This window comes from Dendrobates tinctorius, unplaced genomic scaffold (genome assembly GCF_039654945.1).
Source record: "Dendrobates tinctorius isolate UK_male_01 unplaced genomic scaffold, ASM3965494v1 ptg000158l, whole genome shotgun sequence".
Taxonomy (NCBI): domain Eukaryota; kingdom Metazoa; phylum Chordata; class Amphibia; order Anura; family Dendrobatidae; genus Dendrobates; species Dendrobates tinctorius.
Genome location: NW_027361825.1, coordinates 39,235,367 through 39,307,455, shown reverse-complemented (window position 1 = coordinate 39,307,455; position 72,089 = coordinate 39,235,367). Strand labels below are relative to the sequence as shown.

The following is a 72,089-nucleotide window of genomic DNA, read 5'->3' as shown; positions in this document are numbered from 1 at the left end:
GAATGCAGACTTTGATGGAATGGTCTGCGGGTGTCATGTTGCCTTTGGAGAGCCCCTAATGTATGGGCACACGTCGGGGCTCGGAAGGGAAGTAGTGACGTTTTGGAATGCAGACTTTGATGGAATGGTCTGCGCGTGTCATGTTGCCTTTGGAGAGCCCCTAATGTACCTAAACAGTGGAAACCCCCCACAAATGACACCATTTTGTATACTAGACCCCCCAAGGAACTTATCTAGATGTGTGGTGAGCACTTTGAACCCCCCAGTGCTTCACAGAAGTTTACAACGCCCGGGCGTGAAAATAAAAAATTCGTATTTTTTCCACAAACATGATCTTTTAGTCACCATTTTTTTTATTTTCCCAAGGGTACCAGGAGAAATTGGACCCCAAAAGTTGTTGTCCAATTTGTCCTGAGTATGCTGATACCCCATATGTGGGAGAAAACTACTGTATGGGCACACGTCGGGGCTCGGAAGGGAAGTAGTGACGTTTTGGAATGCAGACTTTGATGGAATGGTCTGCGGGTGTCATGTTGCCTTTGGAGAGCCCCTAATGTACCTAAACAGTGGAAACCCCCCACAAATGACCCCATTTTGAAAACTAGACCCACTAAGGAACGTATCTAGATGTGAGGTGAGCACTTTGAACCCCCAAGGGCTTCACAGAAGTTTATAATGCCAGGGCATGAAAATAAAAAAATCGTATTTTTTCCACAAACATGATCGATTAGTCCCCAATTTTTTCATTTTCCCAAGGGTAACAGGAGAAATTGGACCCCAAAAGTTGTTGTCCAATTTGTCCTGAGTATGCTGATACCTCATATGTGGTAGAAAACTACTGTATGGATACACGTCGGGGCTCGGAAGGGAAGCAGTGACGTTTTGGAATGCAGACTTTGATGGATTGGTCTGCGGGTGTCATGTGCGTTTGGAGAGCCCCTGATGTACCTAAACTATTGAAACTCCCCACAAGTGACCCCATTTTGGACACTAGACCCCCCACGGAACTTATCTAGATGTGTGGTGAGCACTTTGAACCCCCAAGTGCTTCACAGAAGTTTATAACACTCGGACGTGAAAATAAAAAAATCATTTTTTTTCCACAAAAATGATATTTTTGCCCCCAATTTTTTATTTTCCTAAGGGTAACAGGAGAAATTGGACCCCAAAAATTGTTTTGCAATTTGTCCTGAGTAGGCTGATACCCTACATGTGGGGGTAAAACACTGTTTGGGCGCATAGCAGAGCTTGGAAGGGAAGGAGCACCATTTGACTTTTTCAACTCAGAATTGGCTGGAATTGAGATCAGACGCCATGTTGCATTTGGAAAGCCCCTGATGTGCCCAAACAGTGGAAACCCCCAATTCTAACTCCAACCCGAACCCCAACATGCCCCTAACCCTAACCCTAACCCTAGCCCTAACCCTAACCCTAGCCCTAGCCCTAACCCTAACCCTACCCTAACCCTAACCCTAACCCTACCCCAACACACCCCTAGCCCTAACCCTAGCCCTAACCCTAATGGAAAAATGGAAATAAATACATTTTTTTAATTTTATTATTTTTCCCTAACTAAGGGGGTGATAACGGGGGGTTTGATTTACTATTTATGGCGGTTTTTATGTTTGGCGGCTGTCGCACACTAAAAGACGCTTTTTATTGTAAAAATAGTTTTTGCATCACCACATATTGAGAGCTATAATTTTTCTGTATTTTGACCCACCGAGTCATGTGAGGTCTTATTTTTTGCGGGACAAGTTGACGTTTTTATTGGTACCATTTTCGGGCACGTGAAATTTTTTGATCGCTTTTTATTCCGATTTTTGGGACGCAGAATGAACAAAAACCAGCGTTTCATGAATTTCTTTTGGGGGGGGTGCGTTTACACCGTTCCGCGTGCGGTAAAATTGATAAAGCGGTTTTATTCTTCGGGTCAGTACGGTTACAGCGATACCTCATTTAGGTCGTTTTTTATGTTTTTGTCGGTTTTATGCAATGAAAACTATTTTATATAAAAAATAATTATTTTTGCATCGCTTTATTCAGCGAGCTATAACTTTTTTATTTTTTCGCTGATGATGCTGTGTGGCAGCTCGTTTCTTGCGGGACAAGATGACGTTTTCAGCGGTACCATGGCTATTTTTATGCGTCTTTTTGATCGCGCATTATTACACTTTTTGTTTGGCGGTATGATAATAAATCATTATTTTTTGCTTCGTTTTTTATTTTTATTATTTAAGGGATTCGCTAAAGGGGTTAACTAATGGGACAGTTTTATAGGGCGGGTCGTTACGGACGCGGCAATACCTAATATGTGTACTTTTATTGTTTTTTTTTTTTATTATTTCCAAAAAATGGATTTATTGGGGGAATATTTTTTTTTTTTTTCTAATTTATTTGGCGATTTTTTTTTAATTATTTTTACACTTTTTTTTATTTTTTTTCTTACTTTATTAAATAGTCCCAGGTGGGACATTACTGTCCTGTGACAGATCGCTGATCTGTCACATCACAGATCACTGTGACAGATCAGCGATCTGACACAGGCACTGCAGAAGACTTCCTCATGCCTGCGCTTTGCAGGCACTGAGGAAGCCAGCTTCCGCAGGCCCCCGAAGGCCCCCGTCGCCATCTTGGATTCGGGGGCCTGGAGGAAGGGAGTCCCCCGCAGCAGCGCTGCACATTGCGCTGCCGTGGGGGGCTCAGGGAAGCACGGAGGGAGCCCCCTCCCTGCCGATGCTTCCCTTTAACCCCCGGTACACCGCGATCGTGTTTGATCGCGGTGTGCAAGGGGTTAACGTGTCGGGGGCGGTCCGTGACCGCCCCTAACACATTGTGCCGGGTGTCAGCTGTGATAATCAGCTGACACCCGGCCGCGATCAGCGGCGCTCACCACGTGGGCGCCGCTGATCGCGCCGACGTACTATCCCGTCCCCGGTCATACGGGCCCGGGTACCGTGGACGGGATAGTACGTCGGATGGCAGGAAGGGGTTAAAGCCATAGAGGTTTAGCCCAATCAAATGAAATAGCAAGAATACATTTTTTTTTTTTTAAAGACGTTCGGCGTTACACAGATATTTACTATGTTAACCTCTTTTATAAAAGTCAGATATGTACACTCACTGGCCACTTTATTAGGTACACCTGTCCAACTGTGTGTTAAGACTTAATTTCTAATCAGCCAATCACATGGTGGCAACTCAGTGCATTTAGGCATGTAGACATGGTCAAGACAATCTCCTGCAGTTCAAACCGAGCATCAGTATGGGGAAGAAAGGTGATTTGAGTGCCTTTGAACGTGGCATGATTGTTGGTGCCAGAAGGGCTGGTCTGAGTATTTCAGAAACTGCTGATCTACTGGGATTTTCACGCACAACCATCTCTAGGGTTTACAGAGAATGGTCCGAAAAAGAAAAAAAATCCAGTGAGCGGCAGTTCTGTGGCCGGAAATGCCTTGTTGATGCCAGAGGTCAGAGGAGAATGGGCAGACTGGTTCGAGCTGATAGAAAGGCAACAGTGACTCAAATTGCCACCCGTTACAACCAAGGTAGGCAGAAGAGCATCTCTGAACGCAAAGTGCGTCGAACTTTGAGGCAGATGGGCTACAGCAGCAGAAGACCACACTGGGTACCACTCCTCTCAGCTAAGAACAGGAAACTGAGGCTACAATTTGCACAAGCTCATCGAAATTGGACAGTAGAAGATTGGAAAAACGTTGCCTGGTCTGATGAGTCTCGATTTCTGCTGCGACATTCGGATGGTAGGGTCAGAATTTGGCGTAAACAACATGAAAGCATGGATCCATCCTGCCTTGTATCAACGGTTCAGGCTGGTGGTGGTGGTGTCATGGTGTGGGGAATTTTTTCTGGGCACTCTTTGGGCCCCTTGGTACCAATTGAGCATCGTTGCAACGCCACAGCCTACCTGAGTATTGTTGCTGACCATGTCCATCCCTTTATGACCACAATGTACCCAACATCTGATGGCTACTTTCAGCAGGATAATGCGCCATGTCATAAAGCTCGAATCATCTCAGATTGGTTTCTTGAACATGACAATGAGTTTACTGTACTCAAATGGCCTCCTCAGTCACCAGATCTCAATCCAATAGAGCATCTTTGGGATGTTGTGGAACGGGAGATTCGCATCAGGGATGTGCAGCCGACAAATCTGCGCCAACTGTGTGATGCCATCATGTCAATATGGTCCAAAATCTCTGAGGAATGCTTCCAGCACCTTGTTGAATCTCTGCCACGAAGAATTGAGGCAGTTCTGAAGGCAAAAGGGGGTCCAACCCGTTACTAGCATGGTGTACCTAATAAAGTGGCCAGTGAGTGTATGTTTCACTACTTCCATGCTCTTCACCTTCTTTTTTACTTCTCCCACACTTTCTCCTTCATCATCCTCAGCAGCAGCATCTTTTTCATCAACTACTTCTTCTTCTTCACCTTCTTCCTATTATTTTTTTTTCACATTCTTCATATTCAACTATTATTCTCCTTCATATTCTACTTTTTCACCTTGTTCCTATTCTTCTTCTTCATCATATTCTTATTTGTGACAGGCATTCCTATAGTTATCTATAAAAGTTTGAATATTACACCTTCCGTTCTGCCTGTCACAAAAGATTTACAACAGGATTTGTCCGTGTTCAGTTTGGCCTGCAGCAGCAGGCATTTTCCAGGGGCACCACGAGGAGGAATGGACTCACCCCCATACACTGCTTAGTCTTCTTCTGCTTATAATTTAGATAATATCTTTTGATCTGATTTTTAGTCTTATGCTTAATGTTCTCTGCTTTTGGGTTTTCTGCTTCTTGGTCTTCTGTCTCTTGTTGTTCTGCACCTTGGTGGTTGTCTTCATGTTCTTTGTCCTCTTGGTCATCTTCTTGTGGGTCATCGTTTTGGTCTTCTTCGGTGAGGTCTTCAGGGACGTCGTCTTCAGGGTCGTTGTCAGGGAGATCCATAGTGAGAACTAAAAACCATATCCACAAGCTCGAACTTGGAAAAGTAGCAGAAGGTACAATAAGGCTGAGGAACTGCTGAGTACCAGCTGACGGTACTGGAACCCGGATGGTTAGCAGAAGGAACAAGAGCAAATGGAACTAGCGAGGACCAGCTGATGGTGCTGGAACACGATTACTAAGCAGGAGGTACCTGTGCTACAAAGCACTACCAAGGACCAGCAGACGTTGATGGTACTCGGATACCGAAAAGGAGGCACCTAGGCCAAAGGCACTGCTGAGAACCAGTTGATGGTGCTGGAACCCGGATGGGTAGCAGAAGGTACCCATAATAAACAAAGTTGCAAGGCTGCGAGCAGGGCGCAGTTACAGAAACCCACAGTCCAACAGGGGGTGCTTGTCCTATTGGCACTACGGAACCAGCCTTTATTACCAGAACCCGCAGTCCACATAGGAAGCTCCTAAACTGCAGGCACCATAGACTTGGCTAACCCGACCGCAACACGACAGGACAACGTATTGGTGGCAAAGTGACGTTGACACTCCCCGGAAACAGCAGGCGTGCTGGAACCAGTCTGGGCAGGAGGGAGTACCTGTGCCAAAGACACTGCCGAGAACCAGCTGACGGTGCTGGAACCCGGATGGGTAGCAGAAGCTGCAAGAGCAAATGGAACTAGCGAGGACCAGCTGACGGTGCTGGAACCCGGAGGGGCAGCAGAAGGAACAAGAGCCAATGGCACAACCGTGGACCAGCTGACGGTGCTGGAACACGGTTAATAAGCAGGAGGTACCTGTGCTACAAAGCACTACCAAGGACCAGCAGATGTTTCTGGAACTCGGATACCGAGAAGGAGGCACCTAGGCCAAAGGCACTGCCGAGAACTAGCTGACGGTGCTGGAACCCGGATGGGTAGCAGAAGCTGCAAGAGCAAATGGAACTAGCGAGGAACAGCTGACGGTGCTGGAACCCGGAGGGGCAGCAGAAGGAACAAGAGCCAATGGCACAACTGTGGACCAGCTGATGTTGCTGGAACACGGTTAATAAGCAGGAGGTACCTGTGCTACAAAGCACTACCAAGGACCAGCAGACGTTGCTGGAACTCGAATACCGAGAAGGAGGCACCTAGGCCAAAGGCACTGCTAAGAACCAACTGACTGTGCTGGAACCCGGATGGGTAGCAGAAGGTACCCATAATAAACAAAGTTGCAAGGCCGCGAGCAGGCCACAGTTACCGAAACCCACAGTCCAACAGGGAGTGCTTGTCCTATTGGCACTACGGAACCAGCCTTTATTACCAGAACCCGCAGACAACATAGGAAGCACCGAAACTGCAGGCACCATAGACTCGGCTAACCCAACCGCAACATGACAGGACAACGTATTGGTGGCAAAGTGACGTTGACACTCCCTGGAAACAGCAGGCATGCTGGAACCAGGCTGGGCAGGAGGGAGTACCCGTGCCAAAGACACTTATGAACAGCAACTGGCGATGTTGGAGCCCAGGGTCAATCATGCAGCAGGCTGAGGCCTACTTGGAGCAAGTTTTATATCGGTTGTACACTGCTACTGATTGTAACCGTGCTCCACTTAGGCCTCTGGCTCCACTCTCTAGTATTTCCCCTGGCCTACAACCCTGCGAGTTAATGCTCTGAAGGTGTCGTCTTCACAATCCACACTTGTTCTGGTGTTACTGGGGCTCAGTCACGTCAGTTAATCCCCTGATGTGTGTCCGGCAATGTCTCCTGCTCTGTCCACATTCCCACTACTATTAGTGGGAATGTGGACAGAGCAGGAGACCTTGCCGGACACACTTCAGGGGATTAACTGACGTGACTGAGCCCCTGTAACCCAGGACTAAGTGTGGATTGTGCAGGCGCCACTTCAGAGCAGCAACTGGCGGGGTTGGAGGCCAGGGGAAATACTAGAGACAGTGGAGCTAGAGGCCTAGGTGGAGCACGGTTAAAAATCAGTAGTAGTTTGATTGTGAAGGCAGCAGGAGACATTACCGTCCACACAGCAGAGGAACAGCTGGCGTTACTGAACCCCACTAACACAAGAGCTAGTGTGTTTTTCTCTGTGAAGATGGCATTTCTGAACACCAACTGGCGTTGTTGAAGCCCAGGATCAAGCATGGATCAGGCTGAGGCCTGATGTTTTTTGCATGTGGAGGCAGCAGGAGACATTGCCGTCCACACAGCAGGGGAGCAGCTGGCTTTAATGAACCTCACTAACACAGGAGCTAGTGTTTTTCTCTGTGCAGACGGCACTTCTGAGCGACAACTGGCTGTGTTGAAGCCCAGGGATTACAGTTCAGGTGGTAGAAACATGAACACAACAGGAGACCTGGATTCTGTTGCAAACCAATTATTTATTCTGCAAGAGGACTGGCAAATTCTGGCGAGATCCAGGCCTTGTTCATTTTCAGAATAGCCGATCAATGTTATCGGTGGATAGTCATGTGTGACGGTCTGTTAGTACACCACCTGCGGCACTAAAAATGCATTCTGATAATACACTGGCAGCAGGGCAAGCCAGCACCTCCAATGCATACTGGCTAACCTCTGGCCATGTATCCTGCTTAGAGACCTAAAACTTGAAGGGGGAAGAGCCATCTGGGAGTACAATGACAGGGCAAGACATGTAGCCTTTCACCATCTGACGGAAACGTTGCCTCCTGCTGACTGGAGCCATCTGTGATGGTGTAGACATTTGTGGCGGGCACACAAAACTTTGCCACATTTGGGCCATAGTGGTCTTGCCTTGTGCTGAGGCGCAGCCTCTGCTCCCTCTTTGTGCAGAGCTTCCTCCACTGCCTTGACGCACAGAGCTGCTTTGTAAAGCACTAGCAGCACTGCTGTCGGGTGGAATGGAGAACATGATGGACTGCACCAGTGTGTCTTGGTACTCCCGCATTTTACGCTCCCGGTTCAACGGTGATATGAGGCTTTGTAAGTTGTCCCAGTAGTGAGGATCTAGGAGGGTGTACACCCAATAATCAGTAGTGTTGAGAATGTGGGCGATGCGGCGGTCGTTTCTCAGGCACTGCAGCATGAAATCAACCATGTGCTGCAGACTCCCAACTGCCCAAGAAACGCTGTCCCCTGCTTGAGTCGTCATCTCTGCCTGTTCTGCATCACCCCACCCTCGCTGTACATACTGACTAAAGCATTGTGTACCTCCCTCCTCTGGAGAGATGTCTTCCTCTTCCATTGACTCCTCCTCATCCTCCTCACAAAGTGTCCCCTGCCTAGGCCTTTGTGAGGAACCACGTAGCGCAGACTGTCCAGAAGCAGATGGCATTTGGGACTCCTCATCCTCCACCTCTTCCAAAACCTCCTCCCTTAGTGCTTGCAGTGTTTTTTGAAGCAGGCAGATAAGGGGGACAGTCATGCTGACTAGTGCATCATCTGCACTCGCTGTTATGAATGAGTCACTGTAGGAGGCAAAAAAAGAAATACTAGCTAAGTCCAGAAAACCAGAAAAGTTGGCAGCTATTGGATTGCAGACCCCTGAACCTATCAACAACAACTAGCAGTAGCCGTGGGGGGTTCCTACGGTGCCCTAGACCCCTCGATCACAGCCGGAGAACTACACAGCCTAAAGACAGAAAGGGAAATCTAAACTGCCCCAGAGCAGACCCCAAAGCAATAGGCAGCCCCCAACATATAATGACGGTGAAGCAAGATGAAAAAACACTCACACAGATAGAAAGATAGGCTGAGCAAATGATGGGGCCCAAGCTACCTTAATAGGACAGGATAGGAAAGCTGCTGTCTGCAATCCGCCAAAAACCCTATCAAAACAAGGGCCAACAGGCTGATAGGGAAAAATGCCCTGAAGACGCTAGGCTTCAAAAAGACTATATAAGCACTCAGGTATTTTCTGAAGACAGAGCAAAAAGGAATTCAACTCACCCCAGCAGGGAATGGCAGAAATTCAGAAAAACAAGGCAAAACAAAACAAAACACAAATGCAAAAAGCAGTGCAGAAAACTTAGCTTTTGAGGAGCAGGAATCAGACTGGTCTCCTAGAATCCCTCAGAGAGATCACCAGCAAGGCAGAAGGGTGTCAGCTGCCTTATATCCAGTCAGCAATTCCCATCACCCAGTCATCATCATCATACCCAGGTGCTTGGTAATCAGCCTCACTACCTTCCTTCACCAGAAGAGGGAGTTCATCAGACCTCAATGGTGAAGAGGAAAATTAACTCACAACAACTCGCCATCCGCATGCAATCATCGAAGGCACGCAAAACGAGGCAGATGTCCTTCATAGAGGCCCACTCAGTGGTGCTGAAGTGTGAACAGTGCACAGTGCGACTTGTTTGCGCCTGATGCAGCTGGTACTCCATGACTGCTGCCTGCTGCTCACACAACCCCTCCAACATATGTAACGTTCAATTCCACCTGGTGGGTAGGTAACATATGATGCGATGTTCTGGAAGGCGTAATCGGCGCTGCAGAGCAGCAAGGCACGATCTTGCCGTGCTGGAACGCCGCAAGTGAGCGCACTCTTTGCAGACCTTGTGCAGCAGTGCATCAAGATCCGGATAGTCCCTCAGAAAGTTCTGCACGACCAAGTTCAGCACATGTGCCAGACATGGGATGTGAGTGAGATTGCCTAGGCCCAGAGCTGCCACCAGATTTCGGCCATTGTCATACACTACCAAGCCTGGCTGGAGATTCGCTGGCACAAACCACACGTCGCTCTCCTGCTTGATGGCATTCCACAGCTCCGGCGCTGTGTGGCTTCGATTCCCCAAAGAAATTAATTTCAGTACGGCCTGTTGACGTTTGGCCACGCCTGTTCTCATATCGGTCGTAACAGGCTCCTGCAGCGCTTTTTCTGAGGAAGTTGAGTAGGAGGAGGAGTCAATGTGTACAGACTGGATTCCTGCAATCCGTGGAGTTGGCAGAATACGTACAGCGCCACTCTCCAGATCTGTACCCGGCTCCACAACATTGACCCAATGGGCAGTGAGGGAAAGGTATCGTCCCGGTCCATAGTTACTGGTCCACGCATCGGTGGTCAGGTGGACCTTGCTACTGACGGCGTTTAGAAGCGCATGTTTTATTTTTCCCTCCACATGCTTTTGAAGGGCAGGGACGGCTTGCCTGCTGAAATAAAAGTGGCTCGGCACGGTGTATTGTGGGACTGCCAATGCCATGAAGTTCCGGAAGGTGTCAGTCTCCACCAGCCTGAATGAGAGCATTTCAAGGGCCAGTAGTTTGGCAATGCCAGCATTCAGAGCCTGTGCTCAGGGATGGTTTGCGGAGTATGGCCGCCTTTTATCCCATGCCTGTGCTACCGATGGCTGTAGAGTGGCCTGGGAGTGTGAGGATGACTGGGAGCGTGGTGCTGTGGTGGAATGTCACTGGGTCTCCGGACAACAGTGCCAGAGGTTCTTCCTTGGCGATCCTGTGAGAAAGCCGAACCAGCTGTGTGTGAGCTGGAGGAAGAGGCCCCAACATGAGCTGAAGAGGTGGTAGGTGGTGCTGTACGTTGGGTTACGTCTTCAGTGTGTCTGTGTAACTCCACCTCGTGCTTGGTCCGCACATGTTTCCACATATTTGTGGTATTGAGGTTGCTGACATTTTTCCCTCTTTTGACTTTCTGATGACACAGCTTGCATTTGACAAAGCAAATGTCATCTGCAACTGTGACAAAAAAGGATCACGCACTGCAAGTCTTGGGAGCGCCGTTTTGGGTTTTGGAAGAGGAATGCTCCTAACGGGTGCCAAAGTGGAGGCTACAGGCAACCAAGTCTGCCCCCTCCCTCTCCCTCCTGTTTTGGCCGTTCGGGGAATCTCTTCCTCAGAGCTGCTCCCACCACCTTCCTGTTCCTCATGCCATGATGGGTCAAGGACCTCATCATCTACACTCCCCTCATCAAACACCTGCTTCTCCTGGGTTGGCTCGCCAGCACCGTACGCCCCAGAAAGTGGCACCTGAGTCTTGTCATCTTCTGATGCGTACTGAGGTGTGCTGACCATAGGCACTGGCCCATCCGCCTTTTGAGATTCAGAGGGACAAAGAAGTTGCACATCACTGCATACTCCCTCTTCTTCACATTCTTGAATGCTGCTTGGCTGGCCCCCTCTTTCCAAGCCAACAGATTCAGAGAACAGAAGTAGAGACTGTGATGGCTCCTGACCAGGGCTCTCTGACTGCCTGGGCACTTTGGCAGGTGGTGAAGAGACAGATGGTTGATCTGGCCCTGAGAGGATGTGGAAGTCATTGAAGTCGATGCGTTAGCTGCCATCCATCCGACAACGGCTTCAATTTGTTCCTCCTGCAGCAGTGGGGTACGGCGAGGTCCTACAAAGCTGCGCATAAAGGACTGTTGCCTGCTAAAACTGGGGGATGCTGACTCACTGGTGCCCGCAGCAGGCACAGAATCCCCACATCCTCTCCCTGCAGAATCCCAACGTCCTCTCCCTGCAGAATCCCCACGTCCTCTCCCTGCTGAAACTCCATGCATACACCCACGTGCCTACTCCCTGCCTTCTTCATCTTGGTAGACTGATAAAGATAGGCAGAAAAGTACAAAGGGGGGCTTAGTGTGCTTATTCCTGAACAGCTGGTAACAGGTATAAGAAACACTAATTTTATGAAGTGTGTGTGTGTGTGGACTACACTTTAATATGAGCTAATGTGGCCTACACAACTGTCAAATGGAGTGTTTGGTGAACTTTATTTTGTTTTTGTTTTTTCAAAAAAACTAAAAGGATGTCACCAACGATTTGAAAGCGATAGGATCACAAACTTTTTGGAGCTATTACAATGCAGGAAGGTAACCTACAATGCAAAAGATGAGGCTCCAAAAAATAGTCTAATACTAATCTCGCTGCAGCTGAAGGGCAAAAGCCAGAAAAAAGGCTCCTCTATCTACTCCTATATAGTGTTTGCAACCAACCAATGTAGATGGATACGGATGGATGCACACTAATAGGAGAATAAAAAATGAGCTCCAATAAAAGAAAAATATGTGTGATGCAGTGACGCACGCTGAGCGGCCTACATCCAGACATAGCTGCAGGACACACTACTCAGTGTGAGCTGCACTCACACACAGAGACCTCTCAGACAGCCGTGAACAGTGCAGATAAGTGGGCACTAGCACTGAAAGGCTGCAGAGAGGCTCCGCTGTCTACTACTATAGTGTTTGCAAGCACCGTATATGGATACGGATGGATGCACACTAATAGGAGAATAAAAAATGAGCTGCAATAAAAGAAAAATGTGTGAGGCAGTGACGCACGCTGAGCGGCCTACAACCAGACGTAGCTGCAGGACACACTACTCCAGATGGGGTCCACCGTGCGGTAGGTGACAAAACCGCTGCTGAGAGAGGCAGCGCACTAAGGCGGTAAATGCACAAGGTTGACTGCACCTAGTGAACAAGAACAAGCTCTGCTGCACACACAGAGCTGCAAGCATAAACATATGTTGCAAAAGCAGACTGTTTCACACACAGAGCTGCAAGCATGAACACAAATACAAATGCTTAGTGTGTTAGAACTGCACAGAAGCTCAGCGACACAGATGCGGTATAAGGTCACAGGAGTCGCCAAGACTGACGGGACTGACTCCGTCTAGACCTACCGTCAGACGTCTGGTGCAGAGGCGTTGCAACTGCGAATGCACACTGAGCTGCAACTGCAGCGTGACAAGTATAGGGCCGCTGGCAAGGCACTGCCAGAAATGCTGGCACAATGCAGGACGCTTTAGCTGCTGCAACGGATGACGCTTGAGCGTGCTAGCGCTGCTACTGGCTGACCCAATCACTCACACATTCGTAATAACCAAGGAGGGGGATATTTAATGAGTCAGTCACCAGTCCAAGCATCCGTCATCAAACACACAGCAGCAAGTATGAGACTACTAGCGCATGGCGGAACGGCCATGTGCACTTTTTATAGTGTAGAGCCCTGAGCATAACCAATGGAATCAGGAGCAGGACCTGAGCACCTGACTCCCGAACTCCAATGGGAGCTCATCCCATGAGCATGCTCAGAAGAAGGGACGAAGGACTTAGCCTCTGGAGACAAATGTGAGAATCTGGATTCCTGCATAGGCATTGTAGAAACCAGATTCCTAACATTTTTGCACTTTAATTCATAGAAGGACTGATCTTTTATTCCTATCACTATCATTATTGTTCTATGGTCCTATGATGGACTGACCCATTTTACAAATCACTGCCGTAACTAAACTGTTGTTTTAGGAAGGACTGTTGACTTATTGTTGGCATCTTTGATATTATTACACTTTAGTTCTTAGAAGGACTGACTGATAACCAACGAGCTCTAGCGATGTCAGCTTTTATCACCAGGTGCCGCCATAATCATTTTGTGGGCGGCACTGGCGATAGAGTAGACTTTTTTTTTCCAAAAGCCATGAGACTTGATAATCAGAGATTTTGACAAAGTCAATCTATGCAAGCTCTATTAAGAGCTGCCAGGTTTCAGCGTCCAGTTCACCCTTACACTGATTATACAAATTACTATGATTATTATGCTCTAGTTCTAGGAAGGACTGACCAATTATACTTACAGTATCGCTGTCATTATTACAACTCTAGGTCCTGGAAGGACTGACAGGACATAATGATGGTGTCTTCACATTTGTCTGAATTAGTGGCTAGATTAAATGGGATCATTACTTCATGTCATCACCTCTTGGCCACCGCTATCAGCCTGCAGGGGCTTTGGAAAATAATTAAAGATTTATTTCTCAAGAGCAATAAATATGAAGAAAACTCGTTTTCCGCCTGGCCTATGAATTTCGAAACAGATGACTCTTATTATCAAAGCAGCAATGGCTGCAAACAGTTGATTTATTTATAATGAATTACAATATCCTGTTGTGTTGAGTCTACTGCACGGTTCCAGGCGTCTGTCGTAAACGCAAAGAAAAATGGGACAGAATAGCAGGGGCACCGAAAACACGAATCCTACACTGCACCTGTTATAAGAGAAGGAAAATCAGAAAAAATTTGGAAACGATAAAGAAATTGGGGAAACAAGCAGAAAGCGCTATCTGAACATAGTATTATACACAATTTTCATAAAAAGGTAAATGCTAATTTGTCGGATTCACCTGTATAGGTTATGCAACTTAAGCACAACTCTAAACATCATTTATATTTCCACAATGGTTCCTTCGCGGTATGCTGCCTCTTTGGAAATCCTTGTAGGCAATTAGTCCTTCCCAAATAAATTCATCCCACGTGTATAATAGCAGAAATTTAAAAAAAAAAATATTATAGAGGTTTCTGGACGGCGCTTCCATTAGAAGAAATTCCAAATCTGGATGAGTCGACAAGGTGTCTTCATGAATTATGACAATTTAAACCATTTTTACTCTTGCTTAAAAGGAATCAAATTTATTGAAAATAGTATAAATTTTCTATTAAAATAGTGGACAACCTGTTTCGGCTTGACAAAGCCTTCATCAGGTATCTGAAGGTACAAATCTCTCAGCAGGTATTTTATATCATTCCCTATCCTAATGGGTGAAGTTCCCTGTATAGGGTGACATATCATAAGAGTAAATCAGGGAAGCCAAAGAGCCGAGGAGCTGTCCGGATGTTAACATTCCTAATGAACTGTTTTGAGGTATTTCTTCTAATAGTAGATGTCAATCATTATCACCACCAACACAGTTATCATAAAAGTAGTCCCCTGAGTTTACCAATATTTTGAACATTGGTTTACCCTTAATATCTCCTTCTTAACATAGACCATAAATGAATGTAAGATCAGTAAGGGGAGTCTTATTCTCAATCAGCAAAATAAACTGGGAGCAATAATTGATGGAGCTGCCGCATTTGTTATACGACTGTGCACAGAAGTGTGACTTTTTCAGGTTTGTTGGTCAACCTTGGACAGACCCAGTTAGTTGAATGGGCTGAGCTGCTTCATCAGGCACAGTCACGCTCATATTGACGTTTCTGTACCTGTTCTTCAAAGTACAAGGTAATAGAATAGGATCGGTGGTGGTATCCGGCTGAAGAAACACATTTATCAAAAACAACGCGTTTTGGATTTGGATCAACTCCTTCTGAAAGCACCACTCCAGCGTTTTTTTTTTTTTTAGTGCTGGAGTGGTGCTTCTAATGTAAGGTCCCTGTCTACAGTCCTCATACTCAACCTCCAGTTGCATCATATTTTTTTCAGCTCCCCTCTGGTCCTGTAGTGCCATTTTTTGTCCGCAACTTCTAACTGGCAAAAAGTCAGAAGTTTCATCAGAAGCTCTCAATGTAACTCTATGAGAGCCAGAACAAGGCTTTCATAGACTTGTATTGAGTTGTGACCCCCTAGCTCACTACATGAAACACTGGAGCAATCCAGCATATTACAAACTGCTGGAGAACGACAGGAGTGGCAGCAATAGAAGGTGAAGATGGCTGCAGGTGACTATAGGAGTAAGGTTAGGGACCTTAGATTAGAAGCACCGCTCCAGTGGTAAAATAATATAAAAAAATCTGGAGTGATGTTTTGAAGAAGTTGACCCAACTCTGAAATGCGTTGTTTTTAACAATTTCTGTGATATCATTGGCAGCACATGGACTCCACCACCAATCATTCCCTCTTTACCTGGGTTGGTGCAAGAGTAGCAGCTGGAGCAGCAGGGTTTCAGTGTTTGCTTGTAAATGTATATCGGAGTTGTTCTGCACACAACCCACCTAACTGAGCGGATATTTCCCTCTCTATCTGGGTGGGTGCTAGTGTAGCAGCTGGAGCAGCAACCTCCCAGTGTTTGCTTCTAAATGTATATTGGAGTTGTGCTGCATACATCCACCTAGGTGAACGCGTCACATCCTATCATTTACCCAATTATTCTGTGTTTTTACACAGGGAGCACCTTTTTTCTTTGTTTTTCTTTGACAACCCCTTTACTCATGTGATAATACTACTTTGCAGATCAATCTCAATAGAAAAAAAAAAACGAAATCATAATTTCGTGCAAATTGTCTTTTTATAGTCAATTATATTAGCAGCCCCTATCCACCTGTGCAGTGCTTGATACTGGATATTTTTTTCTGTGTCGGCACTTGACCAGAGCAGTGTGAGTGCTAATTTCATTAGCTAAGCTAGCCCCCTTCTCTATCACACCCATTGCAAAGTCAGAGGGGGCTGGTTTAGCTATTAAAATAAGCAATCAAAAAAAATTGTTCCATATGAACTATGCAGAATACATGTCAAAATATTTGCAGTGTATCTGTTGTGCTAGCACCAGAGACATTGAAAGCTTTGTAGCAATCTGGGAGATCAGAGGGAATTAGTGTTCATTAGACGGTGCTTGATACATGATGAAGTAAAAGGCAGGGATGAGTTTACTGCTGTGATACCCAATTATTTCACATTTGCGCTAAGTATTTTCTACATAACAGAAACTGAGAAAGTTCACATCCTATCTAGCCCATATCCATGGACACCTCACATGAAGTCACATCTTTTATGTCATTATAAAATGTTTTGTGATTGGAAATTATTTTTCTTTTTAGTTTTCACTAAACAAATTAGTGGAGTGGTTACTGATATAGCGAGGTCTTGGTGCTTAAGGGACCCAATAGTAACTCACATAAGTGACATCACTGTTTATTATCTCTGTTCTGTAATGTGACAGTGTTCATTATCTCTACTGTGAAATCATGGTGTTTATTAATTCTGTACTGTGTCATCACTGTTTATTATCCCTCTACTGTGACATCACTGTGTTTAAGGTGTTAAGGTGATAAATGAGCTGCTCAGTGGGTAGCACTGTTACTTTACATCACTGGAGTCCTGTGCTCAAATCCCTCCAAGAACAACATCTGCCAGGCCTTTGCATGTTTTCCCCATGTTTATGTGGGTATCTTTCAAATGTATACCAATAGGGAATTTAGTATGTGGGGACAATGTTGATGCCTGTAAAATGCTGCGGAATATGATAACATGATATAAGCAAACGCAATAATGTTGTTTTTCAGACAACCGCTTTAAGGGGTGCAGAGTTTCAGATGTACTTGGAATTAGTACTTTTGGAGACATGGGGGGTGCCCTGGTCTTCTAGCCGAAACCGCATTGACCACTACACTGAATGCCCACTCTCCTTTTACCGTGGGCTAAAACTACTCAGACAACACAGGGTGAGTGTAAAACAGTGTGGCAATACTTTATTGAACCACAAAATAGGCAAATAACCGTAGATAACAGCACAATATGTTACATCAAATGTCAACTTACAAGTCAATATTACAGGCTTATACAAACAAAAGTTTGTGCATTCTTGATCAACCAGAAAGTCAACATATAGATAACAGTCTATTCCTCATGGCTTGCTGAAAATAGACATCTGAATAATTAAGATAAAATGCTGTGTTGTCACAGTACTCGATATAGTCTGAGAGGCAACCTAGGGGTCCCATTATTCCTGTAGCACTTAAAGTGAACCTGTAAAATTCCCTAAGGCACCCAAATTACCACCAGTATTATACATTTTAATCAAGTGTCTGTGTGAGAAAACAATGGAGCTATGAGTGGCAGAAACTCTTTTCTTTCACTATTCATGACTAGTGTTGAGCATTCCGATACCGCAAGTATCGGGTATCGGCCGATATTCGCTGTATCGGAATTCCGATACTTAGTTCCGATACTTTTTTCATATCGAATACCGGAATCGGAAGTTCCCATAATGCTAGGAGCCTGCTCGATTTGATTCAGCCAATGGGGATCCTCAGAAGTGTGGGCACATCCTGTTAGGCATGTAGGCATGTTAACTACTGGCATGGCTGTGATTGGCTGCTGAAATGATGTCATGATGCACTATAAAAATCGCAGCAGCCGTCATTTCGGGTTCACTCTGCTGTGAATTCAGTTAGGGACAGGCTGCTGTTGAAGACTGTGAGGGACAGTTAGAAATAGCGATCATCAAACATATCTATTGCTCTACCCAGGCTACATAATCCACCACTGTAGCATTTTTTTAGCCCAGCAGCGCTGTTTTAATAGCTGTCTGCAAGGGCTGTGTGAGTGCAGACCCACGCTGTGTAGTGTGTCCTGCAGGCACGTCTGCTTGTAGGCCGCCCAGCGTGTGTCTCTGCCTCATACACATTTTTCTTTTATTACTGCTTTTTTTTTCTCCTGTATAGTGTGCTTCCATACGTATCCATATATGTTGGTTGCAAACACTAAAGGAGTGGACAGTGGAGACTTTCAGCAGCCTTTCAGTGCTATAGCCCATTTCTCTGCACTGTTTTTGGCTGTCTGATAGGTCTCTCTGTGTGTGAGTGCAGCTCACGTTGCAGTGTGTTCTACAGCCACCGCTGGTTGTAGTCCGCTCAGCGTGCGTCACTGCCTCATACATAGTCCTTTTTCTGCAGCTAATTTGTCCAGATTTTTGCTCCTATATTAGTGTGCTTCCATCCGCATCCATTGTCATTGGTTGGTTGCAAACACTATATAGGATTAGATAGAGGAGCCTTTTTGCTGGCTTGTGCCCTTCAGGGCCAGCCAGACTAGTATCACCCTATTTTTTGGAGCCTCATCAATTGCATTGTAGGTTAGCTTCCTGCATTGTAATCGCTCCAAAAAGTTTGTGATACTATAGCTTTCAAACTTTGATCACATCCTTTTCTTTTCCCCCCCCCCAAAAAAAAAAGGAAATAAAGTTCACCAAACACTCCACTTTAGAGTTGTGTAGGCCACATTAGATCATATTAAATTGTAGTACACACACTCTTAGCAAAATTAGTTTTTCTTATACTGGTTAGCAGGTGTTCAGGAATAAGAACACTAAGCCCCCCTTTTTTACTTTTCTGCCTATCTTTATCAGTCTACCAAGATGAAGAAGGCAGGGAATAAGGCACGTGGTCGTGGCCGTGGAGTTTCAGCAGGGAGAGGACGTGGGGATTCGGTGTCTGCTGCGGCCACCAGTGACCCGTCATCCCCCACTTTTACCAGGCACAGTCCTTCATGCGCAGCTTTGTAGGAAATCGCCGTACCCCACTGCTGCGTGACGAACAAATTGAAGCCGTTGTCGGATGGATGGCAGCTAACGCATCCACTTCAATGACTTCCGCATCCTCCCAGGGCCAGAGCACTGAAGAGCAACCATCTGTCTCTTCACCACCTGCCAAATTGCCCAGGCAGTCTGAGAGCCCTGGACAGGAGCCATCTCAATCTTTACTTCTCTTCTCAGAATCTGTTGGCTTGGAAAGAGGTGGCCAGCCAAGCAGCATTCTAGAGCGTGAAGAAGAGGGAGTATGCAGTGATGCGCAACTGCTTTGTCCCTCTGAATCTGAAGAGGCGGGTGGGCCAGTACCTATTGTCAGCACACCTCAGTGCTCATCTGATGATGATGAGACTCAGTTGCCAATTTCTAGTGCGTACGGTGCTGGCGAGACAACCCAGGACCAGCCAGTGCTTGAAGAGGGGAGTGGAGATGATGAGGTCCTTGACCCATCATGGCGTCAGCCACAGGAAGGTGGTGGGAGCAGCTCTGAGGAAGAGATTCCCCGAATGGCCAAAAGAGGAGGGAGAGGACGGGGGCAGACTTGGTTGCCTGTAGCCTCCACTTTGGCACCCGTGAGGAGCAATCCTCTTCCAAAACACAAAACGGGCGCTCCCAGGACTTGCAGTGCGTGGTCTTTTTTTGACACAGTTGCAGATGACATTTGCTTTGTCAAATGCAAGCTGTGTCATCAGAAAGTTAAACGAGGGAAAAATGTGAGCAACCTCAATACCACAAATATGTGGAAACATGTGCGTACCAAGCACGAGGTGGAGTTACACAGACACACTGAAGATGTAGGCCAACCTTCAGCAGCACCTACCACCTCTTGAGCTCGTGTTGGGGCCTCTTCCTCCAGCTCACACACAGCTGGTTCGGCTTCCTCACTGGAACGCCATGGAAGAACCTCTGCCACTGTTGTCCAGAGACCCAGTGAAATTCCACCGACTGAACCACGTTCGCAGTCATCAGCACACTCCCAGGCCACTCACCAGCAATCGATAGCACAGGCATGAGAGAAAAAGCGGCCATACTCTGCAAACCATCCCCGAGCACTGGCTCTGAATGCCGGTATTGCCAAACTACTGGCCCTTGAGATGCTGTCATTCAGACTGGTGGAGACTAACACCTTCCGGATGTCACTTGATGTCATTGGAAGTTCCACAATACAATGTGCCCAACCGCTTTTATTTCAGCAGCCAAGCCGTCCCTGCCCTGCAAAAGCATGTGGAGGGAAAAATTAAAAATGCGCTACTAAACGCCGTCAGTAGCAAAGTCCACCTGACCACCGATGCATGGACCAGTAGCCATGGACAGGGACGATACCTTTCCCTCACTGCCCATTGGGTCAATGTTGTGGAGCCGGGTACAGATGTGGAGAGTGGCTCTGTACGTATTCTGCCAACTCCAAGGATTGCAGGAATTCAGTCTGTACATATTGAGTCCTCCTCCTACTCTAGTTCCTCGGAATCAGCACTGCATGAGCCTGTTAGGCCAGATATGAGCACAGGTGTGGCCAAACGTCAACAGGCTGTCCTTAAATTAATTTCTATGGGGAATCGGAGCCACACAGCACAGGAGCTCTGGAATGCCATCAAGCAGGAGAGCGATGTGTGGTTTGTGCCAGCGAATCTCCAGCCAGATTTGGTAGTGAGTGACAATGGCCGAAATCTAGTGGCAGCTCTGGGCCTAGGCAACCTCACTCACATACCATGTCTGGCACACGTGCTCAATTTGGTCGTGCAGAGCTTTCTGGGGGACTATCCGGATCTTGATGCACTGCTGCACAAGGTTCGCCTAGAGTGTGCTCACTTGCGGCGTTCCAGCATGGCAAGATCGCGCATTGCATCTCTGCAACGCCGATTCCGCCTGCCAGAACATCGCATCATATGTGACCTCCCCACCAGGTGGAATTCAACGTTACATATGTTGGAGCGGTTGTGTGAGCAGCAGGCAGCAGTAATGGAGTACCAGCTGCATCAGGCGCAAACAAGTCGCACTGTGCGCCGGACACACTTCACCACCACTGAGTGGGCCACTATGAGGGACATCTGCCAAGTTTTGCGTGCCTTCGATGACTCCACGTGGATGGCCAGTGCAGATGATGCACTAGTCAGCATGACTGTCCCCCTTATCTGTCTGCTTCAAAAAACCTTACAAGCACTAAGTGAGGAGGTTTTTGAAGAGGTCGAGGATGAGGAGTCAGAAATGCCATCTGCTTCTGGCAAGTCTGCGCAACGTGCTTTCACACAAAGGCCCAGGCAGGGGACACTTAGTGAGGAGGATGACAAGGAGTCAATGGAGGAGGAGGAACACATCTCTCCAGAGGAGGGAGGTACACAAGGCTCTAGTAGTCAGTGTGTACAGCGAGGGTGGGGTGATGCTGAGCAGGCTGAGATGCTGCCTCAAGCTGGGGACAGCGTTTCCGGTCCAGTTGGCAGTCTGCAGCACATGGTTGATTTCATGCTGCAGTGCTTGTTAAATGACCGCTGCATCGCCAACATTCTCCACACGGCTGATTATTGGGTGTACACCCTCTTAGATCCTCGCTACCGGGGCAACTTACAAAGCCTCATTCCACAGTTGAACCGGGAGCGTAAAATGCGGGAGTACCAAGAAACACTTGTGCAGGCCATCGTGTTCTCCATTCCCCCCGCAAGTGTTGCTGGTAGTGCTTTTCAAAGCAGCCATGTGGGTAGAGGCAGTGGAGGAAGCTCTGCACAAAGAGGTAGCAGAGGCAGTGCCGCAGGACAAGGCAAGGCCAGTATGGCCCAAATGTGGAAAAGTTTTGTGGGACCGCCACAAACGGCTACACCATCACAGACGGCTCCAGTCAGCAGGAGGCAACGTTTCTGTCAGATGGTGACAGACTACTTGTCTTGCCCTGTTAGTGTACTCCCAGACGGCTCTTCCCCGTTCAAGTTTTGGGTCTCTAAGCTGGATACATGGCCAGAGCTTAGCCAGTATGCATTGGAGGTGCTGGCTTGCCCTGCTGCCAATGTATTATCGGAACGTGTCTTTAGTGCTGCAGGTGGTGTGGTAAGAGACCGTCGCACGCGACTATCCGCCGATAATGTTGACCGGCTTACTTTTGTGAAAATGAACAAGGCCTGGATCTCACCTGAATTTGCCAGTCCTCTTCCAGAATAAATAATTGCCTGGCAACAGGATCCAGGTCTCCTGTTGTGTTCATGTTTCTATGACCTGAACTTTATTTCCTGGGCTACAGCAACGCCCGTTGTTGCTCAGAAGTGCTGTCCACACAGACAAAACACTCGCTCCTGTGTAAGTGGGGTTTGGTAACGTCAGCTGATCTCCTGCTGTGTGTAAGGCAAAGTGTCCTGCTCCCTCCACAGTCAAACAACCTCAGATTTACACCTGGCTCCAAGTAGGCCTCGGCCTACTACCTGATTTTCCCTGGGCTCCGACACCGCCAGTTGGTGCTCAGAAGTGCTGTCCACACAGAAAAAACACTTGTTCATGTGTAAGTGGGGTTCGGTAACGTCAGCTGATCCCCTGCTGTGTGTACGGCAAACTCTCCTGCTGCCTACAACTTCTGACTACCTCTGATTTAATATGTTATCTGATTTGCCCTCTGTCTCCACTCTGCTTTGAGTATTTCCTCCGGCCTACAACACCGCCTGTTTCTGCTCTCAAGTGCCGTCTGCACAATCAACACTTGTTCCTGTGTTACCTGGTTCCTGTAACATCTGCTCATGTCCAGAGGTGAGTCCGGCAATGTCTCCTGCTTTGTCTACATTCCCACTACTTGTAGTGGAAAAGTGGACAGAGCAGGAGACATTGCCTGACTCACCTCTAGGGAGAAGCTGCTGTTACAGAACCCCAGTAACACAGGAACAAGTGTGGGTTGTGCAGACGGCATTTCAGAGCAGCAACTGGCGTGGTTGGAAGCCAGCGGAAATACTCGAAACAGAGTGAAGCCAGAGGCCTAATTGGAGTACATTGACAGTTAGTAGTAGTCTAGAAACAATCTAAAACTGCCACCAAGTAGACCTCAGCCTACTACCTGATTTTCCCTGGGCTCCGACACCGCCAATTGTTGCTCAGAAGTGCTGTACGCACAGACAAAACACTCGCTCATGTGTAAGTGGGGTTCGGCAATGTCTGCTGATCCCCTGCTGTGTGTATGGCAAAGTGTCCTGCTCCCTCCAAACTCAAAGAACCTCAGATTTACACCTGTCTCCAAGTAGGCCTCGGCCTACTACCTGATTTTCCCTGGGCTCCGACACCGCCAGTTGGTGCTCAGAAATTCTGTCCACACAGAAAAAACACTTGTTCATGTGTAAGTGGTGTTCGGCAACGTCTGCTGATCCCCTGCTGTGTGGAGGGCAAAGTGTCCTGCTCCCTCCAAAGTCAAAATACCTCCGATTTACACCTGGCTCCTAGTAGGCCTCAGCCTACACCATGATTGTCCCTGGGCTCCAACAACGCCAGTTGGTGCTCGGAAGTGCTGTCCGCACAGAAAAAAACACTCGTTCATGTGAAAGTGGGGGTCGGTAACGTCAGCTGATCCCCTGCTGTGTGGAGGGCAAACTGCTGCTGCCTCCAAATTGTAACTACTTCTGATTTAAACATTCTCTGATTTGGCCTCTGTCTCCACTCTGCCTCTAGTATTTCCCCTGACCTCCAACACCTCCAGTTCCTGCTCACAGTTGCCGTCCACGCATTCCACATTTGTTCCTGTGTTCCTGGTGTTCTGTTACGTGAGCTGATCCCCCAATGTGTGTCCAGCACTGTCTCCTGCGCTGTCCACCTTCCCACTACAAGTGGTGGGAACGTGGACAGAGCAGGAGACATTGGCAGACACACATCAGGGGATCTGCTGACATTACAGAACCCCAGTAACACAGGAACATGTGTGAATTGGGCAGACGGCTACTGTACCCATAAACTGTCTGTGTTGGTGGTCACGTGAAATCCTGGAAACAGAGTGGAGACAAATGCCTAATCGGAGCACGTTGACAGTCTGTTGTAGCCTACAAACAATCTAAAACTGCCACCAAGTAGGCCTCGGCCTACACCATGATTGTCCCTGGGCTCCAACAACGCCAGTTGGTGCTCGGCAGTGTCTTTGGCACGGGTACTCCCTGTTGCCCAGCCTGGTTCCAGCATGCCAGCTGTTTCCAGGTAGTGTCAATTTCACTTTACCACCAATCCATTGTCCTGTCATCTTGCGGCCGGGTTAGCCGACTCTACGGTGCCTGCAGTTTAGGTGACTCCTATGTGGACTGCGGGATCTGGCACTGAAGGCTGGATCCGTAGTGCCAATGGGACATGGAGCCCCTGTAGGACTGTGGGTTTCGGTAACTGCGGCCGGCTTGTGGCCTGGCTACTTTGCTTTGGATGGGTACCTTCTGCTACCCACCCGGGTTCCAGCACTGTCAGATGGTTCTCGCCAGAGCCTTTGGCCTAGGTGCCTCCATCTCGGTATCCGAAGGTCCAGCTCCGTCAGCTGGTCCTTGGTAGTGCTTTATAGCACAGGTACCTCGTGCCTAGTAACCATGGTCCAGCACCGTCAGCTGTTCCTCGGTAGTGCCATTGGTTCTTGTAGCTTTTGCTACCCATCTGGGTTCCAGCACCGTCAGCTGGTTCTCGGCAGTGTCTTTGGCACGGGTACTCCCTGTTGCCCAGCCTGTTTTCAGCACGCCTGCTGTTTCCGGGTAGTGTCAAGGTCACTATGCCACCAATCTGTTGTCCTGTCATCTTGCAGCCGGGTTAGCCGACTCTACGATGCCTGCAGTTTAGGTGACTCCTATGTGGGCTGCGGGAACTGGCACTGAAGGCTGGATCCGTAGTGCCAATGGGACATGGACCCCCTGTAGGACTGTGGGTTTCGGTAACTGCGGCCGGCTTGCGGCCTGGCTACTTTGCTTTGGATGGGTACCTTCTACTACCCATCCGGGTGCCAGCACTGTCAGCTGGTTCTCGCCAGAGCCTTTGGCCTAGGTGCCTCCATCTCGGTATCCGAGGTCCAGCAACGTCAGCTGGTCCTTGGTAGTGCTTTTTAGCACAGGTACCTTCTGCTTAGTAACCGTGGTCCAGCACCGTCAGTTGGTCCTCGGTAGTGCCATTGGCTCTTGTTCCTTCTGCTACCCATCCGGGTTCCAGCACTGTCAGCTGGTTCTCGCCAGAGCCTTTGGCCTAGGTGCCTCCATCTCGGTATCCGAGATCCAGCACCGTCAGCTGGTCCTTGGTAGTGCTTTTTAGCGCAGGTACCTTCTGCTTAGTAACCGTGGTCCAGCACCGTCAGTTGGTCCTCGGTAGTGCCATTGGCTCTTGTTCCTTCTGCTACCCATCCGGGTGCCAGCACTGTCAGCTGGTTCTCGCCAGAGCCTTTGGCCTAGGTGCCTCCATCTCGGTATCCGAAGTCCAGCACCGTCAGCTGGTCCTTGGTAGTGCTTTTTAGCACAGGTACCTTCTGCTTAGTAACCGTGGTCCAGCACCGTCAGTTGGTCCTCGGTAGTGCCATTGGCTCTTGTTCCTTCTGCTACCCATCCGGGTTCCAGCACTGTCAGCTGGTTCACGCCAGAGCCTTTTGCCTAGGTGCCTCCATCTCGGTATCCAAGGTCCAGCACCGTCAGCTGGTCCTTGGTAGTGCTTTTTAGCACAGGTACCTTCTGCTTAGTAACCGTGGTCCAGCACTATCAGTTGGTCCTCGGTAGTGCCATTGGCTCTTGTTCCTTCTGCTACCCATCCGGGTGCCAGCACTGTCAGCTGGTTCTCGCCAGAGCCTTTGGCCTAGGTGCCTCCATCTCGGTATCCGAGGTCCAGCAACGTCAGCTGGTCCTTGGTAGTGGTTTCTAGCACAGGTACCTCCTGCATAGTAACCGGGGTCCAGCACCGGCAGCTGTTCCTCAGTAGTGCCATTGGCTCTTGTTCCTTCTGCTGCCACTACAGGTTCCAGTACTGTCAGCTGGTTCTCGCCAGTTTCTCAGCCTTCTTGTACCTTCTGCTACATTTCCAAGATCAAGCTTTTTGAAATTGTCTTTCGTAATCCTTATTGATCTCCATGACGACGACCCTGATGACGACGACCCTGAAGACCACACCAAAGAAGACCAGGAATAAGACCCTACATAATATGTCCAAGAGGACAAAGAACATGAAGACAACCACCAAGATACAGAACAAAAGACAGAAGAACAAGAAGCAGAAGAAGCAAAAGCAGAAGAACAGAAAGCAGAAGAACATTAAGCATAAGACTAAAAATCAGCATAGAAGAAATCAAAATTATAAGCAGAAGAAGACTAAACAGTAAATGGGGGTGAGTCCGTTCCTCCTCGTGGTGCCCCTGGAAAATGCCTGCTGCTGCAGGCCAAACTGAACGCGGACAAATCCTGTTGTAAATCTTTTGTGACAGGCAGAAGGTAAGGTGTAATCTTATAACTTTTATAGATAAGTACTACAGGAATGCCTGTCACCATAAGAAAATGAAGAAAAAGAAGAATAGGAAGAAGATGAAGAAATAGCATATGAAAATTAATAATAGCTGAATAAGAAGAATATGAAGAATGGAAAAAAAAAATTAATGGGAAGAAGGTGAAGAAGAAGAAGATGAATAAGGTGAAGAAAAAGTTGATGGAAAAAATGCTACTGCTGCGGATCATGAAGGAGAATGTGTGGGAGAAGTACAAAAGAAGGTGAAGAGCATGGAAGTTGTGAAACATGCATATCTGACAAAATATAAAAAAGTTAACATAGTCAGTATCTTTTTAACTCCGAACGTCTTGAAGAAAAAAATTGGAATTAATGCTATGCCATGTGATTTGAATAAACCACTATGCCTTTAATGTCTCCTCCACCTCCCACAATACATTCTACATGATTCTTATTTGTTTTCAATTATGTAGAATTAGCCAACAAGGAAATAAAGGGCTTTCTTTAATTCCGATACCGGAAGTCCCATTGACTTGAATGGGACTTCCGGTATCAGAATCGGCGATACCCGATATTTCTTTCGTATCGGGCGATACCATCCGATACGATATTTTTGGGTATCGAACGGTATCGCTCAACACTATTCATGACATGCTAATTAGTCAGGACTAGTTTGGCAAGTCATTTGTTACTCTGGACTTGTGCTGGTCTTAAGAGTTTGCTCATACTTGTGTATAAATTGGACGAGTGTAAAGCGAGAAAAAAAAGATGTTGCACTCGGACCCATGTTATTCAATGAGACAATGCCGATCTGCATATTTTTTCTTAACTGTGTTTGACATGAGAATAAAATCACAGCATGCTGCAATTTCACTCTGAAATCTGATGGGAGCGAGAAAAAAATTGGATGCCATATGGGCCATCAGTATGGCATCCCGAGTTTTACAAATCTGTATGATATCTTCCTCACCGTGCCCTGGCATATATTAAATTCAGGATTTTGTACACCTACATGAAAGCTTCTACACTGAAGCTAAGACTGGGCACCGTGAAGGAATGGGCACCATAAAGATGGGAATCATACAGAGTGAGAGTGATTAAAGCATCCATGGCCGCAACCAGTCTGGGAGCATAGACACCCCACCGAGGTGCTAATTACAAAAGTGTTATTGCTGCTGATATCTCCAACTTTCTCATACCAGATACTTGATTGAATGCAGAAATATGGTATGGGCTCTGTATGATATTGATGACAGTTTAGGAGCCTTAGGAAACCTGACAATCTCTACAAGGGGTGATGGGAGAAGAAGACTTTAAATAATTTGGTAGCGTTCCACACAAATGATAACCTACATGAGAGGGAAAATGGAAGAGACGTATCAAAACAAGCCCCACATAGTAGTAATTGTTCAGCCAGTAAGAAATCTCCAAAGAGATTTGACTTTCAATGGAGAATTAAATATGCACACATCTCATTGATTAATTTTGCTGGAATTGAAAGGGCGGAATGCAGGACTGAAGGCTATATGGCGTGAATGTTGCTGTAGGGGACTGAGAAATCAGCATCTCAGGTTAGCAGAGAAGAATAATCGCCGGAATTGCCTCTTTTCTACTTGTACTTCTGAAGGTCATCTGAGGTTTTCATTCTGCACTGTATGAATCCTAAGAGGTTGTCGCTGCATTGATATTACAGAGGTACTGTACATGTTTATTGCAGGATAAAAGTGAAGGAAATCTATCAAAAACATTTTGTATATTACTGTTTATGGGAAGTTGCTTTGGGCGGCATAACTTGATAACACAATGCATCAAACAGAGAAAATATCTTCATTCTATAGACCGGGAGCATCATGTTCTGCATCATTAGAGTTTTTCTTGTACTCAGGTTGTCATAATGAGATTAATGAATCTCTTAAAGTTCAATTTTGAGCAAGTAGAGATTGGTTAATACAAAGTATTTCAAGATCTGTCATGGAGTGTTTGTTTTCAGATGATTGTGCTGGACATAGCCCTTAAGTACTCAGTCAATAGAGATCTTAAATGTATCAGTGAATGGAGAGTAAGCATAAAGTTTGGAAATTGAACCTCCAGGACAAAGGGAAAGACAGTAGTGAGGTTGGGTTGTAAAGTTTGGAATATAGAGGAACTTCTTTCCAACATTTCATTACAAAGACATACTGATAGGGAATCTAGATTGTGAGCCCCATCGGGGACAGTGATGATAATGTGTGCAAACTGTAAAGCGCTGCGGAATATGTTAGCGCTATATAAAAATAAAGATTATTATTATAACGAAGATATAGGGTAGATGCGGATCAGCAAATGTAAAGCAAATTTATAAATTAGATGCCTGTTATACTAATCTGGGGCATCTGAATCTCTTAGATCTAATAGAGTGCGGAGGCCTAACAGGACAGAGGCATTCACAGTCATGTCAAGACTTAAGGCCCCGTTACACATAGCGATATCGATAGCAAAATCGCTGTAACGTCACTGGTTTTTGTGACGTAGCAGCGATATTGCTAGCGATATTGCTATGTCTGATACTTACCTCCGACCGCTCCCCCGCTGGTTATCGCTGATCGCGCGAGAACGGCCTGGGCCGTTTCTCGTCGTCAGCTTCCCGCTGGGCTTCCTGTGGCGCCGACGAGCGACGCGTGGACGCCGGCGGGAGGACGTCAGGATCGCCTCGTCTGACAGGTAAGTAGCGACCCCCGACCCCTGCTATGTCGCTGGTGAGATCTGCCTGTGTGGCAGCTCACTAGCGACTACTTAGCAATGCACCAGCGATTCATATCATTGTCGGGATCGCTGGTGCATCGCTAAGTGTGACAGTACCTTTAGAGGCAGTCTGTCACTCCCCGAAATGCAAACTGAATGAATTAAACAGTTACCATATGTAGGGGACTTAGCCACGACTGTATAAAAATCATATGATCAATATATATTTCACTGTTTTAATTAGTTTGAAAACACTTTATATTCTATATTCAAATAAAGGAGTTTTGGTGCACCCTTGGTGTGGCCAAGAACTTAGTGCACCATTACGCCTCCCTCTATGGGTCCCCTTTTACCTCCTGTCATGGGACCACCCCGTCTACATCCAGAAGTATAGCAAGCAACTTTAGAGGGGATTATAGATCAGTTGCATGCTCCTCCTGTCTTCAACGCATCACAAATAAAGCGAGGAGGTGCACATAGCTGTCTCCTCCCCACTGCAGCTGCTCACTGCACTTCTGGGTGCTCATTGATAGGAGTTTAATGTGCCATTCAGGGAGTCTATGATGTCATTTATTTTACCCACAGTGCCTCCCACACAATAGGACTAATGCTTCTGCTTCTAGGGATGCACAGATGTCGATTTGCATCTGGTAACTGATATTTGGTGCCTGTGAGATTACAACCACGTTAGCTATCACTTCTATATCTCCTTCCACACAATGGGAGTTTCGCTTCTGCTTCTAGGGACGCTTTTTATAACTTCCTATGAGGTAGCTTCCTAGGCTTAGATTTTAGTCATGTTATCTATATTTTTGTTGTTTTGGTTTTTTCTACAATCATGCGATTCACTTTCCCCATAATGCCTCCCTCGCAATGGGAACTGTGCTTCTGTTCTTGGGGACTCACTGACGCCGATTGGTGTTCCCAGAAAGGGATACTCGGGCAACTGTGGGATGACAGCTACCTTATCTATTCTTCCCATAACTTTTCCCACATAGTGGGAGTTAAGCTTTTGCTCTTGGAGATGCACAGATGCTGATCGGTGTCCCTGGTAACCAATACTGTCGTAGAAAAGATCGCTTCCTGATCCTGGAGTGTATGCGCTGACAACCATCATGTCGCTCTGCATTTGCTCTGATCATAATGCCCGTGTATTTGCTAATTAGCTGCCTCCTCCTGAACATCTTGACAATCACCAGTAATTCATTACCTCTTAACTACTTTATATATTTACTTTGCTTGCACTGTGTTTCTCAAGCACTCCCCCTGATGAAGCTGTGTTCCACCACGTGCATCCACGCAGGCGCGGTAGAAAGGACATCATATGATGTCAGAGAAGGGCAGCGCTAACTGCGCATGCCCAACAAAATATATTACAGTGCAGGCACCAGCATTTGAATTGAACGCAGAGGAGGCGGAGCAAAGACATAAGGAGGAAATGAATGATGGATGCGAGGCGTCTGTGTCTGAGGGGGAAAGACCTGCCCCCCGGTCAAACTTCAGGTATGTCTGACTAACTTTAAAAACGCTTATTTCAGCGGTAGAAGCGACGCTAAATAAAAGAGCCACCTTGACAGAATGCAGCATTAGTGCTGCACAAGGTGGCTCTTTTACTTAAAAGCGCCTGGGGGGGTGACAGGTTCCCTTTAAGGTGCATGCTGTTAGTCACCGGGATTCTCCCGCTGCACGGGATAGATCTCAGGCATGGTCTGGTGCTGTGGTCTCCAATTGTAGTCCGTGTAATGTCACATGTGACTGCATACACCGCCTCCAGCAGGGCGAATTTCTATAACACCTGTGAACCTGGATACACCGCCTCCAGCAGGGCGAATTTAAACAGAGTTAAAGGAAACACCGGGGAAACCGTTACAATGGAGGGCCCTGCAATAGGGAACGGGGACGTGGAGACCTTCACGCCCCTGAGTCAGTGTCCCTACACTCCTGATGATCCCTAGGCAGGTTCAGCACCTGGCAACAAGCTGGATCCCTCAAATCCCTAGCTCGCCCTGCACCTATCCTTTTCCAGTGAACTGGACGGTGCAGAAACTAATCCCACCACTGCACTAATACACACACACAAGGAAAGTCACAAACAGGGAAAAATGCCACTTAGCTTTGCTCTGTTGCTATTGCTCCCAGCAACAGAGTACAACACCAAAGTTCAGCTTCACCCCTGAAGCTCGACACCTGAATTCAGCTTCCGCCTGAAGCTATTACACCAGAGCTCCCCTGAGCTGCCAGGAACTCCTCTCTGTAGTTCCTTCCTTCACCAGACTTGATTAAAAATGAGCAATATCACCAGCAGTCAGTGAGACCACCTGCTGCTCTTTCATAGATAGGAGCCAGGGTATCACACTTGCTTCATTATCACGTGCAATAACACTAGCGGCCACCAGGGGCAACTAAACTAAAGTAACCAGAGTGCAATGACCCTAACGGCCACTGGGGGCAAAACTAGAAGTAAAACAACCACAGTGTAATGACCCTAATGGTCACCGGGGGGCAAAACTAATTTTAAGCAAACAGCTTAAAGGAAAAAAAAAGGTTACTTGTGCAAAATCTGTAATAATCCAACCTGGATCATGACAGTACCCTCCTTCAATGAGGGGCCTCTGGACCCTCAAGATCGCTCTTCACCAAAAATAAAACACCTACAGTGGGGACGCCCAGATCCAGAGTTCACCCCAACAACTACCTTAACTTCAGGTTTATGACAAACGAGCACTGCTGGTATTGGCAACGTATATTCGGGAGGTACCACCCATCTCCAAAGCACCGATCTGGTGAACAAGTGGTGTCTGGGCAAGTTTGGGGGTAATTCCAACTGGTAAGTCTCCGCAACACACTTCCACCGGATGTTTTTTGGTGGCCACCCATACATGCTCATTCACACATAGGTCCTGACATGAACATTTATTGCCACACATTCGTTTGTCACAATTCGGTGAATTCTTTCTGGGACTGACAAAAGAGGCGTCCCCCTGTGTAACCACACTCACACCCCCGCAATTTACCAAGGGGTACACCACCCTCCAACCCCTCCCACTACGAGGTCTGCGCCTCTCAGGGTTGGCTTATGGTGAAGGTTGAGACTTGCCCCTACTCTCCTGCAGCACATCTGCTGCTCTCACTGGAGAGGAAGGAGACGGTTGTAGAGAGTCGGCAGAGACAGTAGCCCCTAGACAGCAGCCCTCACACGACTGCTCCCAGCTGACTACTTGCCTAGCCCGCCAATCTATTACCGGGTTGTGTTTTTTCAGCCAAGGGAGGCCTAAAACGATAGGTACTAGCATTCCCTCCAAGACGTAGCATGACAAGGACTCCTCATGATGTCCTATACGCAGATGGATATTTTCTACGACTTGGGTCCAGCTCCCCTGGCTCAGTGGAACAGAGTTAATGGCCTGGACGCTTATAAGTTGGGCCAGCGTCCTACACCTCAGGCCATGAGTCTGGACAAAGCGAGCATCCACCAGACTGACTCCTGCTCTGCTGTCAACAAGCATCAGTATCACCTCCGGTACCCCGCCAGCCAACACCTCTGCTGACATAGTACCTTGGGAAGGCAAAATGGAGGAAATATACATTCCCTGGTCGTCTCCCTCTAAGTGACCAGAGGAATGCGGCTTCTTAGCTGGCACAGATAATTTGGCATGCATTGGGCAAGCCTTAAGGACATGACCAGTCTGCCCACAGTAAAAACATGCCACCACTACTCCCCGAACCGTAGGCAGCCCTGTACACAAACTAGCTCTTCCTACTTGCATGGGTTCGTCTGGAGACTTGGCACGCACTGGGCAGGCTCCCATGAAATGGCCCAGCTTCCCACAGGAAAAGCATACCCCCTCACCACAGCGAACCACAGACAACCCCTTTTTTGTACCAACAACACCGGGCTGCCTGGGTTCCTCCGTCCGCACTGGTGGGTCCTCCTCCCTAGCGAGGACTATCGGAGGCACATTTTGTGTATGTCTCTCCCTAAGGTGTCTATCCACCCGGATGGCAAGGGACATGGCAGCCTCCAGGGACCTGGGGGCGGCGTACTGCACCAGAGTATCCTGCAACTTCGGAGACAGACCCTGCACAAATTGACTCCTAAGTGCAGGGTCAATCCACTGAGTGTCAGTTGCCCACCTCCTAAACTCTGAGCAGTACTCCTCAGCAACCCGGGCTCTCTGTTTGCACCTACGGAGTCAGGTTTCCACCAGGAAGACGCCATCAGGATCCCCATACACATACAAAGCCGCAAAAAACTCATCCACGGATTCTAACGATGGTGAATCAACCGGCAGGGAGAAGGCCCAGGATTGGAGTTCCCCCTTAAGAAGGGACATAATGATTCCCACCCGTTGCTCTTCATTCCCTGATGAACGAGGGAGTGGCCTGAAGTATAATTTGCAGGCTTGCTGAAAAAGCAAGAATTGATCTTGATTCTATGATTCTATGATTCTATGATCTCTCCCTCCAGAAAACCTGTCAGGGAAGGATATCTTGGGCTCTGGCTGAGCCTGTTCCTGAACCAAGCCCCCAAAGCCCACCAACAGCTGCAGTTGCTGCATCAACTCACCACACAGCCCCCTAATCTCATCAGTAAAGATCTGCAGCATTTGGGCAAAGGTCTGCATTGGGTCCATGGCTCAGCAGAAAAAAAGTTTGGTGATAATGTAATGTCACGTGTGACTGGATGCACCGCCTCCAGCAGGGCGAATTTCTATAACACCAGTGAACCTGGATACACCGCCTCCAGCAGGGCGAATTTAAACAGAGTTAAGAGAAACACCAGGGAAACCGTTACAATGGAGGGCCCTGCAATAGGGAACGGGAACGTGGAGACTTCCTGCACTCCCCTGAGTCAGTGTCCCTACACTCCTGATGATCCCTAGGCAGGTTCCACACCTGGCGACGAGCTGGATACCTCAAATCCCTAGCTCACCCTGCACCTATCCCTTTCTAGTGAACTGGACGGTGCAGAAACTAATCCCACCACTGCACTAATACACACACATAAGGAAAGTCACAAACAGGGAAAAACACCACTTCGCTTTGCTTTGTTGCTATTGCTCCCAGCAACAGAGTACAACACCAAAGTTCAGCTTCACCCCTGAAGCTCGGCACCTGAATTCAGCTTCCACCTGAAGCTATTACACCAGAGCTCCCCTGAGCTGCCAGGAACTCCTCTCTGTAGTTCTTTCCTTCACCAGACTTGGTTGGAAATGAGGAATATCACCAACAGTCAGTCAGACCACCTGCTACTCCTTTATAGATAGGAGCCAGGGTATCACACCTGCTTCATTATCACGTGCAATAACACTAGCGGCCACCGGGGGCAACTAAACTAAAGTAACCAGAGTGCAATGACCCTAACGGCCACCGGGGGCAAATCTAGAATTAAAACAACCACAGTGTAATGACCCTAATGGCCACCGGGGCAAAACTAACTTTAAGCAAACAGCTTAAAGGAAAAAAAAGGTTACTTGTGCAAAATCTGTCATAATCCAGCCTGGATCATGACAGTCCAGCTACCGGGATTGCTGCTCAGCACAGACATTGATCCTAGCGTCTTGCTCAGGCTCGTGGTATATGTTTGGATACTGCCGGTCCTCTAGCCAAGTCTATGGTAACTAGTGATATTCAGGTCCAGTCTTGCACTCTGGAGTCTGTCAAGAGATCACCTTACTGAGCATGTCCGTGATGTGGCATCTTCTCATTGGTGGTCGGATGTTAGCTGCTCTAGTGATGTGGCAGCTTCGGTTTGGCCCGCGGGCAATGTCATGGCCGGCTGGGCATGAGTGTTTGCGGTGAAGCTTTGAGTTTAAAAGGCTCTCAGCGGCGCATGCAGGCACGCTAGTATCATTCAGGTTCGGTGTGTGAATGGATACTCTACCACTCTGTCTGCCCGTATGTGTATTTATCTACAGTACCTTCTGAGTCTGAGCTTCTTATGTGTTATTCCGCTTGGCTTAGCATCTGTCTCGTTCATGTGTGCAGTTAGCACAGTTCAGTTACAGAGCAAGCTCAACCTTCGTGCTGTATTTCTCTGTGAAGTCAACAGGGTTTTGTACCTAGCATCTTTTGAGTTGTTTCTCTTGGCTTAGCATCTGTTTCGTTCTAGTGTGCCGTTAGCACAGTTCAGTTACAGAGCAAGCTCAACCCTTCTGCACCACCTCTCTGTGAAGTTAACAGAGCTGGGTATTCTGCGTTCTGTTCATACTGTGCGGAGTTAATTCGGTCTGATTTAGGAGAACGCTCGCTTCTTCACTCCGCCATTGTTCTCACTAGCGGCAGTTATACATCTCTGCACGGTGGACCCCGGGTTGCAATTGAACTTTAGTTTTTTATTTAGTGCAGTCTGCCAACCCTAACATGTGCATTATTCTGCAGCTGCAGTGCCATGACAGGGGGTAATGATTAAAGGGAGACCCGATCCTGTCCTATGTGCCATAGTTGGGGGTTCAGACAGCACTCATGTCAAGTGAGCACTGTCTGTCAGGATTAGGGAACTGCACAGTATGCAAATTGAGGAAGGCGTAACTGTGCACCAACCTCTTGGCCACACCAAGAGTGCGCCAAAGCCCCCTCATTTGCATATGTAGTTTAAAGTGCTTTCAAACGAATTACAATAGTGAAATATACACTGCTCACATAATTTTTATAGGGGCTAAGTTACTGACAAAACTGTTTAATTAGTATAGTTTGCATTTGGGGTTGAAATACTCCCTTTAAAAGAGCTGATATTAAAACTTATTACCTTTCTTGATGACCACGGTTTTTGACCAGGGAGACCAACAGCATTCACAATAATAAAGATCCCCGTGTTGTTGCTCTGTGGAGACAGCTGATCAATATACTAGGATGGTACCATAAAGAATGTATCAGGCAGCAGCGTGCATGTGCAAACTGTGCTCCAGTCACACCAGACGGCCGATTAACAGTGGAAACCGCGTCACTGCAGGCAGCACGTGCACACTCTTTTGACGTCTGTAAGGATGCTGTAGAGCATTGTGTCCACACCTACTGCTGCTTACCAGCGGCTGCATTTAAATGGGATGTATTCCCCTACTTGTTTCATTGATCAAGGTCTTTTCCTATGTCTGAGCAGTCTTTTCCACATGAGGCCGAAACGTTTTGTTTCATTTGGCTGCATTAAATACAGCTGCATTCATTCAGAAGTTAAGTGACAAGTTTCTTTCTTACTTTACACAATAATAATAATAAATTTTATTTTTATAGCGCCGACATATTCCGCAGCACTTTACATTTCAGAGGGGATTTGTTCAGACAATAGACATTACAGCATAACAATAATCACATAGATCATAACAGATACCAAGAGGAATGAGGGCCCTGCTCGCAAGCTTACAGTCTATGAGGAAAGAGGTAGACACGAAAGGTGGGTGGTAACAATTGCCCTGATTGTTTGGACCAGCCATAATGTTAAGTGTGTAACAGTACAAACACAGAGGGCTAATGGATGCATAAAGCATGTGGGAACATGATGCGGGGAACCTGGTTATGGTAAAACTTTTGGCTGTGCCACACAGGGATAGATTAGGTTAATGTGTTGAGGCGATAGGCCAGTCTGAATAAATGCATTTTCAGGGCACGCTTAAAATTGTGGGTATTGGGGACTAATCGTATTGACCTGGGAAGTGCACACAAGGTGTGGGACCCTACTTGTGCACCTCTCCAAGTAGTGCATACGGTGTTTTCTTATTTTCCATTCACACCAGAGACTCAGAGAACCTCATTTCAGTGATTCCTGGGGGTACCAATAACTGGAAACTTATATGCTAATAGGAGTTAAAGGGAACCTGTCAGCAGGATTGTGCACAGTAACCTACAGACAATGTCAGATCGGCGCCATTATACTGATTAAAATGATGCCTTGGGTGATGAAATCCATCTTGTGGTTATTGTTAAATCTTTATTTGCAGTTTTCAGTTACTCAAATTCCCGTGCTCCTCGGTCGGCCTGTGCGGGGGGTCTTTTTTGGTGCTATGTTCTCATATTCATCCTTATGGGTTTGAAGTCCTTCACTGACCTGCCTCCTCTTTTGTTCATATTGTGGTCTTACAAAAAAAACCCGGAGCTGCAGCAAGATGGTGCCGGTGCATGCACAGTAGCATCTCTTGCTTGCTGATAGATGCTACTGCGCAAGCGCCACCGCCACATTTTTTCCCTCCAACAAAATGCCACTGCCTTGAAAAGCAATAGATGCTACTGCGCTTGCGCCATTTTGCTGTAGTTACATTTTTTTTAAATAGGACGCAGGGGACTGAAGGTTCAGTGACATGTCATTTAAGCCCATAAGGATGAATATGAAAACAGAGCAACAAAAAAAGACCCTCCCGGAGGCTCGCCCCAGCCCACGAGAATCTCATTAACTGAAAATTACAAATACAGATTAAAGAACAACCACTAGACTGATTTAATCAACCCAGGTATCGTTTTAATTAGTGTAACCGCACCAGCATGACAATGCCTGTAGTTCACTTAGCAAAATCTTGATGACAGGTTCACTTTACATCTTGATTTGGGGACAACCCACAAAAGGTGTCAGTACTTATAAAAGCAAAGACAGATGAGCTTGCTATCTAACAGGTTAACAGGTGCTTCTCACAAAATTAGAATATCATCAAAAAGTCCATTTATTTCAGTTCTTCAATACAAAAAGTGAAACTCATATATTATATAGAGTCATTACAAACAGAGGGATCTATTTCATGTGGTTCACACATAGGAAGCCTTTGCATGTGTTTTTTGTTAATTATTCTAATTTACTTAGATAATGAGTTTTGGGTTTTCATTGGCTGTAAGCCATAATCATCAACATTAACAGAAATAATCACATGAAATAGATCACTTTGTCTGTAATGACTCTATATAATATATGAGTTTCACTTTTTGTATTGAAGAACTGAAATAAATTAACTTTTTGATGATATTCTAATTTAGAGAGAAGCACCTGTAAGATAGCAAGCTCATCTTCTAATTTTGTTAGATGCTCTTGTATGTGTAGGGTAGCCTTCCAGCTTCTCAGATAAGCTGATTTAGAGAAAAGATGGAATGGAAAAAATAGAGGGAAGTTAAATTTCAAAAAGCTAGATCCTTTGTTCTTATTTTGTGTCTGGGATTCAGTTACTGATGGCTCAGCTGTCCAATCTGGTACAGGGGCTTGCTGAAGATGGCAGTACTTTGACAGCTCAGTGTACAGTCTGGTGCAGGGGCGTGCTGAGCTGTTGGTGTTTTGATTGACAGCTCAGCCATCTAATCTGAGACTGGGAGGTGCTGGTTGGCTCCAGATGTTCATTGTCCCTGGTGATTGCTACTTAACTGGGTTGTTATTCCCAGACGCCCGACAGATTTACATTCAGCTTTTGCGTGGTTTGTCTCTCCGTGCGTTGTGTTGTGTTTGTTGATTTTTCATTTCCTGACCTTGGACCTCGTTCTGACCATCCGTCTGTTTAACCCTTTTGTTCTGATCTGCTATTTTCATGGTATTTTGAACTAGTACTGTTACCTGTCTACGTCTTTGTCTCTTCCTCCTGTTCATGATGTGCCCTCCTGGCTTTTGGCCTCGGACTCATTTACTGTCTTCACTCATGGCTTGTCTGTGAGAAGTGATTCAGCATCACAGTTTCTTTCCTAGGTGAGAACACGAGTATACTGGACAAAAGTGCATGGGAAGAGGAGATGGGGAAGCTTTTGGACACTTCAACAGACCACTTTTAGCAACTTTGGATAATAGCAACTGAAATGCTGCTTTTCTATGAATCTTAAACAACTAAACCATTTCTAAGAAGAATAGGCAGCTGGCAGTCAAATGAGATGAAGTATCAAATAAAAAGACAGAAGCCTATAAAAATTAACTAGCCATTGTAATACATAAAATGCTAGCCTAAGCAACAATATCTGGATTTACATTACTCAAGCACAAGAAGTTTCAGAGAGTTTTAAACAGAGCAATAACGGGAAAAGGGATCATATTTAAGAGATGCAGGTGTGAGGTATAATGATGACTGCAAGGGACATTGGTATAAAATAGGTGACAATACCGTTGATGTCTGATGGCTACTCAAATAGCTGTCAGATGTGAGAAATAAAGTTTTAAAAGCCAATGAACACACTCTTAATGCAGGATTTATCATTGGGGGTTAAATAATTTACAGTCAATGGTAAAGATAAATTTATTCTGCAAAGTTGTGACTATATGATGAATCGCATGAAGAGCATTCCTACAAGATATACAGAAATAGCAGTTTCAGCCACAGGACAATCCACTCCATATCCAAATCCCATTGAATTAAATGGGAAGCAAAACTAAATGCATAGAAAGAACCTTCAAGGGGGCCAAAACAGGTCAAATTAGGGGCAGACACCAGGAAATGTGGCATCAATTGATTCAGACTACAAATAGCATAATTGTGCAACATGGATACAGGGCCTGGGAAAGGGGCTATTCTCGGGGCTGCAACCTTGATATCTTACTGGTCCAGTCCATATCGCAGGGATTGAGGGTGAAAACCAAAGAATACCATTGACTCCATGTCTCCGGTTACCTAGTCTCTGAAAATCTTTTCTGCCTTGACATCCAGGTTTTACGGACAGCATAGAGTCTAACTGGGTCTCGTTTTAGTTGTGGTGCTGCCATCTGCATACTTTCTCTTAGCTGGGTGGGAAAACAGCATTCAGGTGTGCTCCTAAACTAGAAATGATGGGAGGCATAACATCAGTCACAGCTGTGCCATGGAGCCTGAGGGACCTAAATGGCCATTTGGCACGTGTTAAGACACCAGTATTGTAAATGTCACTTGATAGTTGGGTGCACTAGGGAGTGGAGGGAGGGGAATAATAGATTTTGCTTTTGATCCTTAGCAATTACAAGTATGCCGCTGGAGCAAAATGTAATTTTTTTTTATTCCAAAACCAAAACTGATTATTGAAATATTGAAGAACAGTCGAATCTACTCTGAATCACAGGAGTAAATTGTAAAACTAAAAGCTTTTGGTTAAAACCATCACATGGAGACAGCACAATGTTATCTTTAGTAAATTGTGGAGGAAAAACGCTCAATCTATTTTCAGGACATTTGTCTTCAGATATATTACAAAATAATTATTATAAACCATCGTCTGCAACCCGACGTGTACTCAGTATCCATCATTTCATTCCACTGATCAGGTTCTGGCTAGCCAAGCAAACTCTATGGACTGTTGCTCATAGTGTTAAAGGGAAGCTTTTTCAGAAAATTGCCTACTGTTTAAATCTGGTTTTTGAGTTACTTATATTTAGTTTTTCAATATGCAATGTTATTTTTTTATATAACAAATCTTGCAATTTTCACAATTTTTATACTTATTTTTTCTTGTCCTTTCAGGAAGAGTTTTCAGCAGGTTCATTATCATTAGAGGCAGGATTACAATGACAGGTTATACTTGTATACTCAGCTGATAACACAGGATCTACCAATCAAAATGGACGATGTCACATCTGATCCTGCGCCCCCTCACTTCAATACAAAAACATAGGGTCAAGGTCTGTATAGTGTGGCTAATGAACCTGTTTTATCTTTGTAATGTGAAACAACAGGAAGTAAGAGACAAAAATAGTTCCCAGCGGCCAGTGTGAAAATTGCAAAAAAAAAAAATTAAAATTTTACCCAACATCACATTTAAAAAAATATCATTTTCTGATGATGGCATCCCTTCAATGTTGGAGGGGTTGTTCAGCCTTAGGCTAGGCTACAAGTCTGCAGCCACTGTAAGTGCAAATGTATTAAGTGAGGCCGGACACAACTAGTCGGAATGTGGCTAGAATATAGAAAATCACATATTTACAGTCACTTCACCGCCTACCCCCAGCACTAGCTCCAGAGGCCATGCAACCCCTTTAAAACGATACAAATATAAATATTAGAAAAATGTTAATAAGCTATTAGAAGTGTGTCTACTAAATGTAGGTGTTAATGTAACTAGAGCGCAATCTAAAAGTCATTCAAGATTAATGACTTAGTGATTGAATATATTCAATGTATATTTTGTTAGCAAAGTACTATTCCTATGATAAGAAATTAGGCAGTAAATGACTTACACATACAGTAAAAAAAGCTAGAAAAAAGGTTAATTATTACAATAGAGTAAAACATGTAAAAGTTTCCTGTAGGAAAAAGCTTGTCATCTTAACAGTGAAACAGCCAAGGAGACTGAAAGTTCATCTCAAGACATTTAGTGAGAAGGGAGGGGTAATTTGGAATGTTATGGATAATCGTGCTGCAAATGGTTAAGCAGTCGGCTTCATGTACGACGAGAGTGACCTAATCACAAAGACATGATTAATGACCTAAAGACAGTGACAACTTTAATGGGCAGAATGCTCCGTAATGCTACATTGTAATTACTCTGATATTTCATAGTTGCGTCAAGAAAAGTTTCCATTTCTTCTCAACTTAGTTCCACAATCCACGTCTCCCTTTACTAACGATTGATTGTAATTAATGTGGCATTAAATTGGATGATAGAATTGGGGCCTGGGAGTGCAGTTTCTGGCCCAGTGCCCACGTCTAATTACATAGGAACGAGACTTGTAGATTAGAGGAGAGACAGTGAGAAACAAACATGTTCCATTCGCGGGTAGAAAGAGATGAAAGACAACCGACAAGAGGCTTCTCGAAAGGCAGAGGTGCAAGGGCAATCAAGAAAAGAAGAACGGACAAGATAGCGTCAAAAGACACAAGTCCCGAATGTAAGATCTAGTCTATGAAGTTACTGGAGGATTCGTAATGTCAACCCTGGGCAGACCTCGAAGACTTTGAAACTGTTACATTATGTAAAAGTGGCTGGGAGAAACATAAAACTATATTAGGAATCAATTACGGCAAGCAAAGACACAGACAGGTAATTAGCACTAACTAGATGAATGTGGATGTCTATGAATGCTGTTAATACCTACAAAAAAGATTACCCAACACAACACAGTTACTAAATCAGAAAATGCTAAGCAAGAGAATGGCAAGCCCGAGCTTGAGGACATCCTTCTCTCTGACACTTCTGGATGGGATGACCAATAATGGGTAAAATGACTGTGAAATTGATGAATTATATGGTAGATAAAAAAAAATAGTTGAATAGGGTCTGATATGTGTATAGAACAAAAAAGCAAAAAAATAAGGGCTCTAAAATATAGCTTTCATTAATGAACTCTAAAAAAGCACCAGTCTATGTAGACAAATTTATGAAGGATCAGATCAAGGTCAGGTAGCAAATACAAAAGCTTGACTTTAAATAATTATTCATGATAAGAGAAAAAATCAAGGGAAGAGATTCTAATTCTCCGTTTCCCTACCTACCAGCGGAGGTTGGCACCCTAAGGGGGAAAGCGCACATATCATTATCGCAGAAGGACCGAGGCTTGATTTACTAGAGTTCAGTCTATTGAATATTTGGCATACAATGGTGAAAAGAGGTTTAAGGCACTTGCTCTAGTATTAATGTAAAGGAGTAGTCCCAGAGAGTTGACTTAATCTTTTGGTGATCCTTTTTTGAGTCAGCTTTCACTAAGTAAAATAAATAGGTGATAAACTGACTGAGATCACATATCTCAGTGTCAAGAGAAAGTAGTAAGCTCACTCGATTTGATATAGCCTGTGTGACCCTCAGTTCAATGGGCACTAGCAGCTAAGAAATGACACGCAGTTTGCATGTACAGCACATAAGGGTTTTTTTACCCCAATAGATAATAATACAACATATGTAGACATCAAAAAAATGTGCAATAAGGCAAAGTCACAAATATGGAACAAATGGGATTGTGAAACGTCCCTTCACACATCCTGTGATAATTCATTAAATATAGGCAGGCTTCAGTCTCTTTTACGAACAAGATATAGGGTAAATCATTTAATGCACATGGGATTGTCATAAATCCCTCATCTGTGATGTAAAAAGGAATCATTCATGTCACTTATCCTTAAAGCAGAGTACCCCGTCCCCCACGCATTTCTCCCCTCATCAATGCAGTGAGGGGTTCATCAGGAGAAGACAAAGTAAGGGGCTCAAGACAGCTCCTGCTGATTGGCACGCATGTGTCTGAATCGACTGTTGTTCATGCTCCTCTTCCCTAATTTTTTTCTCTACTATCATGAATAATTATTTAACTTAAAATTTTTGTATTTGTTACCTGAGCTTGATCTGATCTTTCATAAATTTGTCTATATAGACTGGTACTTTTTTAGAGTTCAATAATGAAAGCTATATTTTAGAGTTCTTGCTTTTTTTTTTTTTTTTGTTCTATGGCAGATAAATCCAACGAGGCTTCTGATAACTGACCAAAATTACTAGGAATATAAAGAAGCAGCTGCAAGAATGTGTCTGTTATTTTAGCAAGAGGCCAGAGTTAAGCTTTTGGCTTTGGCTAGGATGGGGAAGTGGATATTTAATGGGGTTGTCCGTTTTGGAGGCCCTGGACTTGATAGAGGAGACGTCTGGCTTGGGATATAGAGATTGGTCACTAATCAGAAGAGTCTTTTTCCACCTGTAATATAACATCAATATGTTTCAACAACCTAACCAGAAAAAAACCCTAATAAAGTCCAAGAAGAAACATACAGGTGCTTCTCAAAAAATTAGAATATCATCAAAAAGTTAATTTATTTCCGTTCTTCAACACAAAAAGTGAAACTCAAAATATATAGAGTCATTACACACAGAGGGATCTATTTCACGTGTTTATTTCTGTTAATGTTGATGATTATGGCTTACAGCCAATGAAAACCCAAAAGTCATTATCTCGGTAAAATAGAATACATTATAATACCAAAATATGTATATATATAGTGATCACCCTGCTAAACTGAGGTTTTAAGGAGGTAAAAAAGCACGCAGTAAAAATACAGGGAAGCAGCAACCTTACTCCACACAATTATCAGTAACATTATTGTACTTCTTGTACTTATTATTGATAATGTACTGTACTAACGAGATCCGTAAAATATGAACGCTGATAGTCGGCTGGCATGTGGCGCTGCTAAATTAATATAATAAAATGAGATAATGTCATTTACTACTAAAACTTTAAAGCAGCTTATATAGGTGTAAAATACATGAGTATCATTGAATGTAGATAAATTGTACTTACTAGTACCGGCATTGTTGATGCAGCTTGTGTGTATAAACCCCGTACTGTGTAGGAGATAGTGATCAGCTGATAGGTGAAGCTAAGTTCAGGTTGTAGTTTGCCGAGAATGCCAAGATATCCAAGTATGTTGCTCAGTAGAGCAATACAGTGGGTTGCCTGTCGCTGGGCACAGGAGAGCGGCTGTCAGGATAGCAGCTGATTGATTCCCGCTGGGCATCAGGAGAATGGCTGACAGGATAACAGCTGGTTGGTTCCCGCTGAGCGTGGGAGAATGCCGATGCCTTGCGTACCCCGGCCGGAAGCAACGCTGAGAATGCGACGTGAAGAGAGGGGGTGAAGCTAGTGTAACATCACAAAGCAGTGAGGATGTGTGCGCGAGAGGGCAACTGGCTAACGCGTTTCGAGGGGTATCTCCCCTCTTCGTTAGGGCTGTACCTCTAGCTGGTGGTGAGTCCTTATTTATTAGCTTGCCCCTAATGTGTCAGTCAATCACCTGCATCTTTTAATTAATTGATTAATTGATTAGCTGCTTTGTTGTAATGATTAAATGGCTGGAAATGTGTACTGCTCATTGCATAGAAATGAAGTACCTTTTCAGATATACCTGACACCCATAATGTGGTGGTGCACCATCTTGCTGGAAAAATTCAGGCAATGTGCCATCTCCAGTGCATAAAGAGGGCAATACATCGTTATGTAGCAATTTCAGATATCCAGTGGCATTGAGAGTTCCATTGATGAAGAATGGCCTCACTATCTTTGTACCCCATATACCACACCATACCATCAATTATGGGTGTCAGGTCCTTGCATTGCTACATGAACAGTTTCCTGGAAAGTGGATTGTTCGTCGTGGGCCAGTTTAATGGCCACCAAGGTCTCCCAATCTGACCCCCTTAGACTTTTATCATTGAGGTCATCTGAAGGCATTTGTTTATGCTGTGAAGATACAAGATGTGCAGCATCTGAAATAACGGATACTGGAAGCCTGTGCTAGCATTTCTTCTGTGGAGTTGCTATCAGTGTGTCAAGACTGGGAGAAGAGGGTTGCATTGACAATCCAACACAATGGGCAGCACTTTGAACACATTTTATATAAGTGATCATAAACTTGTAAGTAACTCATGAAGGATTAAAATTATGTTAAATCCAAACACACCATTTTTTTTGTGAAATTCTCAATAAGTTTGATGTGTCACATAACCCTCTTCCCATTGAAAAAATAAAATTGGATCCAAAATGGACGACTTCAAAATGGCCACCATGGTCACCACTAGAGTTGAGCGAAACGGGTCGAAAAAATTCAAAAGTCGCCGACTTTTGGCAAAGTCGGGTTTCATGAAACGAAACCCGACCCTAGGATGAGGTCGGCCACGAGGTCGGCGACTTACGCGCAAAAGTCGCGTTTCAAAAGTTTGTTTTGCGCTCTTTTTCAGCCAATCAGGATCCACGGACACTGTGGGCAACGTGATGACATAGGCAGGGGTCACCACCATCTTTCAGAAGGGCATGCAAGTGATTGGCTTGCTTTGGTGGGCGTCACAGGGGGTATAAAAGGGCGTGCACGCCGACCGCCATCTTACTTCTGCCGATCTCAGTATAGGGAGAGGTTGCTGATTCTGTAGGGAGAGCGTTAGGCAGGGAAGAAGACAAAAAAACTGCTTCTGCTGCTAGCGATTTGGCCTGCACAACACACCAGTCACTGTGTGTCCAGTGCAAGGGGAGGCTATATAGTGGTGTATCAGTGGTGTTGGTTGTTGGGATGCCTTCTAAGGCTTCCTGACATTCCTGCATTGCTGTTTACCCACTGCTCCGCAAGCAGCTTTTTTAAAAGCAATCCAATCTCCCTTATCCTCTAGTCACTTTTGACTGTGCCATCGAGCCTGTGACATAGCGCTCAGATATCAGTGGGCCTCACACAATCCAAAAGTGTCCAGTGTCCAAAAGTGTGTGCAGAGATTCAAAATCTCCCTTATCCTCTAGTCACTTTGGTCACAGCTGTGCCATCGAGCCTGTCACATAGCGCTCAGATATTCATTGGGCCTCACACAATCCAAAAGTGTCCAGTGTCCAAAAGTGTGTGCAGAGATTCAAAATCTCCCTTATCCTCTAGTCACTTTGGTCACAGCTGTGCCATCGAGCCTGTCACATAGCGCTCAGATATCAGTGGGCCTCACACAATCCAAAAGTGTCCAGTGTCCAAAAGTGTGTGCAGAGATTCAAAATCTCCCTTATCCTCTAGTCACTTTGGTCACAGCTGTGCCATCGAGCCTGTCACATAGCGCTCAGATATTCATTGGGCCTCACACAATCCAAAAGTGTCCAGTGTCCAAAAGTGTGTGCAGAGATTCAAAATCTCCCTTATCCTCTAGTCACTTTGGTCACAGCTGTGCCATCGAGCCTGTGACATAGCGCTCAGATATCAGTGGGCCTCACACAATCCAAAAGTGTCCAGTGTCCAAAAGTGTGTGCAGAGATTCAAAATCTCCCTTATCCTCTAGTCACTTTGGTCACAGCTGTGCCATCGAGCCTGTCACATAGCGCTCAGATATCAGTGGGCCTCACACAATCCAAAAGTGTCCAGTGTCCAAAAGTGTGTGCAGAGATTCAAAATCTCCCATATCATCTAGTCACTTTGGTCACAGCTGTGCCATCGAGCCTGTCACATAGCGCTCAGATATTCATTGGGCCTCACACAATCCAAAAGTGTCCAGTGTCCAAAAGTGTGTGCAGAGATTCAAAATCTCCCTTATCCTCTAGTCACTTTGGTCACAGCTGTGCCATCGAGCCTGTGACATAGCGCTCAGATATCAGTGGGCCTCACACAATCCAAAAGTGTCCAGTGTCCAAAAGTGTGTGCAGAGATTCAAAATCTCCCTTATCCTCTAGTCACTTTGGTCACAGCTGTGCCATCGAGCCTGTCACATAGCGCTCAGATATTCATTGGGCCTCACACAATCCAAAAGTGTCCAATGTCCAAAAGTGTGTGCAGAGATTCAAAATCTCCTTTATCCTCTAGTCACTTTGGTCACAGCTGTGCCATCGAGCCTGTGACATAGCGCTCAGATATCAGTGGGCCTCACACAATCCAAAAGTGTCCAGTGTCCAAAAGTGTGTGCAGAGATTCAAAATCTCCCTTATCCTCTAGTCACTTTGGTCACAGCTGTGCCATTGAGCCTGTCACTTAGCGCTCAGATATCAGTGGGCCTCACACAATCCAAAAGTGTCCAGTGTCCACAAGTGTCTGCAGAAATTCAAAATCTCCCCTGTCCTATAGACACCTTGTACCTTGTTTTACATTACTATATAGTTTGTTGGATTTTGTCTACATTTCTACCAAAAATGAGGAAGGCTGGTGGAAGAGGCCGTGGAATTGGGCGGGGGTTGGCAGCTGGTAATGATGATGTTGGTGGTGGATCTGATGGTAGTGGCAAGAGCAAAATAGGACCGAATGCAGGAGGTGTTGAGCCTGCGTCATCGTCTGGCTACATAAGGCCTCGAACGCTTAGTTTTCTAGGAGTTGGCAAACCGCTTTTAAAGCCAGAGCATCAGGAAAAAGTTTTGTCTTACATTGCTGACTCAGCCTCCAGCTCTATCGCCTCCTCTTCTTCAGTTGTAAAAAGTAAAAGCACTGAGTCGTCATTGGAGGCTCATGTTCATGAACCACACCTTTCCTTGTGTCCTTCACCCCAACCAAGATTGAAGGATGACGCAGGCCATACTACTGATTTCTCCATGGAGCTGTTTTCACATACCATGCCTGGATTATCAAGTGAAATGGTGAATTACCCAGGCCAAGATGAATCTGACATGGAGTGCACTGATGCACAGCCGCTGATGGATGATTCTGCTGGTACATTCACTCAGAGCACTACATTGTCCTCGCAGTGTACAGAGCCAGATTCTGACCCTGATGAGACTCAGGTGCCCCTTCCCGCACACTATACCACCATACACGGTGACACAGAGGAAGGTGCACATGACATAGAAGAGGAGGTGATGGATGACCCAGTTGTTGACCCAGATTGGCATCCATTGGGGGAAGAGGGTGCTGCTTCCAATAGCTCAGATGAGGAGCATCCACAGCAGACATCGACATCGCAACAGCTGTTATCTGGCAGGCCCAGAGCACTCCAAAGACAGGTTCCAAACATCAAAAGAGTTGCTGGACAGCTTGTCCAGAGGGTCAAAAGATCACAGCGTGCTAGGCCGCAAAATGTCTGCCAAAGTAGGAAGAGTGCAGTGTGGCACTTTTATGAACAAAATCCTCATGATCAGGCCAAGGTTATCTGTAAGAAGTGCGCAAAGACCTTTAGCCGAGGGAAAAATCTGAAAAATTTGAATACCAGTTGCATGCTTAGACATTTAACCAGCATGCACTTGCAAGCGTGGACACAACACCAAACCTCAAGTGCCACATGTGCAACTGATCACAACGAAGGTAGTCAGCAACGCTACATTGTTTCCCCCACTGTAAGCCCACCGGTTAGCACAGCAGCAAATGTTGAGGTGTCGTTGCAAGGCCACAGCAGTCAGGGAATCCCACTGTTATATCAACGAAAGACTGATTCTAGGCCATCAGAAAGAACACCAACTCCATCACCATCATCAACCCTCTCTCAGTCCGCCCTGTCCACCGCTACTTCCACCATATGCAGCTCTCAAGTCCAGCTCACCCTCCCAGACACTATGAGTAGGTCAAGAAAGTACTCAGTCTCTCATCCGCGTACACTGGGTTTGAACGCCCACATTGCCAAACTAATCTCGTTTGAGATGATGCCCTTTCGGTTGGTGGAAAGCACAGCTTTCCGCGAACTCATGGCCTATGCAGTACCACGCTATGACCTACCCAGTTGCCACTTCTTCTCTCGCAAAGCCATCCCAGCCCTCCACCATCATGTGAAAGACCGCATTGTCCATGCACTCAAGCAGTCAGTGAGCGGAAAGGTGCACCTCACAACTGATGCATGGTCCAGTTGGCATGGCCAGGGCCGTTACGTGTCCATCACTGCGCACTGGGTTAATGTGGTGGATGCAGGGTCCACAGGGGACAGCGGTGGTGGGACAGTGCTGCCTAGCCCACGGTATAGGAAACAGTTGGCTGTAGGCATTCGACCCCCCTCCTCCTCCTCCAGAAGCGAAAGCTCGTCCACAGAGCGCAGTCGTACGAGCACTCCATCTGCAGCTGCCACTGTTGCACACGATGTGTCCCCCTATCGAGCAGCTAGTGGAAAGCGTCAGCAGGCTGTGTTGCAGATGATGTGTTTGGGCAACAGACACACCGCCGAGGTGCTGGCCGAGTACTTGAAGCGACAAACTGAGTCATGGCTGGGCAGTGTACATCTTGAGGCAGGCAAGGTAGTTAGTGATAACGGCCGTAATTTTGTGGCAGCCATAGCCCTTTCAAAACTCAGCCACATACCTTGCTTGGCTCACACCTTGAACCTGGTGGTGCAGTGCTTCCTCAAAAATTATCCGGAGTTAACAGCCCTGCTCCAGAAGGTGCGAAGACTGTGCGCGCACATCCGCCGGTCGCCTGTACACTCCGTTCATATGCAGAAGCTGCAGCGATTGCTCCACCTTCCCAACCACCGCCTCATTATCGACATTGCAACAAGGTGGAACTCCACCCTGCACATGGTGGAGCGGCTGTGCGAGCAGAGGCAGGCCATAATGCATTTGTGGGAGGATACACGTCCAGGCACTTTGAGAGCAGATATGGAGTTGACAGGTGTGCAGTGGTCGAAGCTGAAAGACCTCTGTAAAGTCCTTCAGTGTTTTGGTAAGCGCAGACGACGCCATCCTAAGCATGAGCATCCCACTTATGCGTCTGCCCATGCAAACTTTGACGCACCTTAAGGAGCAGGCGTCTGCAGCCAATGTTGATGAGGAGGAAGAGGAGGAGGGAATCCTTGATGACATTCAGCCATTGTCTGCTCAGGGACCTCTCCTGGACGAGGTGGAGGAAGAAGAGGAGGAGGAGGATGATGATGGGGATGATTACTTAGGGGAGGAGGATGCATCTCGTGGGGCAAGTGAAAATGTTGGCGTGGCAAGGTCTGGTACAGGGTTTGTGCGTGACTGGAGGGATGTGGATTTGCCAGAAAGTGCTCCTCCACCCAGCACTCGCAGTGCATCATTGACACCGGGAACATTGGCCCACATGTCAGATTATGCCTTGCAGATCCTAAAAAGGGACCCCCGCATTGCCAAAATGATGAACGATGACGACTACTGGTTGGCCAGCATCCTGGATCCACGCTATAAAGGCAAATTACAAAACATCATGCCACAGGAGAACCTTGACCTAATATTGGCTAATAAACAAGCAACTCTGGTAAAGCGGTTGCTTGACGCATTCCCAGCACACAGCAGCGGTGATGGTTCTCACACGAGCCGTACGGGCCGGGGGCAGCTTGGCAGAGGTGTTCGTGGTGCACACAGCAGAAGTGGCGTTGGAGACAGGGGTTTCATGACAATGTTGTGGACTGATTTTTCAAATACCGCTCACACAACTGGTAATACTGCATCGATGGAAAGTGACAGGAGACAGCAGTTGTCAACTATGGTTACAAACTACTTTTCCTCCCATATCGATGTTCTCCCACACAGGTCATTCCCCTTTGACTATTGGGCCGCTAAACTGGACACCTGGCCTGAATTGGCCCAATATGCCTTACAGGAGCTCGCTTGCCCAGCTGCAAGTGTGCTATCGGAAAGAGTCTTCAGTGCAGCTGGATCAATCCTGACAGAAAAAAGGACCCGTCTGTCAACCCAAAATGTGGATGATCTAACCTTCATTAAAATGAACCATGCATGGGTTTCCAAGGATTTTGTCCCACCTTCCCCTGATGACACATAGGGTGACAGAAAAATGGCTTGCTTTGGTCCACCTCTTCCTGGGACTTCACCTATTTCGCCTTTTGCATCAGATGAATGTCCAACATCAACATATGCCACTTTCTAAAACTCCCTAACTGTGCTGCCTCCCCCCCATGGCCAGGGTCACCACCTAGCGCATGACACCGTGCGAGTGCCGTTGCCCTGGACAGGTGGGTAGGCCGACTCTTGGGCGCGGGCACTGGCACAGGGTCCCTCATAGTGCAATCAAGTGTCTCTGACGGTGGTGGTGCACACCCGCCGTCAGACACACCGCTGTACTATGAGGGGCCCAGTGCCAGTACCGACGCCCACGAGTGTGCCCCCCTTGCTTGGGCAGGGCCCCAGCATTTGCAATCTTTACCTCTCCCTGCTCCTCCGCTGTGTAATCTGGGCCGTCAAATCCATACTGTGCCTGACACCGTCTGAGCCTGCCTCCTGATGTATAGACATATATTTTGAATGTGTACGCTATCCATACATGTTATCCGGGGAAACGGAACCCTTTCTAACCTTTGTGCAATCACGTGCAATCCATACTGGGCCTAACACCGTCTGAGCCTGCCTCCTGAGACATATATTTTGAATGTGTACGCAATCCATACATGTTATCTGGGGATACGGTACCCTTTCTAACCTTTGTGCAATCACGTGCAATCCATACTGGGCCTGACACCGTCTGAGCCTGCCTCCTGATGTATAGATATATATTTTGAATGTGTACGCTATCCATACATGTTATCCGGGGATACGGTACCCTTTCTCACGTGTAATCCATACTGGGTGTGAGAACGGCTGGCGAGCTGTTAAGCAAGCTACAGCACCTGTGGTTTGCACACGTAAGTTTTTCATTTTTTCAGGAATGACGGTTAGGCCTAATTCCGGAACTGCGGTTGACCTGCACTTACTGGGAAATCATTGTTCGCGGGTAATAATTGTAATCAGTGATCCCCATCACTAACGTTGTTCAGCGGGTTATCTGCACCTGTAAGCGACAAACGCTGGCCTTTTCAGTGTAGCGCACATGCAGCCACGGACATGTAGGGGCATGACACACCAGTTATTGGCCAATCTCATGTGCCAGAGCCTCACGTGTCCCTCTAGTAAGCCGGACTCGGACCGCGGGGCATGACGGAGTCTCGTTCGTTAACGGAATTAAGCTTGCAATGTGTGCATCTGTTCTGTAGCTGGCATGGTTGAGGTTTCCCAGGTGGAGTCGAATTTAACCGTAGGCTCCACTCCTGGTGGTGCCCTTCTGGACATTCCTTTAAGGTTCAGCTTTGCAACCATACTGCCCACGTAAAACAAACACTTTGCCTTCATGAACGCTGTTTGGAGGGTCACGACTCGTGGGAATAACGCCGCCCAATCAGTTAACCTGCTAGAGAGATCCTTCGTTGCTCCCAAGCATGACATCACACTCCCTAGGAAGAAGGTAATGCCACTGTGGCGACCGTACTCCTGGGGGCGACACAAGTGCACTGATGCCCAGCCACTGCTCGATGAATCTGCTGGTACATTGACCCAGACCACTACATTCCCCTCGCACGCTACCCGGCCTGAATCTGACCCTGATGAAACTCAGGTTACCCTTCCCATATACAGTTCCATCTTACACGGTGACAAAGAGGAAGCTGCAGATGAAAGTGCAGGTTCGGCCCACCCGCCATCAGACACACCACCGTACTATCAGGGGCCCTGTGCCAGTGCCGTCGCCAACGAGTGGGCCCCCCCTGCTTGCCCAGGATCACAGCACTTGCAAAGTTGAAATACTGTGCAGTGAGATGGAAGATGGGGATGACGAGGAGTCTAGACTAGTACAGGGATTCCCTAGCGAGGAGACTTATTTGATTGTTTTCAATGTTGGGACAGCAATTTTTGGGGAGCACTATACTCTGGAGAATGATAGATGGGGCCCACCATACACTGGAACATTCCAAAGGTGGACATCAGACACTGGAGTAGCATTTACAGGGCCCATTATACACTAGAGCATTAGAAATGGGGCCCATTATGTTTGGAGCATTATTTGGGCCCATAAGACAGTGGAGCTTCATCCATGGGGACCAACATATACTGTAGCATTATGTGGAGCTCATCATATACTGTTTCAAACATTATATGGGACCAATGATTCTGTATGGAGAAATAGATGGGTCTCGTCATGAGATGTAAAAAGTGAGGTATTTTTCATTGTACTATACCGCTATTTCTCTGCCGTATCGGAGCATGATGAGTTGTGGTATGTGTTAAAGGGGCGCTCTTTCGCTCAGGGCACATGAAAACCTGGAGCCAGCCCTCCCCCCCACAACTTTAGCCAAATAACCCCCATTTTTCAGTGCGTAACTTGTATTATGAAGTTAATTAAGGTTGACAAGCTTAAGTAAGAAGAATTGATGCTTTTGGCATTCAAATGGGCACTGTAGGTGTGTTTCCTGTCCTCCTCTCACTGCCGACTTTTATTCCCCATTGACTTACATTGGGTTTCGTGTTTCGGGACGACCCCGACTTTTCCCTATAATCGGACGATCTTGCTCGACCCGACTTTTGGAAAAGTCGGGTTTCACGAAACGAAACTCGACCCTAAAAAACCAAAAGTCGCTCAACTCTAATCACCACCCATCTTGAAAAGTTTCCCCCCTCCCATATACTAATGTGACACAAACAGGAAGTTGATATCACCAACCATTCCCATTTTATTTAGGTGTATCCATATAAATGGCCCACCCTGTGTACATATATATATATATATATATATATATATATATATATATATGTGTGTGTATATATATATATATATATACACTCACTGGCCACTTTATTAGGTACACCTGTCCAACTGTGTGTTAAGACTTAATTTCTAATCAGCCAATCACATGGCGGCAACTCAGTGCATTTAGGCATGTAGACATGGTCAAGACAATCTCCTGCAGTTCAAACCGAGCATCAGTATGGGGAAGAAAGGTGATTTGAGTGCCTTTGAACGTGGCATGATTGTTGGTGCCAGAAGGGCTGGTCTGAGTATTTCAGAAACTGCTGATCTACTGGGATTTTCACGCACAACCATCTCTAGGGTTTACAGAGAATGGTCCGAAAAAGAAAAAAAATCCATTGAGCGGCAGTTCTGTGGCCGGAAATGCCTTGTTGATGCCAGAGGTCAGAGGAGAATGGGCATACTGGTTCGAGCTGATAGAAAGGCAACAGTGACTCAAATTGCCACCCGTTACAACCAAGGTAGGCAGAAGAGCATCTCTGAACGCACAGTGCGTCGAACTTTGAGGCAGATGGGCTACAGCAGCAGAAGACCACACTGGGTACCACTCCTCTCAGCTAAGAACAGGAAACTGAGGCTACAATTTGCACAAGCTCATCGAAATTGGACAGTAGAAGATTGGAAAAACGTTGCCTGGTCTGATGAGTCTCGATTTCTGCTGCGACATTCGGATGGTAGGGTCAGAATTTGGCGTAAACAACATGAAAGCATGGATCCATCCAGCCTTGTATCAACGGTTCAGGCTGGTGGTGGTGGTGTCATGGTGTGGGGAATTTTTTCTTGGCACTCTTTGGGCCCCTTGGTACCAATTGAGCATCGTTGCAACGCCACAGCCTACCTGAGTATTGTTGCTGACCATGTCCATCCCTTTATGACCACAATGTACCCAACATCTGATGGCTACTTTCAGCAGGATAATGCGCCATGTCATAAAGCTCGAATCATCTCAGATTGGTTTCTTGAACATGACAATGAGTTCACTGTACTCAAATGGCCTCCTCAGTCACCAGATCTCAATCCAATAGAGCATCTTTGGGATGTGGTGGAACGGGAGATTCGCATCAGGGATGTGCAGCCGACAAATCTGCGCCAACTGTGTGATGCCATCATGTCAATATGGTCCAAAATCTCTGAGGAATGCTTCCAGCACCTTGTTGAATCTATGCCACGAAGAATTGAGGCAGTTCTGAAGGCAAAAGGGGGTCCAACCCGTTACTAGCATGGTGTACCTAATAAAGTGGCCAGTGAGTGTATATATATATATATAGTGGTGTAGTGACCACTGTGTCTGCTAGGAGGCACTGTGTGGGTGTCCCAGGAGAGAGGATGAGTGGCAGGGTGCTGAATGATCATTATGTATCCCAAGGTAGGTGGCCTTGGGATGGAAGCTTGAATATGTGTGTTGATCCAGCAGAGGTACTGCTGAGCTTTCATTACACTGTGTCAGGGAGAGCTTTCCAGGTAGCTGGTGAGATGGGCGTGAGCAGCTACCTACAAATCCACCCAGGGGTGTGTCTAAAAATGCCTATAGTAAAGACTGTGAGAATGCTTGTAGGACCTGTGGTGAGGTCATAGCCATAGGATCAGGTGGGCGTGGCTACGGACCATATAAGGTGGCCAGGGTAGGTCACATGAGTGAATGCTTGGACATGGTTGGTCCATATGGAAGGTCTGGCCTGGCTGACGTGCTGAGTGCACGTGGAGACGCTGTGAGTAATGGCTGCAAGTGCCTGACAGTTCCCAAGGGAGAGGGAATGAACGTCTGCAGCATGGAGAAGCAGCCATGAGGTAACCCTGATGGGGTGAGATAACTTTGAGGCTAGAAAGCCTGCGTACTGGACATTGTATAACCTGTGTGACCACAGGGGTAGCAGAGGGAAGCTCTGTCATGGACGCTATGCTGTTTAATATGAACTTACTGTTGCATATTGCTTTGGTTTATGATGCCTGAATAAACCACATGGACTGTCGAGGTTTTATGGAAAACCCGTGCCGGATCTGATTATTTGGCTGCCAAGCGAGTGTCCCCTACCTTAAAGACAAGAGCTACCTTACAATATATATTTATGCATTTAAATACATATAGCCCTTATATGGCCTGAACAGTTGTGTACTTAGCTTAATGTTATCTTCTCTCTACATGTTACTCTCCTCTTTTGGTCATTCAGGGTTTTATCAGGGAATTCTTTCAATCAGGACAAGAAAAGGAGACCAGAAGCTGTGCTGCAATGAGGAAAACCGCTCACAGGCCCAGGCAATATGCCCCCACATAGCCCCTTACATAGTTCCTTATATGCAGTATGAGCCCCCATATAGCCTCTTATATACAGTATGAGCCCCACGTAGCCTCCTATATACAGTATGAGCCCCCCATATAGTCACCTATATACATTATGTGCCCCCCAAATAGCCTCATTTAAGCTGAATGAGCTTGCACATAGCCTCTTACATATAGTATGAGCCTGCACATAGCCTCCTTTATACAGTATGAGCCCACATAGTCTCATATTTGCAGTACAAGCCCCCATATAGCCTCCTATTTACAGTATGAGCACGGCTCCACTTCTGGTCTGGCCAGTGTATACATGCTAGCGCGTTAACATTAACACACTGGCGCCAGCTGATGATGTCATTGCGCTGGCACAGCAGAGGTGATGAAAACTCTCCTGGAGCTGCGCTGCCATTCTGCCAGGAAAGCTCCCTGCTGGGATATGTGTGTCATTGATGGCAGCGTAGAAAACATTATAATGAGGGCAATCTGGAGATGGGCCCCACACATTATAATCTACCTATGTTGGTCCCATTCTCTTTGGTATTGGGTGGCAATTACCTTCAGGTTATATTCCCATGGATTTTTTGAAAATTACAGTAGCAGCATTGTGGAGTCTTGTAATCTCATTCACTCGCTGCATAGAAAATTGCAATGCAAAGTCTGTGGCATTTGTGCAAAGTTATTATGCAGCAGATTTTCATCTTTGGACCTCAATCCCCCTTTGGAATTATATGCTTTCCTTCTCCAATGAAACTACATTATTAGAAAATAGTGAGGACTTTCTGTTCTCGAGGCAAAATCCTGGTCAATAATGGGGAACCCATTTTTTTAAACTCTTTTATCCAGCTTGCTGTGCTTTTACACCACAGCTCGATTTTGTTGTTAAACACGTTTCGGCAAATTGCAATAAATACATCATAACTTTGGCTATTTTAGAGCAATTTTAACACATGGGTTTGCTCATTAGCAAACAGAAGCCCAGTAACATTTCTTCATAAAAGAGAAAAACGTGAGGAATTAAGATGCGAGTCGATCACAGCCGCAGACAGTTATGCACCATAAATCCAATCAGCAGATGTTTCGCCAAGTTACCAGGGGTCCTCTGATGAATTTCCATTGCCAGATAACTCATTAAGTGATGAATGTTCATAAGCCAAACGTGTATTTAATCCTGGTATTGGAAATCTACCCATAAATGAAGAGAAGGTTCCACAGATCCATTTCTACAGTCACCAAAAAGGTTAATCAGGATCTTCTTTATATTAGTTAATAGCATTGTTCTTTTATTTGGTTTCTCTGCAGTTGAGGCTTTGAATGACCTAAAAATTATGTGACACAGATATGTTTGGACAGTGTATGCATTGGTCTGGAAGGGGCTCACATCATTTATTCTGCTTGAAGACCCTTTACTGCTTTTGCACCCCACATAGGTTTGATTAATAGGACTTGCAAGGCGGAAATGCGCCTGAAAAGGTAGAAATCTAACAAATAACAAAGAGATTAAGTTTCAAGGGTTTCTAAGTCTTCACAAACATATGTCTGAATAACACAGTACACTTAGTTTTACAGTGGGTCCAAAGTGAAATCTGTAAGAGAGCACACGCCGACCAGGTGACATACATAATACTGATGACTTCTCTATGTTGGATAGGAGTATTTGAGCCCAAGTTCAACCACTACCTCTGCACCCCTTATAGATACACCTCTCTACTTACCTAATAATAGTCCTGAATGCTAGAGGAATGAATTACCTACATCAATAGATACAGCATGAGATGCATGTCCTTATGGCTAAGACAAGAGAAGGAGTCTGGGTCATCGGACCACATCAGTAGTCTTTGGTCACTGGACAGGATTCTTGTAAATCTCTTATGTTCCATGATCCCTAGTATGGCTTTTGACTAGCTGGGCTGACAAATCGTCTTCTGTTCATCACTTCACAAAGATTACATCACTTCAGCTTGGCAAATGAAAAGCCGTGTCAGGGGATCACTGAAGATATGAGATTTACAGAGCTCCTGTCCATGGTAATAGATCATTGACCTGAGCGATGTAGCAGAGCCCTGCAAATTGATCTGCCCAGCTCTAGTTAAGAGCAAGCAAACCCGGCTGCCAACCAGAATTTTTTTTTGGGGGGGAAACACAGACAGCCAACAGTTTTATAGCACATTAAAAAAAAAGCAATAATAATCCATAAAGATTCTAAAATTCTATGCCAACAGTTCCGATTCTCATGGACAATCCCTGGAACCCAACATCAAAAGTTGTGAAATTTATGGAAACTAGGCCCAAAGTGAGTATTTTTGATTATTTTGGGGCATTTCTAACCAGTCCATAAATAGGCCTAATATTGGTATTTTGTAAGTGATATATGTCTATAGCTTAGAAGACTGATATCAGCATTTAAGTGGCATTTATTGTTTCTTGCAAATATCACAAAATTCTTTGCAAGTTTCTCAAACTTAAAAAAATGTCATTGAGAAAAAAAGTGGAATTTTACTACATACTGTTCAGTAAGTTTATGCCCAGCCGGCAATCATGTACCTAGCTTCTCCACCACTGCCACTGGCCCTAATATATTCTAGTATTACCTGAGCATTCACTAAGATTATGGCTATGGAGTTGGGGGATGCAGGGGTGGTCATATTGTTCACCATATTGGTTAAAATGTGCAATAGCTGAGACTCTACTGTATAGTTGATCCAGTGCGGAGTGCTCATGTGTTCCCTTTTAGTGGGCCAGTACTAGACTCCTAAGGTATTGGCATACTTCCTTGCGGAAAAAAATGGATAGGTGTTGTAATTCCAAATGACCAATCCTTGCTCTCAAAATCATTTGTCTGGGAGATTTAGGAGGTCCTTATACACATTAGACTGCAGTATCAGCACTTTTGTCCAAAGTTTATGGAAGCCTTTAGATTTCAGTGCATAATTTGTGTCTGGTCAATTTTTTCCTGCCGTCACAAAAGGAATCTTATTTTCATGATCTATGAAATGGTCAATGGTAAAATCACTCTGCTTAAAAAGACATGTACACTTGACTCAGTAGGGAAAAGATAGAAAGTCTCATCAAGACACCTCTGGCGGTTGGTTATCTCCCATGAGAATAATGGATCTGGTATAGTAAAATCCAACATGCCGACCCATCTTTTCCTCTATACACCTTCTGGCCCATTTGGGAAGCCATTTAAAGATGACCACAGACCATACACATTATCTGGTCCTGCTAAAATTTGCAGATTTGGATGTCTGGTGTGCAAAATTTAGAGGAAACCTTCTATGAACAGTATATAATGGCTGGCCAATTTACTGTCACGGATCTTTAAACTTCCAACACTTTCCTATAAGTCAAGTATTTATATTACAGCACAGACGGTTTTGCTGGAGGTTCTTAATGTTCTTTTGTCGTCATTTCTAGTTAGATCAGTGTCGATGAATAAATAACAATGTTTGCTAAATATGCATTACTGCCTCGTAGGAAAAGACTTTTTACCAAACTCCATGAAGTGAGCGTACGTGTGTGTGGGAGTATGAACGCTGCAGATGCTATTTCTCAATGCTAAACTTTTAAGTATGTATTTGGCTAAAGACAGCGTATTAATAATTACTTAATGATCTCAATGATATGAAATCTTGGATCACTGCTTAAATATTAACACAAACTTTAAAAGTGAAACAAATTGATGTTTTAATTTTTCAGCATCATCATTATTAATTATAGCCGGAATCCATTCACTTTCTAATGATGAAAAAGATTTAAACAGACAGTTTTAGAGATGAGGACGGAGGTAAGAGCTTCCAGTGATTCACTTACTGCACTTTTTGTAACTTAGCAGACAACCGAGTCTATGGGAAGTGCTCTTCCAAGTTCCGGGTTTTTCTCCAGTGCTTGACCATATTATGGCGTGGCAACTGGGTATTTTTCCAAAGTCGTCCATTTTCCGATGGCTCTCCCAAAAGATCTTTTGTCTCCAAGGAAAATCTATAACAGAGCTACTCATAATGCATGTGTGTTTTATAAAACTGATATCTATGTATAAATGTGTCTTTCTTTACCAGTCTTGGACTCAGGGGTGGACATATCATTGGTGCAACCTGTGAAGCCACACAGAGGTCCAAGAGGTAAGAGGATCACTACCATCTCCAAAGCAAGTGGAACTGTGTATTTTGATAATATTTTGGACTGCAAAGGGCCCATGTATTGTTCTTGCACAGGGGCCTCTTCTGTTTGTGTTCACTCATACTTGGTCTCATACATTGCTCAGTGATGTAAGGCCGCATGCAGCTGCTCGGCCATGAAGCTACTGGTGGGGGCGCAGTGTTTGTGCTGATGTTAATACCAGAAAAGGTCTAGACTCTGCAATTATGGAGTCAGCAAAGCTTTGGTGACTTTTCTGCCCTCTGATCCTCAGCACTCGGTGACCCCGCTCTGTAATGTTACGGGGTCTCCACTTCGTGGCTGAGTTGCTGCAGTTCCTTCCATTTCTCAATAATATCACTCATAGTTGATGGGGGAAGATTTAGAAGGGAAGAAATGTCATGAACGGACTTGGTACGCTGGTGGCTCCTATTTCAGGTAGAACTATTTTTCAGCGAGCTCTGCACCACCAGTCATTCTGTCACAAGTTAGTAATGGCAGACAGCATGGCGGTGGCTGAATGTTATCAACTGGGAGAACGGTGCCAAATTTTATACACAGGGGGCAAGGGGCAGGGTACTATCTCTCAGGGGCGAGGGGTTACATGTTATACACTGGGGGCGAGGGACTAGATGTTATACAATGGGGAGTCGAGGGGAATGGTTGTTATACAGTGAGGGCAAGAAGCCAACTGTTATTTACTGTGAGCCATGGGGCCAAATGTTATACACTGGTGCAAAAGGGACTGAATGAAAAATCTGACGCGTGTCCCAATATTTTAGTCCATATAGTGTACTTTATTCACTCGGTAATAATACTTATCAGCATTTTCCACAGTGTTAGCTAAACCCAGTTCACACCATCCTAAACTTTTATGTAGATTACTAGACATCTGGTACCTGTTATGCACACTAAGGTCACCTTAATTAATCTTTAAAAACAATATTGTTGGCTGATTATACTCATTGACCATCCAAACATTAACCCATAAAGAATATAGCCAACAGGACATAAAACACATTTTCCTTTTTGTCAATTTTAGAGATGATGGACCCCTGGATATTCCGCCGAACAGTTAAAAAAAGTTCGGGTTCAGGTAGCAGAACAGTACTCGGTCCCGAAATTGAGCAAGGACCCCATTCACTTGAATATGAGGCCCGAACTTCCAGTGTTTGCTGGTTTGTCATTTTCATGATGGCGCAGAAAACACTGCTTCTGATCGGCGGTAAAATCATTACCACCAGTCAGACAGCCATGGTCCCATTTTTGACAATCAGCCTTGCTAAAGCAGAAAGAAGGGGGCTGGTATTCTCAGGATGGTAAGGGGCCATTGATATTGGCCCCTCAGCCTAAAAACAGCAGTACGCAGCCGCCCAGAAATTCTGGCGCTTTGCCTGGCTCTTCCCAAATGCCCTGTAGCGATGGCAAGTGGGGTTCATATTTGTAGGGTTGATGTCACCTTTGTATTGTCTGGCTACATTATTCCATGGGTTAGCAATGGACAGACTTCTATAAGACACCTATCCATTACTAATCCTACAGTTATAAGGTAAATAAACACACAGCAAGTGTAAAGTCCTTTCCTTGAAATAAAAACAAAAAACACTTTTCCATTTTTATTTAAAAATAATGAGCAAAATTATACTCACCTAACACCCATTCCATTGAAGCCCCTCATAGACGCCTCTCCAGTACTGAGATGTGGGCTTGATGTCACTGGACAATACAAAGGAGACATCAACCGCACAAATATGAACCCCACTTGCCACTGCTACGGGGCAAGTGAGAAGAGCTGGGCAAAGCGTCAGAATTGGCACATCTAATAGATGTGCCTTTTCTGGGCAGCTGCGGGTTTGTGTTTTTAGGCTGGGGGAGCCAATATCAATTTCCCCTTACCAGCCTGAGAATACCAGCCCCCAGCTGTCTACTTTAGTAAGGTTGGTTGTCAAAAATGGGGGAAACCGCATGTTGTTTGTTAAATGATTTATTTAAATAATTAAAAAGCATGGGGACCCCTCTATTCTTGATTACCAGCCTTGCTGACAGCTGAGGGTTGCAGCCCCCAGCTGTGATTTTTGCCTAGCTGGTTATCAAAAATACAGGAGAACCCACACCTTTTTTAAATTATTTATTTAGGGCGCAGGTGGTGGCTGATGAATACTGCCATTAGCCTCCGCCTGCTCTCCCTGTTATTAGCGGCAGCAGGTGTAGGCTGATGGGAGCAGTAGTCCCATCAGTCGAAGCTAGTGACCGGAAGTAAACTTTTTACCTCCGATCACAGCTGTGAGCTCATGCTGTCTTTTGACAGCATGGGAACATCAACTGTCTGACCGGCAATGATGATTTTACTGCTGATTAGCAGTAGTGACCTGAACCTGAACAGTAACATGGACTTCCTGGTGAAGTCCATGTTCAGTGTCTGTGCCCAAACAGTAGGTGTTTGGTACGGACACCGAACTTTACTGTTCAGGTTCGCTCATCTCTAGTCACTTTGCTTTAGTGATTGTCAGGGATCACAGAAGTTGAGCCCCCACTAACAACTGTCCCCTTGTGGTTTTCTTCAAAGTTAACATGGTTGCATCATTACAGTGTAGCTAATCACCAACCACTTCGTCACCCAATGAAGAATAGGGCAGGTGGCACAGTGGTTGGACTTCTAATGAACTGTGATCCTTTCTTGGCCATCAATCAAGTGGTAAAACTGGCGATTGTAAGGTATGCTGGTCTTCATTGTCTTATTTTTTTTGCTCCTTGGGCAAAACATCAATTTATTATGCATTCAGATATTTCTCTTCTACACTGCAATGAGCTTGCAAAATGTCATGCTCTCCACTAAGTATATGTAATCAGCTTATCTTCCAGTTCGTAGCACATTAATTGTCAGAATACCAGACTAGGCACTGAGCCAGCGAGAGAAGTCATGCACAAAGACAAATTCACAATTCATATACCTTGAATGTAATCAAACAGACTGTAAAATGTGTAATCAAAGATTATTGGTTCTGGTAGAGATGGAAGAAATAGACGCGATCAACAGATGTGAGTAAAATTGCTCATTGATGATCACTGTGGTTATTCAGAACATCTTGCTTATTTGGTCGCTCGGGATAAAAACCATAATAGAAAATGCAATTTTATTAGTAGATAATCCATTATATACCTACCCTTCTCTATAGAATGTTTTCTTTTTTACTAAATACATAGAAAATAATCAAATTTACACAACAGTTCATGCAACCAATGAGTAAAATGAATAATCTGCCCTTTTGCTCTTGCATTCAGGACTGACCGCATGAACACCTGCGCCCTGCGTTCCTTCGCCTGCCGTAATCACCAACTACAAAATATTAAAAACCTTGCAAGGTGTTTACAGTGTTTAAATGAGCAAAAACTCCCCAAAGTGTGCGGAAATATCGGAAAATGTATATTAAAAAACAGCCTGTAAAATACCCAGATGGAGGGAAATGTGCAGCCGGAACAGATGGTCGGTTTATATCATCATTTTATTGAGTCACAGACTTTACCGAGACAGTTACATTGGAAATATTAACACGGAGAAGCAATTTCCAGTTACAGCTTTTCTCAGCTTTTTTTTTTCCCTCAGCACCAAAAATGTTTATTTTGGAAATTTGATGAAATCTCACCGCACTGAAGATATTAAAAGAGTATAATCAACATACCGAAGAGGATAGGTGGAGGGAAATAATTACTATCAGTGAGTTGTTGAGGGTAATGTATTATGGCATTCTGAGTTAAAGGGAATCTGTCACCCCTTTTTTTGACTATGAGCTGCTGGCACCGACTTTAGGGGCTTATCTACAGTGGATTGTCGAGCACGTGCACCGTGGTGTGCAGAGCCACCGGTGGACACTGATGTCAGTCTCAGACTCTGCCTCTACCTACACCTAAGCCTCGGTGCTTAACAGGCTAGGCTGCACAACACATGCGTACCAAGGGTAGGGATTTCAAATGATTCAGTCACCAGAGACATTCATACTTGCATACAACACTCACTCCTCATAGTCTGGTAATTCAGTCTATACTAGCGCATGGCCGAGCGGCCATGCGAACCTTTTATAGCCGCGTCCTTCCGGGACCTTCATGACCTTTCTGATGGTCCAATCCGAGCTGGAGAAGGACCTGAGCATGTGTCCTCTGATCTCCAATGAGAGATCGTCCCACGGGCATGCTCAGTGGACCGAAAGGAGGACTTAGTCCCTGGAGTAGCTCGCTGCTGACCAGCATGCGTTGCTATCGCTGGGCCAGAGGTGGCAGCAGCAAACAAACCCACAGAGCCAGTCTGGGCAGAGCGCCGGGACCGACGAGTCTGCTGAGCAGCCTCCTCTGTGGCTGGAGAGGAATGGGGGACCACCGGAAGCAAGGCTCGGGATTCCCACTGTGCAGCGACAGGAACCCGACGCCTAACATTTAGTTACATCTTTTGCCCATCTGTGAAGAAAGAAATGGTGACGTCATAATAGTCAATAGTTATCATACAACATACCCTATGTTGTATGATAACTATTGACTATTATGATGTCACCATTTCTTTCTGTTAAGTAGTGGCAAGTCTGTTTGTGGACACCTATTTTTTTGTTCACAGGTTCTTTACATTTGTTAGCAGTGACTAAAATGTGGCTACAGCAGAACAAAGTGAATGTTCTGGAGTGGCCATCTATGTCTCCTGACATAAATATCATTGAGCCACTCTGGAGAGATCTCAAGCACGCAGCTCATGCTAGACAGCCCAGGAATTTACAGAAACTGGATTTTGCCAAGAAGAGTGGGCAGGTTTACCAGCTGAGAAAATAAAGAATCTCATCCACAACAACAAAGGACTTCAAGGTGTCATTGATGTTAGAGGGGCAATACACGGTATTAAGAAATGGGGTATGTAAACTTCTGATCAGGGTCATTTGGATGTTTTGGGTTGTCATTATGGTTTAAAAAGAGAAAACAGTAGTTTGATAATAAATGGCTTCACCCAACCACTAACCATGAGTGGAGAAAAAGCTTTGGTGTTATCATTCATATTCTCTGAAACAAAGGCCAAGAAAGCAAAAATTCTGCCGGTGTATGTAAACTTTTGAGCACAACTGTACCTTAATTCTTTAGGTCATCAGATCAGTGGGATCTGACAACTGGCACACTTACCGATCAACTGTCACAGAAGCCAGAATTAAAAATTGAACTGAGCAGCAATAGAGAACTCCATTGATTTTGCAGTGGCTGCTGCCAGGATTTGCGGAACAGCTCTAATTTACAGGATGTCAAACCCTTAAAATCTGATATTGATGTTCTTTGCTAGGGAAAGGTCATCTCTATCTTGTGACCAGACAAAAACCTTTAAAGAATGTGGCTTATTCAATTATGATTAAACTTTATTGCACTAGTTTGTATGTATTGTTTATGTTTTAAGATTTCATAAAAAATTATTTTTAGATATTCATGTTTGTATTCTATTTTTATGTACTTTTTAGCTTTTTTCTATTAAATGTTTTATTACATTATTAGTAATCAAGTAGTATACCCTTCTGAGCTGTCAAGTTGTCAAATTTCTATTGTTTGTTACTAGTGTTGAGCATTCCGATACCGCAAGTATCGGGTATCGGCCGATACTTGCTGTATCGGAATTCCGATACCGACTTCCGATATTTTTTCAATATCGGAAGTCGGCATCAGAATCGGAAGTTCAAAGTTGATTGACAGCCTGACGTCATCATGATGCGCGGTGTGTGCGCATCATGATGCGCCGTCATTTCGGGCCTTCCGGGGGTCTCTGCCGGCCTGCCGGGGGGCTGTGTGGACTGCCCGGGGTCTGTACCGGCCTGCCGGGGGGCTGTGCCGGCCTGCCGGTGGTCTGTGCACCCTGTGGGGGTCTGTACCGGCCTGCCGGGGGGCTGTGCCGGCCTGCCGGTGGTCTGTGCACCCTGTGGGGGTCTGTACCGGCCTGCCGGGGGGCTGTGCCGGCCTGCCGGGGGGCTGTGCTGATGTCCGGGGGTCTGTGCAAGCATCGTCCGATGGGACTACAAGTCCCATCTGGCGATGCCTGCTACCATGACAGTGATTGACACATTAGCCAATGATGGGACAGTAGTAGTCCCATCATCCGGCTAATGTGTTAAATGTTAAAAAAAAAAAATACTACATACATACTACATGCATGCTACATACATACTACATGCTACATACATACTACATACATACCACATACATACCACATACATACCGCATACATACCACATACATACTACATACATACTACATACATACTACATACATAACGCATATATACTACATGCTACATATATACTACATACATACTACATACATACATACTACATATATACTACATACATACTACATGCATGCTACATACATACTACATGCTACATACATACTACATATATACTACATGCATGCTACATACATACTACATGCTACATATATACTACATATATACTACATACATGCTACATACATGCTACATACATGCTACATACATACCACATACATACCACATACATACCACATACATACTACATATATACTACATGCATGCTACATACATACTACATGCATGCTACATACATACTACATGCTACATACATACTACATATATACTACATGCATGCTACATACATACTACATGCTACATATATACTACATATATACTACATACATGCTACATACATGCTACATACATGCTACATACATACCACATACATACCACATACATACCACATACATACTACATATATACTACATGCATGCTACATACATACTACATGCATGCTACATACATACTACATGCTACATACATACCACATACATACTACATACATACATACTACATGCATGCTACATACATACTACATGCTACATACATACTACATATATACTACATGCATGCTACATACATACTACATGCTACATACATACTACATACTACATGCATGCTACATGCATACTACATGCTACATACATACCACATACATACTACATACATACTACATGCTACATACATACTACATATATACTACATGCATGCTACATACATACTGCATGCTACATGCATGCTACATACATACTACATACATACTACGTGCTACATACATACCACATATATACTACATACATACTACATACAATACATTCATACAATACATACATAGACATACAGTACATATAACATAGAGTAACATACTTACCAATACTTGTCACATTGTTCCCCGAAGCCATTGTCTTTTACGGAATAAATATTAACATAACAAACCACAAAAATACTCACCCACGATCCGAAGCAGTCCACGAGTGTGTCCCACGACGATCTTGGGTAGAGAACTGCAGCATCAGCTGTTGCTGCCGTTCTCTACGGGCTGCAGGAATCCAATGACGGAAGGTAGGTATCCTTCCGCACTGTATTCCTCCGCCACTTAAAAAAAAAAAGTCCCTAGTCTCACTTTATGCCATTGCTGTGTGGGAAATTCCCACGCAGCAATGGCATAAAGTGAGACTAGGGACTTTTTTTTTTTTAAGTGGCGGAGGAATACAGTGCGGAAGGATACCTACCTTCCGTCATTGGATTCCTGCAGCCCGTAGAGAATGGCAGCAACAGCTGATGCTGCAGTTCTCTACCCAAGATCGTCGTGGGACACACTCGTGGACTGCTTCGGATCGTGGGTGAGTATTTTTGTGGTTTGTTATGTTAATATTTATTCCGTAAAAGACAATGGCTTCGGGGAACAATGTGACAAGTATTGGTAAGTATGTTACTCTATGTTATATGTACTGTATGTCTATGTATGTATTGTATGAATGTAATGTATGCAGTATGTATGTAGTATATATGTGGTATGTATGTAGCATGTAGTATGTATGTAGTATGTATGTAGCATGCATGTAGCATGCAGTATGTATGTAGCATGCATGTAGTATATATGTAGTATGTATGTAGCATGTAGTATGTATGTGGCATGTATGTAGCATGTAGTATGTATGTAGCATGCATGTAGTATGTATGTAGTATGTATGTATTATATATGTAGTATGTATGTAGCATGTAGTATGTATGTAGCATGCATGTAGTATGTATGTAGCATGTAGTATGTATGTAGCATGCATGTAGTATATATGTAGTATGTATGTAGCATGTAGTATATATGTAGTATGTATGTAGCATGTAGTATATATGTAGTATGCATGTTGCATGCATGTAGTATATATGTAGTATGTATGTTGCATGTAGTATATATGTAGTATGTATGTATCATGTAGTATATATGTAGTATGTATGTAGCATGTAGTATGTATGTAGTATGTATGTGGTATGTATGTAGCATGTAGTATGTATGTAGCATGCATGTAGTATGTATGTAGTATGTATGTAGTATATATGTAGTATGTATGTAGCATGTAGTATGTATGTAGCATGCATGTAGTATATATGTAGTATGTATGTAGCATGTAGTATGTATGTAGCATGCATGTAGTATATATGTAGTATGTATGTAGCATGTAGTATATATGTAGTATGCATGTTGCATGCATGTAGTATATATGTAGTATGTATGTTGCATGTAGTATATATGTAGTATGTATGTATCATGTAGTATGTATGTGGTATGTATGTAGCATGTAGTATGTATGTAGCATGCAGTATGTATGTAGTATATATGTAGTATGTATGTAGCATGTAGTATATATGTAGTATGCATGTTGCATGCATGTAGTATATATGTAGTATGCATGTTGCATGCATGTAGTATATATGTAGTATGCATGTTGCATGCATGTAGTATATATGTAGTATGTATGTTGCATGTAGTATATATGTAGTATGAATGTAGCATGTATGTAGTATGTAGTATGAATGTAGCATGTATGTAGTATGCATGTTGTATGTATGTAGCATGTATGTAGCATGTAATTTTTTTATTTTTTATTTTTTTTTACATTCAACACATTAGCCGGATGATGGGACTACTACTGTCCCATCATTGGCTAATGTGTCAATCACTGTCATGGTAGCAGGCATCGCCCGATGGGACTTGTAGTCCCATCGGACGATGCCTGCACAGCCCCCCGGAGCCTGCACAGCCCCCCGGCAGGCCGGCACAGCCCCCCGGCAGGCCGGCACAGCCCCCTGGAGCCTGCACAGCCCCCCGGCAGGCCGGCACAGCCCCCCGGCAGGCCGGCACAGACCACCGGAGCCTGCACAGACCCCCTGGCAGGCCGGCACAGCCCCCCGAAAGGCCCGTACAGACCCCAGAGAGGCTGTACAAGGGAAAAACAGGATTTTTCTTATTCCGATACCGGAAGTCCCATAGACTTGAATGGGACTTCCGGTATCGGAATCGGCGATACCGATACTTTTTTTTAAGATCGGCCGATCCATTCCGATCCGATACTTTGAAGTATCGGACGGTATCGCTCAACTCTATTTGTTACGCTTTACTCTGTCGTTTGTCTGCTGCTGTCACCCGTTAGTTAAAATCAATCATTAGCACTGTAGAAAGTCTGTGTGTAGTCCTAAACTTTACCACCATTGTCAACACATATGCAGTGGATATAAAGAGTCTGCACAACCCTGTTAATACGCCAAGTTTTTGACATGTAAAAAATGTATGCAAAGAAGAATTATTTTAGAACTTTTTCCATGTTTAATGTTCCTCACAATCAATACAAAACCATCGAAAAACAAACTGAAGTTATTTTAAGAGGGAAAATAAAAATAACAAAACTAAAATAATATGGTTACAGAAGTAAGAACACTCTCCCCATGGTGATGTAGTTGTGTTTAGAATTAGCTAATCACATTTACACACATGGTATATAGTAGTCCGTTCACAGCTTCCATTGTTTACAGGGATACTGTATAACCCTATAATAAATGTAGCTGTTGTAGTAGGATTTTCCCGACATTTTTGTAGTTGTATTTTAGCCATGGTCATAATCAGCTTACAACACACCAAATGGATCTCACTGTTGAAAGTTATTTGTCAAAAAAATATATAAAAAAAGATTCCAAGGCCTGAGATATGCCATGGAGCACCATGAAGACATTATCAAGAAGAAGCATACATTTGGCACAATAGTGCCATTATGTAGAAATGGATGTCCCTCAAAAATTGATTAGAAAACAAAACCAAAATTAGACCGGAAGGCAGCCAAAAGGCCTTCAGCAACATTAAAAGGATAGGGTGGCATGACAGAAGTCTTTTCTTACAAAGAAAAACATCTAAGTCTGGCTATGTCTTGCCAAAACCTATTTCAAGTCTGCTACAATCATGTGGGAATACATGTTAAGGTCTGATGAGAAGGAGATGAAACCTTTCTGACATAATTACAAAAGGGATGTTTGGTGAAAAGTCAGCAATGTGCATTACCAAAAGAACACCATACCCACAGTGTGGCATTCTGGAGGCAATATTAAGCTTTGAGGCTGTTTTTGATCAGCTGTAACTGGGCTTTATTCAAGGTGGATGGAATTATGAACAGTTCCCAAATATCAGTCAATTTTACAACAAAACCTTCAGGCCTCTGTTAAAGAGCTGAAGATGAAGAGCCATTTCACCTGTCAGCACAGCAATGACTCTAAGCATGACTCCAAATCTACAAAAATCTGTGGTTAACCTTAAGAGAGTGCTGTACACAAGAGATGCCCTCATAATCTGCCAGATACTGCAAGGAAGAATGGGCAAAGATTGTTCATTCTAGATGTTCCATGCTGATAGACTCAGAACAAAAAAGAATAAAGTCTACCGGGATAAGAGATGCATACTGTATAATCGTGGTAAGGCTCATAGATACCTTAGCAAAACCACAGTGGTGATCATGGTCCAGTGCCCAAACCCCTGCACCCCGACGCACGTTTCACCCTCTTGCTTCTTCCGGTCGCCGCCGGAAGAAGCAAGGGGGTGAAACACGCGTCGGGGTGCGGGAGTTTGGTCACTGGACCACGATCACCACCGCAGTTTTGCTAAGGTATCTATGAGCTTTACCGCGATTATATGTATATCTTATCCCGGTAGTAACTGGATTTTTGGGCAGTTTATTTATAAATAGACTTTTCTAGGTCAATCAGGCACTGGCACTTTATATATAACTCTTGATCTGGTAACTCATTGCATTATGTTTATTGCCTTAAAGGGATATTGATTTAAGAGAATTATTCCAGTGGCGGTGTGGGGGTATTCATTTATTGATATACCAGAATATATTATGTTACTTTTTGTGTACTAAATGAATGATTAACTGGTATACCATATCAGGAATACTGTTATTATTTTCCCCTGATTTTTCTTGGTCTGTGCATCTGCCCCCTTGGGGTATGTTATTATTAATATGGACATGTAGCCTTTTATATATATTCTTGTGTACCCAATAAAATTATGTGATTTTATTACATATATTTTTTGGTTCGCTTCATATTGGGTAGTTTAGTTACATCTTTTGCCCATTTGTGTATGTTGATGTGGTTATAGTGCCAATTGTATTATCTTTAGGACACTATTTTTTTTTCTTTCTTCACAGGCCCATTTTTCTACTGATGAAGACATCTATGTGATGTTGAAACTTATGTAAAAAATAAACTTTTTGTACAAATTTATCTCCTTTTTGTTACTTTTTTACTTTTTTCTTTTCTTGGGACTGGCAGCGCTTTTTGAAGTTTTCCCACTTTTTTCCATCCAATATTTTATCTTTTCAAAATCCATAGTTAAAGAAGTCAGGAGAAGTCCAGGATGTCAGGCAACACTCACAGTCAGAGAAAGACAGGTTGGGGCATCCAGAAGTCGATCCAAAATGACATT

At 45.1% G+C, this 72,089-nt stretch overlaps 1 long non-coding RNA gene across 1 annotated transcript; it reads left to right on the top strand.

The window, feature by feature from the left end:
* The first annotated feature begins 58,357 nt into the window (after positions 1-58,357).
* LOC141051707 (uncharacterized) lies at positions 58,358-60,256 on the top strand. Its single transcript, XR_012220682.1, has 3 exons — positions 58,358-58,432; positions 59,839-59,926; positions 60,198-60,256. It is a non-coding gene; the product is annotated as an uncharacterized lncRNA (long non-coding RNA).
* Positions 60,257-72,089: the final 11,833 nt, after the last annotated feature.